Source organism: Lissotriton helveticus, chromosome 5_1 (assembly GCF_964261635.1).
Source record: "Lissotriton helveticus chromosome 5_1, aLisHel1.1, whole genome shotgun sequence".
Taxonomy (NCBI): Eukaryota; Metazoa; Chordata; class Amphibia; order Caudata; family Salamandridae; genus Lissotriton; species Lissotriton helveticus.
The window spans coordinates 2,020,998,082-2,021,070,170 of NC_136065.1; positions in this window are offsets into that span (position 1 = coordinate 2,020,998,082).

A 72,089-nucleotide genomic window follows, 5' to 3' on the forward strand; every position below is an offset into this window, starting at 1 on the left:
CTCAGGCAGGGACAAAACGCGTTGGCTGTTTCACCTTTTATACAAAGAAGAATAAAAGAACGTTAATTAAAGTATACTTCTGGTGCTATTTTGACTTCATACCTGGTGCTGACTCTACGCTTTTTTGAAGTTTTCTATCTGGAATCCCAGGGGGACATAACCGCAGCAAGTCCCGGAGGCTGTATGCACAGAAACTAAATCATATGGGATTTTGGGATTGAGGTGCTCAGACTATAGTCGGCTGTGTGTGCTACAGTTTGTCTTTTCACATCTATATCCGGACTTTACCCTGCAGGTGTAAGCTGCCCAGAGGGAATTCATCCCAACGAAAAAGATATTCCAGCAGACTGGTACAAAATATGCATTGATATATCTGGCCAAGCTGCGGGTTCAGGGCCCTGGCAGACCTACCTTCTTTGTGGACGCTAAGGCGGCGTTGAACTACGCTAAACAATTGGTGAAAGATCAGCGACAACAGAAAGCTTCTGAGGAGGACCGCTCGGCGGACTGACTAAGTGACATTGAATGATATGCAACCTATGGTGCAGCTTGGTAAGATACCGGACTGATGGAGGAAAGGTAAGACGTACTACATGTCATTCTATCGGGGTGCCCGTAATCACCTGGTTCTTGGGGGTCATACTGATGTTCCATGGATCAGACTATTAATAGGCGGGCCCTGGAGTGGCATGCATAGCAGTATTCACTCGCCACCCTGTCATAAGCACAGGCCAGTACGGCGGCCACCCTGCGCGCCCCAAGAGATGATTCCCCCAAAGTTGGTATTGTTCTTGCTGTATGTTTTGGAAAGAGCAGTGGGGGGTATACACAACCAGTTTGTGGGGTTGGTGTGGGTGGGATGGGAGTTGTTATTATTTCGAGACTTGGAAAAGAGATGGGGGTTGGGAGGGAAAGGCACAACCTGATTGGGGTGTTGGAGCTGGCGGGGGGAGAATTCAACAGTTTTTGTATAGCTTATGCCTACTATGTTCTAAGTCAGAATTGCTGAAGATTCACAGCTTAACTGTGTGAATGAGACCCGGTGTTCTGGTTCGGTTAACTAAGTGCTCTAGCAAAGTCCAACCTATCGTATTTATGAGAGCTCGACAGTTTTTAACTGAAGACGTGAGACTATTTGTGGTTGATTCTGTACTATTATGGGGGTCCATGTGAAGACCATTACATGTCTCTCTTGGAACATCAGGGGGTTGAATGACCGCAGAAAGGCAAGGTTGGTACATTCATATTTGCTGCGTAAGGGGGTGGATATTTGTTTGTTACAGGAAACGTATTTAGCAGCTGCAAATACAAATATGCTTAAACACAATAGATGGGGAGAGATAGGTGGTAGAAGCTCCATTCTCCAACTATGCCAGGGGTGTGGCTATACTAATCCGTAGGGGTTTGCAGTGAAAAACTCATTCCTCAGTTATAGACACGGAAGGTCGATTTATATTGCTATCGGGTACACTGTGTAACGCCCAAATGTTGATTGTGACTGTTTATGGTCCAAACACAGATAACCCTTCCTTTTTTCAGAATATGTGGCATAAAGTTCAAATGAGCGGACAGGCGGCGGTGCTGTGGGGTGGAGACTTTAATGTGGTACTATCCCCATCAGTTGACATGCAGGGTGTGACTCGGGATCATCATCCTAGAGCGACGGAGGTACTAGGAGATATTATTTCGGAAGCTGGTCTGATAGACTCGTGGAGGGCCCTGCATCCAGAGACACGGGTGGGCACGTGTGTGACAGCACATAGAAATGCGTGGTCGAGAATTGATTACTGGTTATTGTACAAAGATTTGCACTCCCAGGTGTTAGATGCTGATCATCTCCCGAGGTCGTTTTCTGATCCCGCACCTGTGCGGTTACAGCTCTCAATACCACCGCATTATGTACAGCCCTTCAGTTGGATATTCCCTTCATGGGCGCTCCTTGATCAGGTATTCTGAGAAGAACTTCACGTGAAACTAGCTGAGTACTTTGATTTAAACGAGGGGTCAGTGGACTCGCCGGGCACATTATGGGAAGCCTTTAAAGTAGTGAGAAGGGGCTGCTGTATGGCTCTCAGGATGGGTGTGCTTAGGTCAATAAGGGACACTCTAGAAAGACTTGAGAGGGATCTTACAAAGTTGTAGAACGCAAATGCTGAGCTTCCCTCTTCTTCCACACAGGCTGAGTTTAGGGCAAAGCTCACGTTGTTACAGGAGGAGGCCGAGAGAGAGACAGCCTTTCTTAATAAATATGCACAGGCTAGGCGATATGGGGAGAGTGATCGTGCTGGGAAAACGCTGGCATCACTACTGCGTGCGCCCAGAGGGGCGGAGTACATTACTGAATTGCAAGGGAAGGACGGTGAGACAGCTAGAACACCACAGGACATGTTGCACACGATGACTAACTTTTATAGGTCACTCTACACTTCTCAGGCGACCCCGGGGGAGGTGGATATAACAGAATACTTGGATACTATCGCCTTGGCATGGTTTAATGATGGTGCAAGGCAGTATATGGACCTTCCAATTACAGTAGAGGACATCAGGGGTGTCATAGCGGGCATGCCGGCTGATAAGGCCCCCGGCTCGGACGGATTAACAGCAGCATTTTATAAAGAATACGTTGATATTGTCACACCACGTCTACACCGGGTATATTTGGAGGCTATGGAGACAGGTATATTGCCGCCCACGCTCAGAGAGGCCCTGATTATCACCCTCTTGAAGCCCAATAAAGATCCGACTTGCCACCAAATCTCACCGACCCCTTTCGTTAATTAATTTAGATGCAAAAATGTATGCGAAGCTCTTTGCAAACAGACTGAAGCCCATGCGACCACAAATAGCGTTGTCGGATCAATCTGGTTTTGTACCTGGGAGATCCACGTCTCACAATCTTAAGAGTGTTATTCGACCTGTTGCACTATCTAGACCCACAGGTGCAGGCGGCTGCTGCGTTACTGGACGCCACCAAGGCTTTTGATTCTCTCGAGTGGAAGTTTTTATTTGCTTTATTCACCCGTATAGGGTTTAGCCCCTATTTATACAACAAATTAGACTGTTGTATATTGCCCCTTTGGCTAGGGAGAAGGTGAATTGACAGATTTCGGGACCAATTACCATTATGAGAGGTACCAGACAGGGTTGCCCTCTGTCGCCGCTAATATTTGCCATTGCTACTGAACCTCTAGCGGCCCGTTTGAGACACCACCATACACAGCGCAGCATTGGCTTCTTGTCGAGAGGTCTGCTTGTCTCTATGTACGCAGACGATATGACCATTTATATGGTAAACCATGCTGAAAACTTCGACCCGCTTATGAGAGAATTTGTACGGTATGGTGGACTCACGGGCATACAGATCAACCGGGCAAAATCAGTGATGTTGCCGCTAACTGACAACACCAACCAATGCGATACCGAATTTCCTAAAGAGTGGTCGGAGGACGAGGTCAAATATTTAGGTATTTGGTTTAGTAGGTTCATACAAGAAATATGGCTAGCTAACTATGGTAAGGTAATGGACTGGCTGGAAGTCAAAATACAGAGGTGGAAAACACTGCCGCTCTCCCTGATGGGCCGCATAACGATCACAAAAATGGTCGTTCTGCCTAAGTTGCTATATCTATTTGTGAACATTCCTTTGCCACTAACCGTTCAATTTTTTAAACGGTTGCGGTCTGTAATCTTGGAATTGCTCTGGGCGGGAAGACAGCCCAGGGTGTCGTGGAACCTCTTGAAGCTTCCATTTAGTCTGGGGGGGCTTGCGGCTCCTGACTTTTGAGCTATACGCCTATAGTGCACAGGCACAATATTTGCATTATTGGCAACATCCGATCCCTGGAGTTCGTCCAGGTCGGAGTGGAAAAGGGAAGTCAATATAGTAATCACTGATAAACAATGGATATTTTGCTGCTCACCGCTCGAGAATCTTTCACCTAACTACTGGTTGAGGCTTATATATTTTACCTATATGCATAGAAGTTATCGTACGCCTAAACAGCTTTGTCGAATGGGGCTCCAAGATGACACAAAATGTTGGAGATATGGGGAATTGGTAGCAAACTTCTTTCACTTGACTTGGGAGTGTGGGCAGATGGAGAAATATTGGGTGGAGGTGATACGACATATAGGGCACATTGTCGATTTAGAATTACAGGTAGATCCGCTTATGGCGCTATTGGGATTTGTTATGGCAATACCTAGTGCTTCACATAAATTGGTAGCTCTATTGTTGTTGTTGGCTAAGCGTCAGATTGCGTTGTATTGGAAAAGAGTGGCCCCACCAACAGTGGCGGGTTGGATACGTTCAGCTATTTATTGTAAGGACCAATTGACATCTTATTGGGAACTTATGCCAAGTGGATCTAGACCTGTTGATATCTGGGAACCCTTGGTAGGTTGGCTGGGACGAGTTGGCTCGGAGCTGTGTGGACACTGAATGGCTGGATATGTGTGGGGCAGTGGTAGTCATTGTGCTAGGATTGGGCACTATGTTTTACTCGTATGGGATGGGTGGAGCAGGATATGGGGCATGCTGGCTGTCACTCGATCATGCTGGACAGATCATTATGTGTTTTGGTACCAAGGACAAGGAACAAGGTAGGCTAGTTAGGGGCGGGGGGTTGTAGGAAACGTTACAGAACTGTGTAGGTTCAATATTATTTTATAAAGGTATCTTTATTGCACAAATCAATGCTACAAATGTTTTACCTCACTAAATCGCCGTCGGGCAGTTTGTGTTGTTGGCATTACGGCGGTGTAATAATGAAATCAATGTATATGGGTCTAAAATGCTGCCGGCCTCCAGGTTGTACGCTCCAAGCAGTGTTCATTGTGCGATTATCAATAAAGGTTTTTGAAATATATATTAAAAAAAAAAGGTTATCCGAGCAGACCCTATGTTCTCTCCCTGTCAGGAAAGAGGTGAGGAGGGCCAGCGCAGAGTCTTGGATCGCTATTGCCCTTAAACGCTGCGTGAGAACTGGGTGGCTCACCATGTCAAACGCAGCGGACAGGTCCAACAGGATGAGGACTGCCTTGTCCCCTCTATCAATATGCCATCTCAGTTCCCCCGGACCATGATTAGTGATGACTCAGTAGAGTGATTAGCTCGAAAGCCATTTTCAATACGGTCAAGTAGGTTATTGGAGGCCAAGTAGTTGTTTAACTCTTTATTTAAAGCTTTCTCAAAAACCTTGGCGGCCAGAGGCAGACAGGAAATTGGACTTCCTGGGTTTTATGAGGAGCTCAAAAGAATCCAACAGATGACATATATGACTAGCATCCTCTGTTGCCTGAGAGAAAGAAGGAGAACCAATCAGCCAATAATCAAGGTAATCAAGGTAAGGAAAAACCTGAATGCTTTAAGAATGGAGAATACCCACCAGGGGGGCAATGAGCTTTGTAAAAACCCTTGGCATAAATGAAAGACCAAAAGGAAACACTTGGAATTGGGAGTGACGGGAGTCCACCATAAAGTGCAGAAACTGCGGATCCGCCAGATGAATGGGAACATGCAGGTAAGCGTAAATTAGGTCGAGGAAGGAAAGGAAGCACCTCGGCGTAGTATAGTATTGGCCAGGGGGATAATATATCTTTAAGGATGCTATTACTAGTGGTCTCCCAGATGGTGGCCAGAAGAACTGGGTTTAGCTCCCACACCTAAGACAGTTGTTAAAAACCTAGGGGTTCTAGTAAACAGAGATCATATCATATAGCAACTATTAAAAGATCCTGTTTCTATGCGCTGAGCCTGATTCGAAAGATTTTCCATTTTTTCCAATCAGAACACGAAAAACACTAATCCATGCTTTTCTCAGTTGCTTGGATTATAGCAATGCTTTGTTAATCTCTGCCAAGGATTCTGACCTACAAAAATTGCAGGTAGTGCAGAACACTGCAGCACATCTGGTGACCAGTGCTCCCTAACGTGCCCCATCTCTTCCCTTACTACACAACTTACACTGGCTTTCTATTCGGAAGAAAATTCAATTAAAAGTGTGCTGCCTTGTGTTCAAAGGCCTCAATCATATGGGCCCTACATATTTGGCTGAAAAACTAGTCAAATATACCCCATCTTGCACACTCCGCTCTGAGGGAACAGGCCTACTCGTCGTTCCTCGAATCAAGCAAACCAGATTAGGAGGCTTCCATGTTATGGAACCAATTGCCTCTGGAACTTCGTCTTAGCACCAACTATCTGGCAACCAGGAAAAAGCTTAAGACTCTGCTTTTTTAGTATTGTATGCTCCCACTGTGTTGTACCTCTTGTCATCCTGAGCATGGAGATACCCCATTTGGGGTGAGTCAGGCGCTTTATAAATGCTATAAATAAATAAATAAATAAATAAAATATCATCATATAAAGATTAAATTGTATATGTTTAAAAGAAAGAGAAAAGTTACATCTTCTAAAATATGCTGGGGTACAATACCTTCTTTTTTTTACCCCGACCACATAGGGCCATGTAATACATGTAGGATCAGATATTTGAGGGAGTATAATATGGTGACAAATCCACTGTTTGTGAATATTTCCGCTGGACAAGTATGTTTAAGTGACATGTGACATGATTTACGTAAGTGATGTGTTGTAAAATTTGTATGTCAATATTGTAATGATTGCACTGTGAAATGGCATGTCCTTTAGATGGTGGAGGATATCTAAAGTGTCCCTCAGATATGCTGGTAACCTCTGGACAAGGGGTTTCAGGTAGAAGTCACAAAACTGTGACACCGGTTCCAACAAAGATATTCTCTATAACACTTCCCATCCTTCACTATTTTAATCCTGGCGGTGGAACCCACGAATAAAGGATTCTGGAAGGATATCCATGAGCCAGTTTTAAGCACTTTCTGTTGCTGTACTTTTTTCAATCACTGTACCCAGTCACAGGGTAACACACACTTTGTTATCACTGTTTGTGACTTTTGTATTGTTCTGTGTCCCCCCGTTATGCTCCATCCTGTGTGTGGCTACGCCAGGATGTTTTGTTAGCAGACCCGATGATGAAGCATGTCACACACATTTGTGTGTGAGTTAGGGCAGTTTTCTAAACACACAATTTGTGCCACTGCATGTTCATCACTCTGCTTGTGTTGTTGTTTTTCTTCTCTCTACCCCTCTTTGTGTTAACATGTTATATTAGGGGGTTCAGGGTAGTGGAGAGTGATTGACCCTCTCCCCTTTTCTGTGAGTATGAACATTGTTTGGTCACATTCCTATATTTCACTAAGCGACCATGCATTACGGCCGTAACGCTTACTCCCATAGTGAAATGGGTGGTGTAGTTCATTCCTGCACCCCATGGCAGGCACCTCAAGGAGCTAGCCACAAGGTGCAGGGATTAACAGGGGGGCACCTTAGGTGCCTCTTCGTCCTCCAACCAGAGGCTGTGCGCCAAAGGAGGCTCTGCTGGGATCCCCTAAACACACTTTCCGGCATGGTCCATGTCAGACAGGCCGGCATGGAAACCATGTCAGATTGTAATCTCAAGGGTGGAAAGGCCCGTCCTTGAGATTACTAGCCGGCTTCCTACTGGTGGACTGGCTCTCCGCACACAACGGAAGCCAGTTGGAATGACTGTCAGTTTCCTTTTCGACCGCCTTCATCATGATGAGGCGGTCAGAAAGGAAACCGAGTGGTACATTACGATGTGGCCCTGCGGTCAGAGCCTTTTGGCCGCATCGTAATCGGCCCCTATATGTTTTCTGTTTGTAACACAAATCTATACAAGGAATAACTAGATAAAAAACAATTGATGACAAAGCAATTATTGTTTTATGTCATAGTACAGCCATTGGTCGTATAAGCAGACACTGATCGAGAAATAAAAAAGTTTGGATTCAGACCCACGGAGTCAGCGCCTTCTTCAATCGCATGAGTTTGGTTTAAAGGAATATATATATATATATATATATATATATATATATAGCTGCTCAGGGCACACCAGGGCGGTGCCCTGGACTGAATGCTTGCTGGCCGCCCAAAGCAGCCGCGAGGCCTGGGGTTCCTTACTGCAGCTATACTGCGATAATATCCCGAGCTGCGAAGCCTGTGTGGGGAGGCCCGAAGGATAGCAGCTAAGCCTGCCTGCTGGGGAGTGAGCTGTTTTGTGGTGCAGGGATGGGGAAGCCGTAGACGAGACAGCCAAAGATCACGTTCGACAAGAAAACAAACAAAGTGCATGAATCGGACGCAGCGGAAGGTGGAACACTGGACGATGGGCCTCGAGTCAGCTGCCGGTGGCAGATATCAAAGCTACGTTTCAGGAGCTGAAAACAAGCCTGCAGGGCATCGACTCCAAGATGGATACATTAGCTGACCGCATGGACAGGATCACACACGGATGGATAAGCAGGAAGGCATAGTAAGTGTGCTGGAAAACGAGGGTGACGGAGACGGAGGAAGGCCAAACTGATATTGAGAAGAAAGTGAAGGGAATGGACAACGTGTTGGCCCTGATTCAATAAAAGAACGAGGATTTGGAGGCGAGACCGAGGCGCAATAACATTCATATCACAGGAATTGCGGAATCGACAGACATTCAAAATATGGAACAATATATTGAGACTATGTTGAAAGAGTTGTTCGAGTCCGGTCTCTCTCCTATGTTCCTTATTGAACTGGCCCACAGAACACTGGGGCCAAGGCCCAAGCCTGGCCCCCCCGGCGCGACCAATTTTAGCTCTAGTGGTTAACTTTAGCGACCGGGATGTGATACTGCGCCTCGCAAGAGAGAAGGCAAGCATACAATACCGAGGCAATAACATTGCTCTATATCCGGACTTTAAAAAAGTATACTTTAATTAACGTTCTTTTATTCTTCTTTGTATAAAAGGTGAAACAGCCAACGCGTTTCGTTCCTGTCTGAGGAACTTTGTCAGTAGTAAGCTTTTTCTTGCGGGTAGCCCGATATACGGTATGACCAGATAGTGAAGGTGGCTGTAATACGCCATCACTTCCCCCCCACCTTCACTATCCGGTCACACCGTATATCAGGCTACCCGCAAGAAAAAGCTTACTATTGTTCTTTGTATCTCGCATACTTTGATGAACTTTATGCGGATGGGACCACTGTCAAACTAACTTTGGAATATTGTCTACCATAGGAACCCATACCTTGAAATTTGACTATCACTAATTTTGGGGATTGGAGCCAATTGGACGCCATCCCACCTTTAAATATTGTCTATCTACGCATTTGGAACTCAGTGTGTGCAACACACTGTATCTTCTGCCCTGACGAAGTTCCTCAGGCAGGGACAAAACGCGTTGGCTGTTTCACCTTTTATACAAAGAAGAATAAAAGAACGTTAATTAAAGTATACTTCTGGTGCTATTTTGACTTCATACCTGGTGCTGACTCTACGCTTTTTTGAAGTTTTCTATCTGGAATCCCAGGGGGACATAACCGCAGCAAGTCCTGGAGGCTGTATGCACAGAAACTAAATCATATGGGATTTTGGGATTGAGGTGCTCAGACTATAGTCGGCTGTGTGTGCTACAGTTTGTCTTGTCACATTTATATCCGGACTTTACCCTGCAGGTGCAAGCTGCCCAGAGGGAATTCATCCCAACGAAAAAGATATTCCAGCAGACTGGTACGAAATATGCATTGATATATCTGGCCAAGCTGCGGGTTCAGGGCCCTGGCAGACCTACCTTCTTTGTGGACACTAAGGCGGCGTTGAACTACGCTAAACAATTGGTGAAAGATCAGCGACAACAGAAAGCTTCTGAGGAGGACCGCTCGGCGGACTGACTAAGTGACATTGAATGATATGCAACCTATGGTGCAGCTTGGTAAGATACCCGACTGATGGAGGAAAGGTAAGACGTACTACATGTCATTCTATCGGGGTGCCCGTAATCACCTGGTTCTTGGGGGTCATACTGATGTTCCATGGATCAGACTAATAATAGGCGGGCCCTGGAGTGGCATGCATAGCAGTATTCACTTGCCACCCTGTCATAAGCACAGGCCAGTACGGCGGCCACCCTGCGCGCCCCAAGAGATGATTCCCGCAAAGTTGGTATTGTTCTTGCTGTATGTTTTGGGAAGAGCAGTGGGGGGTACACACAACCAGTTTGTGGGGTTGGTGTGGGTGGGATGGGAGTTGTTATTACTTCGAGACTTGGAAAAGAGATGGGGGTTGGGAGGGAAAGGCACAACCTGATTGGGGGGTTGGAGCGGACGGGGGGAGAATTCAACAGTTTTTGTATAGCTTATGCCTACTATGTTCTAAGTCAGAATTGCTGAAGATTCACAGCTTAACTGTGTGAATGAGACCCGGTGTTCTGGGTCGGTTAACTAAGTGCTCTAGCAAAGTCCAACTTATCGTATATATGAGAGGTCAACAGTTTTTAACTGAAGACGTGAGACTATTTGTGGTTGATTCTGTACTATTATGGGGGTCCATGTGAAGACCATTACATGTCTCTCTTGGAACATCAGGGGGTTGAATGACCGCAGAAAGGCAAGGTTGGTACATTCATATTTGCTGCGTAAGGGGGTGGATATTTGTTTGTTACAGGAAACGTATTTAGCAGCTGCAAATAGAAATATGCTTAAACACAATAGATGGGGAGAGATAGGTGGTAGAAGCTCCATTCTCCAACTATGCCAGGGGTGTGGCTATACTAATCCGTAGAGGTTTGCAGTGAAAAACTAATTCCTCAGTTATAGACACGGAAGGTCGATTTATATTGCTATCGGGTACACTGTGTAACGCCCAAATGTTGATTGTGACTGTTTATGGTCCAAATACAGATAACCCTTCCTTTTTTCAGAATATGTGGCATAAAGTTCAAATGAGCGGACAGGCGGCGGTGCTGTGGGGTGGAGACTTTAATGTGGTACTATCCCCATCAGTTGACATGCATGGTGTGACTCGGGATCATCATCCTAGAGCGACGGAGGTACTAGGAGATATTATTTCGGAAGCTGGTCTGATAGACTCGTGGAGGGCCCTACATCCAGAGACACGGGTGGGCACGTGTGTGACAGCACATAGAAATGCGTGGTCGAGAATTGATTACTGGTTATTGTCCAAAGATTTGCACTCCCAGGTGTTAGATGCTGATCATCTCCCGAGGTCGTTTTCTGATCCCGCACCTGTGCGGTTACAGCTCTCAATACCACCGCATTATGTACAGCCCTTCAGTTGGATATTCCCTTCACGGGCGCTCCATGATCAGGTATTCAGAGAAGAACTTCACATGAAACTAGCTGAGTACTTTGATTTAAACGAGGGGTCAGTGGACTCGCCGGGCACATTATGGGAAGCCTTCAAAGTAGTGAGAAGGGGCTGCTGTATGGCTCTCAGGATGGGTGTGCTTAGGTCAATAAGGGACACTCTAGAAAGACTTGAGAGGGATCTTACAAAGTTGGAGAACGCAAATGCTGAGCTTCCCTCTTCTTCCACACAGGCTGAGTTTAGGGCAAAGTTTACGTTGTTACAGGAGGAGGCCGGGAGAGAGACAGCCTTTCTTAATAAATATGCACAGGCTAGGCGATATGGGGAGAGTGATCGTGCTGGGAAAACGCTGGCATCACTACTGCGTGCGCCCAGAAGAGGGGCGGAGTACATTACTGAATTGCAAGGGAAGGACGGTGAGACAGCTAGAACACCACAGGACATGTTGCACACGATGACTAACTTTTATAGGTCACTCTACACTTCTCAGGCGACCCCGGGGTAGGTGGATATAACAGACTACTTGGATACTATCGCCTTGGCATGGTTTAATGATGGTGCAAGGCAGTATATGGACCTTCCAATTACAGTGGAGGACATCAGGGGTGTCATAGCGGGCATGCCGGCTGATTAGGCCCCCGGCTCGGACGGATTAACAGCAGCATTTTATAAAGAATACGTTGATATTGTCGCACCACGTCTACACCGGGTATATTTGGAGGCTATGGAGACAGGTATATTGCCGCCCACGCTCAGAGAGGCCCTGATTATCACCCTCTTGAAGCCCAATAAAGATCCGACTTGCCCCAAATCTCACCGACCCCTTTCGTTAATTAATTTAGATGCAAAAATGTATGCAAAGCTCTTTGCAAACAGACTGAAGCCCATGCGACCACAAATAGCGTTGTCGGATCAATATGGTTTTGTACCGGGGAGATCCACCTCTCACAATCTTAAGAGTGTTATTCGGCCTGTTGCACTATCTAGACCCACAGGTGCAGGCGGCTGCTGCGTTACTGGACGCCACCAAGGCTTTTGATTCTCTCGAGTGGAAGTTTTTATTTGCTTTATTCACCCGTATAGGGTTTAGCCCCTATTTATACAACAAATTCGATTGTTGTATATTGCCCCTTTGGCTAGGGAGAAGGTGAATTGACAGATTTCGGGACCAATTACCATTATGAGAAGTACCAGACAGGGTTGCCCTCTGTCGCCGCTAATATTTGCCATTGCTACTGAACCTCTAGCGGCCCGTTTGAGACAACACCATACACAGCGCAGCATTGGCTTCACCTCGAGAGGTCTGCTTGTCTCTATGTACGCAGACGATATGACCATTTATATGGTAAACCCTGCTGAAAACTTCGACCCGCTTATGAGAGAATTTGTACGGTATGGTGGACTCACGGGCATACAGATCAACCGGGCAAAATCAGTGATGTTGCCGCTAACTGACGATACCAAACAATGCAATACCGAATTTCCTAAAGAGTGGTCGGAGGACGAGGTCAAATATTTAGGTATTTGGTTTAGTAGGTCCATACAAGAAATATGGCTAGCTAACTATGGTAAGGTAATGGACTGGCTGGAAGTCAAAATACAGAGGTGGAAAACACTGCCGCTCTCCCTGATGGGCCGCATAACGATCACAAAAATGGTCGTTCTGCCTAAGTTGCTATATCTATTTGTGAACATTCCTTTGCCACTAACCGGTCAATTTTTTAAACGGTTGCGGTCTGTAATCTTGGAATTGGTCTGGACGGGAAGACAGCCCACGGTGTCGTGGAACCTCTTGAAGCTTCCATTTAGTCTGGGGGGGCTTGCGGCTCCTGACTTTTGAGCTATACGCCTATAGTGCACAGGCACAATATTTGCATTATTGGCAACATCCAATCCCTGGAGTTCGTCCAGGTCGGAGTGGAAAAGGGAAGTCAATATAGTAATCACTGATAAACAATGGATATTTTGCTGCTCACCGCTCGAGAATCTTTGAACTAACTACTGGTTGAGGCCTATATATTTTACCTATATGCATAGAAGTTATCGTACGCCCAAACAGCTTTGTCGAATGGGGCTCCAAGATGACACAAAATGTTGGAGATATGGGGAATTGGTAGCAACCTTCTTTCACTTGACTTGGGAGTGTGGGCAGATGGAGAAATATTGGGTGGAGGTGATACGACATATAGGGCACATTGTCGATTTAGAATTACAGGTATATCCGCTTATGGCGCTATTGGGATTTGTTATGGCAATACCTAGTGCTTCACATAAATTGGTAGCTCTATTGTTGTTGGCTAAGCGTCAGATTGCGTTGTATTGGAAAAGAGTGGCCCCACCAACAGTGGCAGATTGGATACGTTCAGCTATTTATTGTAAGGACCAATTGACATCTTATTGGGAACTTATGCCAAGTGGATCTAGACCTGTTGATATCTGGGAACCCTTGGTAGGTTGGCTGGGACGAGTTGGCTCGGAGCTGTGTGGACACTGAATGGCTGGATATGTGTGGGGCAGTGGTAGTCATTTTGATAGGATTGGGCACTATGTTTAACTCGTATGGGATGGGTGGAGCAGGATATGGGGCATGCTGGCTGTCACTCGATCATGCTGGACAGATCATTATGTGTTTTGGTACCAAGGACAAGGAACAAGGTAGGCTAGTTAGGGGCGGGGGGGTTGTAGGAAACGTTACAGAACTGTGTAGGTTCAATATTATTTTATATTATTTATATTTTTATTGCACAAATCAATGCTACAAATGTTTTACCTCACTAAATCGCCACCGGGCAGTTTGTGTTGTCGGCATTACGCCGGTGTAATAATGAAATCAATGTATATGGGTCTAAAATGCTGCCGGCCTCCAGGTTGTAGGCTCCAAGCAGTGTTCATTGTGCGATTATCAATAAAGGTTTTTGAAATATATATAAAAAAAAAAAGGTTATCCGAGCAGACCCTATGTTCTCTCCCTGTCAGGAAAGAGGTGAGGAGGGCCAGCGCAGAGTCTTGGATCGCTATTGCCCTTAAACGCTGCCTGAGAACTGGGTGGCTCACCGTGTCAAACGCAGCGGACAGGTCCAACAGGATGAGGACTGCCTTGTCCCCTCTATCAATATGCCATCTCAGTTCCTCCGTGACCATGATTAGTGAAGACTCAGTAGAGTGATTAGCTCGAAAGCCATTTTCAATACGGTCAAGTAGGTTATTGGAGGCCAAGTAGTTGTTTAACTCTTTATTTAAAGCTTTCTCAAAAACCTTGGCGGCCAGAGGCAGACAGGAAATTGGACTTCCTGGGTTTTATGAGGAGCTCAAAAGAATCCAGCAGATGACTAGCATCCTCTGTTGCCTGAGAGAAAGAAGGAGAACCAATCAGCCAATAATCAAGGTAATCAAGGTAAGGAAAAACCTGAATGCTTTAAGAATGGAGAATACCCACCAGGGGGGCAATGAGCTTTGTAAAAACCCTTTGCAGAAATGAAAGACCAAAAGGAAACACTTGGAATTGGGAGTGACGGGAGTCCACCATAAAGTGCAGAAACTGCGGATCCGCCAGATGAATGGGAACATGCAGGTAAGCGTAAATTAGGTCGAGGAAGGAAAGGAAGCACCTCGGCGTAGTATAGTATTGGCCAGGGGGATAATATATCTTTAAGGATGCTATTACTAGTGGTCTCCCAGATGGTGGCCAGAAGAACTGGGTTTAGCTCCCACACCTAAGACAGTTGTTAAAAACCTAGGGGTTCTAGTAAACAGAGATCATATCATATAGCAACTATTAAAAGATCCTGTTTCTATGCGCTGAGCCTGATTCGAAAGATTTTCCATTTTTTCCAATCAGAACACGTAAAACACTAATTCATGCTTTTCTCAGTCGCTTGGATTATAGCAATGCTTTGTTAATCTCTGCCAAGGATTGTGACCTACAAAAATTGCAGGTAGTGCAGAACACTGCAGCACATCTGGTGACCAGTGCTCCCTAACATGCCCCATCTCTTCCCTTACTACACAACTTACACTGGCTTTCTATTTGGAAGAAAATTCAATTAAAAGTGTGCTGCCTTGTGTTCAAAGGCCTCAATCATATGGGCCCTACATATTTGGCTGAAAAACTAGTCAAATATACCCCATCTCGCACACTCCGCTCTGAGGGAACAGGCCTACTCGTCGTTCCTCGAATCAAGCAAACCAGATTAGGAGGCTTCCATGTTATGGAACCAATTGCCTCTGGAACTTCGTCTTAGTACCAACTATCTGGCAACCAGGAAAAAGCTTAAGACTCTGCTTTTTTAGTATTGTATGCTCCCACTGTGTTGTACCTCTTGTCATCCTGAGCATGGAGATACCCCATTTGGGGTGAGTCAGGCGCTTTATAAATGCTATAAATAAATAAATAAATAAATAAATAAAATATCATCATATAAAGATTAAATTGTATATGTTTAAAAGAAAGAGAAAAGTTACATCTTCTAAAATATGCTGGGGTACAATACCTTCTTTTTTTTACCCCGACCACATAGGGCCATGTAATACATGTAGGATCAGATATTTGAGGGAGTATAATATGGTGACAAATCCACTGTTTGTGAATATTTCCGCTGGACAAGTATGTTTAAGTGACATGTGACATGATTTACGTAAGTGATGTGTTGTAAAATTTGTATGTCAATATTGTAATGCTTGCACTGTGAAATGGCATGTCCTGGAGGATATCTAAACTGTCCCTCAGATATGCTGGTAACCTCTGGACAAGGGGTTTCAGGTAGAAGTCACAAAACTGTGACACCGGTTCCAACAAAGATATTCTCTATAAAACTTCCCATCCTTCACTATTTTAATCCTGGCGGTGGAACCCACGAATAAAGGATTCTGGAAGGATATCCATGAGCCAGTTTTAAGCACTTTCTGTTGCTGTACTTTTTTCTATCACTGTACCCAGTCACAGGGTAATACACACTTTGTTATCACTGTTTGTCACTTTTGTATTGTTCTGTGTTCCCCCCCCCTTATGCTCCATCCTGTGTGCGGCTACGCTAGGATGTTTTGTTAGCAAACCCGATGATGAAGCATGTCACACACATTTGTGTGTGAGTTAGGGCAGTTTTCTAAACATACAATTTGTGCCACTGCATGTACATCACTCTGCTTGTGTTGTTGTTTTTCTTCTCTCTACCCCTCTTTGTGTTAACATGTTATATTAGGGGTTTCAGGGTAGTGGAGAGTGATTGACCCTCTCCCCTTTTCTGTGAGTATGAACATTGTTTGGTCACATTCCTATATTTCACTAAGCGACCATGCATTACGGCCGTAACGCTTGCTCCCATAATGAAATGGGTGGTGTAGTTCATTCCTGCACCCCATGGCAGGCACCTCAAGTAGCTAGCCACAAGGTGCATGGATTAACAGGGGGGCACCTTAGGTGCCTCTTCGTCCTCCAACCAGAGGCTGTGCGCCAAAGGAGGCTCTGCTGGGATCCCCTAAACACACTTTCCGGCATGGTCCATGTCAGACAGGCCGGCATGGAAACCATGTCAGATTGTAATCTCAAGGGTGGAAAGGCCCGTCCTTGAGATTACTAGCCGGCTTCCTACTGGTGGACTGGCTCTCCGCGCACAACGGAAGCCAGTTGGAATGACTCAGTTTCCTTGTCAGAAAGGAAACCGAGTGGTACATTACGATGTGGCCCTGCGGTCAGAGCCTTTTGGCCGCATCGTAATCGGCCCCTATATGTTTTCTGTTTGTAACACAAATCTATACAAGGAATAACTAGATAAAAACAATTGATGACAAAGCAATTATTGTTTTATGTCATAGTACAGCCATTGGTCGTGATTGTATAATGTCAAATTCGGAACAAGTGATATATATAGAAGTGATCGAGACCTTTCGGGGTCGAAACGCATCACAGAGGATTTATGATGGCTAATAAATCCTCTTTTTGCTAATGGGAATGCTTCTTGATTCTTTGACCTGAGAGCGTGGATCTACTCGACTGCATGCTGGATTTGACAGCCGGTCCTCTCCACCAACGAATGCACAACCCTCCCCATCCCCCAGGCTCTGCTTTCTGGAAGGAGTTATTTGTTTGGATGTTATATATATATATATATATATATATATATATATATATATATATATATATATATATATATATAGCTGCTCAGGGCACACCAGGGCGGTGCCCTGGACTGAATGCTTGCTGGCCGCCCAAAGCAGCCGCGAGGCCTGGGGTTCCTTACTGCAGCTATACTGCGATAATATCCCGAGCTGCGAAGCCTGTGTGGGGAGGCCCGAAGGATAGCAGCTAAGCCTGCCTGCTGGGGAGTGAGCTGTTTTGTGGTGCAGGGATGGGGAAGCCGTAGACGAGACAGCCAAAGATCACGTTCGACAAGAAAACAAACAAAGTGCATGAATCGGACGCAGCGGAAGGTGGAACACTGGACGATGGGCCTCGAGTCAGCTGCCGGTGGCAGATATCAAAGCTACGTTTCAGGAGCTGAAAACAAGCCTGCAGGGCATCGACTCCAAGATGGATACATTAGCTGACCGCATGGACAGGATCACACACGGATGGATAAGCAGGAAGGCATAGTAAGTGTGCTGGAAACGAGGGTGACGGAGACGGAGGAAGGCCAAACTGATATTGAGAAGAAAGTGAAGGGAATGGACAACGTGTTGGCCCTGATTCAATAAAAGAACGAGGATTTGGAGGCGAGACCGAGGCGCAATAACATTCATATCACAGGAATTGCGGAATCGACAGACATTCAAAATATGGAACAATATATTGAGACTATGTTGAAAGAGTTGTTCGAGTCCGGTCTCTCTCCTATGTTCCTTATTGAACTGGCCCACAGAACACTGGGGCCAAGGCCCAAGCCTGGGGCCCCCGGCGCGACTAATTTTAGCTCGAGTGGTTAACTTTAGCGACCGGGATGTGATACTGCGCCTCGCAAGAGAGAAGGCAAGCATACAATACCGAGGCAATAACATTGCTCTATATCCGGACTTTAAAAAAGTATACTTTAATTAACGTTCTTTTATTCTTCTTTGTATAAAAGGTGAAACAGCCAACGCGTTTCGTTCCTGTCTGAGGAACTTTGTCAGTAGTAAGCTTTTTCTTGCGGGTAGCCCGATATACGGTATGACCAGATAGTGAAGGTGGCCGTAATACGCCATCACTTCCCCCCCACCTTCACTATCCGGTCACACCGTATATCAGGCTACCCGCAAGAAAAAGCTTACTATTGTTCTTTGTATCTCGCATACTTTGATGAACTTTATGCGGATGGGACCACTGTCAAACTAACTTTGGAATATTGTCTACCATAGGAACCCATACCTTGAAATTTGACTATCACTAATTTTGGGGATTGGAGCCAATTGGACGCCATCCCACCTTTAAATATTGTCTATCTACGCATTTGGAACTCAGTGTGTGCAACACACTGTATCTTCTGCCCTGACGAAGTTCCTCAGGCAGGGACAAAACGCGTTGGCTGTTTCACCTTTTATACAAAGAAGAATAAAAGAACGTTAATTAAAGTATACTTCTGGTGCTATTTTGACTTCATACCTGGTGCTGACTCTACGCTTTTTTGAAGTTTTCTATCTGGAATCCCAGGGGGACATAACCGCAGCAAGTCCTGGAGGCTGTATGCACAGAAACTAAATCATATGGGATTTTGGGATTGAGGTGCTCAGACTATAGTCGGCTGTGTGTGCTACAGTTTGTCTTTTCACATCTATATCCGGACTTTACCCTGCAGGTGCAAGCTGCCCAGAGGGAATTCATCCCAACGAAAAAGATATTCCAGCAGACTGGTACAAAATATGCATTGATATATCTGGCCAAGCTGCGGGTTCAGGGCCCTGGCAGACCTACCTTCTTTGTGGACACTAAGGCGGCGTTGAACTACGCTAAACAATTGGTGAAAGATCAGCGACAACAGAAAGCTTCTGAGGAGGACCGCTCGGCGGACTGACTAAGTGACATTGAATGATATGCAACCTATGGTGCAGCTTGGTAAGATACCCGACTGATGGAGGAAAGGTAAGACGTACTACATGTCATTCTATCGGGGTGCCCGTAATCACCTGGTTCTTGGGGGTCATACTGATGTTCCATGGATCAGACTAATAATAGGCGGGCCCTGGAGTGGCATGCATAGCAGTATTCACTTGCCACCCTGTCATAAGCACAGGCCAGTACGGCGGCCACCCTGCGCGCCCCAAGAGATGATTCCCGCAAAGTTGGTATTGTTCTTGCTGTATGTTTTGGAAAGAGCAGTGGGGGGTATACACAACCAGTTTGTGGGGTTGGTGTGGGTGGGATGGGAGTTGTTATTACTTCGAGACTTGGAAAAGAGATGGGGGTTGGGAGGGAAAGGCACAACCTGATTGGGGGGTTGGAGCGGACGGGGGGAGAATTCAACAGTTTTTGTATAGCTTATGCCTACTATGTTCTAAGTCAGAATTGCTGAAGATTCACAGCTTAACTGTGTGAATGAGACCCGGTGTTCTGGGTCGGTTAACTAAGTGCTCTAGCAAAGTCCAACTTATCGTATATATGAGAGGTCAACAGTTTTTAACTGAAGACGTGAGACTATTTGTGGTTGATTCTGTACTATTATGGGGGTCCATGTGAAGACCATTACATGTCTCTCTTGGAACATCAGGGGGTTGAATGACCGCAGAAAGGCAAGGTTGGTACATTCATATTTGCTGCGTAAGGGGGTGGATATTTGTTTGTTACAGGAAACGTATTTAGCAGCTGCAAATACAAATATGCTTAAACAAAATAGATGGGGAGAGGTGGTAGAAGCTCCATTCTCCAACTATGCCAGGGGTGTGGCTATACTAATCCGTAGAGGTTTGCAGTGAAAAACTAATTCCTCAGTTATAGACACGGAAGGTCGATTTATATTGCTATCGGGTACACTGTGTAACGCCCAAATGTTGATTGTGACTGTTTATGGTCCAAATACAGATAACCCTTCCTTTTTTCAGAATATGTGGCATAAAGTTCAAATGAGCGGACAGGCGGCGGTGCTGTGGGGTGGAGACTTTAATGTGGTACTATCCCCATCAGTTGACATGCATGGTGTGACTCGGGATCATCATCCTAGAGCGACGGAGGTACTAGGAGATATTATTTCTGAAGCTGGTCTGATAGACTCGTGGAGGGCCCTACATCCAGAGACACGGGTGGGCACGTGTGTGACAGCACATAGAAATGCGTGGTCGAGAATTGATTACTGGTTATTGTCCAAAGATTTGCACTCCCAGGTGTTAGATGCTGATCATCTCCCGAGGTCGTTTTCTGATCCCGCACCTGTGCGGTTACAGCTCTCAATACCACCGCATTATGTACAGCCCTTCAGTTGGATATTCCCTTCACGGGCGCTCCATGATCAGGTATTCAGAAAAGAACTTCACATGAAACTAGCTGAGTACTTTGATTTAAACGAGGGGTCAGTGGACTCGCCGGGCACATTATGGGAAGCCTTCAAAGTAGTGAGAAGGGGCTGCTGTATGGCTCTCAGGATGGGTGTGCTTAGGTCAATAAGGGACACTCTAGAAAGACTTGAGAGGGATCTTACAAAGTTGGAGAACGCAAATGCTGAGCTTCCCTCTTCTTCCACACAGGCTGAGTTTAGGGCAAAGTTTACGTTGTTACAGGAGGAGGCCGGGAGAGAGACAGCCTTTCTTAATAAATATGCACAGGCTAGGCGATATGGGGAGAGTGATCGTGCTGGGAAAACGCTGGCATCACTACTGCGTGCGCCCAGAAGAGGGGCGGAGTACATTACTGAATTGCAAGGGAAGGACGGTGAGACAGCTAGAACACCACAGGACATGTTGCACACGATGACTAACTTTTATAGGTCACTCTACACTTCTCAGGCGACCCCGGGGTAGGTGGATATAACAGACTACTTGGATACTATCGCCTTGGCATGGTTTAATGATGGTGCAAGGCAGTATATGGACCTTCCAATTACAGTGGAGGACATCAGGGGTGTCATAGCGGGCATGCCGGCTGATTAGGCCCCCGGCTCGGACGGATTAACAGCAGCATTTTATAAAGAATACGTTGATATTGTCGCACCACGTCTACACCGGGTATATTTGGAGGCTATGGAGACAGGTATATTGCCGCCCACGCTCAGAGAGGCCCTGATTATCACCCTCTTGAAGCCCAATAAAGATCCGACTTGCCCCAAATCTCACCGACCCCTTTCGTTAATTAATTTAAATGCAAAAATGTATGCAAAGCTCTTTGCAAACAGACTGAAGCCCATGCGACCACAAATAGCGTTGTCGGATCAATATGGTTTTGTACCGGGGAGATCCACCTCTCACAATCTTAAGAGTGTTATTCGGCCTGTTGCACTATCTAGACCCACAGGTGCAGGCGGCTGCTGCGTTACTGGACGCCACCAAGGCTTTTGATTCTCTCGGGTGGAAGTTTTTATTTGCTTTATTCACCCGTATAGGGTTTAGCCCCTATTTATACAACAAATTTGATTGTTGTATATTGCCCCTTTGGCTAGGGAGAAGGTGAATTGACAGATTTCGGGACCAATTACCATTATGAGAAGTACCAGACAGGGTTGCCCTCTGTCGCCGCTAATATTTGCCATTGCTACTGAACCTCTAGCGGCCCGTTTGAGACAACACCATACACAGCGCAGCATTGGCTTCACCTCGAGAGGTCTGCTTGTCTCTATGTACGCAGACGATATGACCATTTATATGGTAAACCCTGCTGAAAACTTCGACCCGCTTATGAGAGAATTTGTACGGTATGGTGGACTCACGGGCATACAGATCAACCGGGCAAAATCAGTGATGTTGCCGCTAACTGACGATACCAAAAAATGCAATACCGAATTTCCTAAAGAGTGGTCGGAGGACAAGGTCAAATATTTAGGTATTTAGTTTAGTAGGTCCATACAAGAAATATGGCTAGCTAACTATGGTAAGGTAATGGACTGGCTGGAAGTCAAAATACAGAGGTGGAAAACACTGCCGCTCTCCCTGATGGGCCGCATAACGATCACAAAAATGGTCGTTCTGCCTAAGTTGCTATATCTATTTGTGAACATTCCTTTGCCACTAACCGGTCAATTTTTTAAACGGTTGCGGTCTGTAATCTTGGAATTGGTCTGGACGGGAAGACAGCCCACGGTGTCGTGGAACCTCTTGAAGCTTCCATTTAGTCTGGGGGGGCTTGCGGCTCCTGACTTTTGAGCTATATGCCTATAGTGCACAGGCACAATATTTGCATTATTGGCAACATCCAATCCCTGGAGTTCGTCCAGGTCGGAGTGGAAAAGGGAAGTCAATATAGTAATCACTGATAAACAATGGATATTTTGCTGCTCACCGCTCGAGAATCTTTCACCTAACTACTGGTTGAGGCCTATATATTTTACCTATATGCATAGAAGTTATCGTATGCCCAAACAGCTTTGTCGAATGGGGCTCCAAGATGACACAAAATGTTGGAGATATGGGGAATTGGTAGCAACCTTCTTTCACTTGACTTGGGAGTGTGGGCAGATGGAGAAATATTGGGTGGAGGTGATACGACATATAGGGCACATTGTCGATTTAGAATTACAGGTATATCCGCTTATGGCGCTATTGGGATTTGTTATGGCAATACCTAGTGCTTCACATAAATTGGTAGCTCTATTGTTGTTGGCTAAGCGTCAGATTGCGTTGTATTGGAAAAGAGTGGCCCCACCAACAGTGGCAGGTTGGATACGTTCAGCTATTTATTGTAAGGACCAATTGACATCTTATTGGGAACTTATGCCAAGTGGATCTAGACCTGTTGATATCTGGGAACCCTTGGTAGGTTGGCTGGGACGAGTTGGCTCGGAGCTGTGTGGACACTGAATGGCTGGATATGTGTGGGGCAGTGGTAGTCATTTTGATAGGATTGGGCACTATGTTTAACTCGTATGGGATGGGTGGAGCAGGATATGGGGCATGCTGGCTGTCACTCGATCATGCTGGACAGATCATTATGTGTTTTGGTACCAAGGACAAGGAACAAGGTAGGCTAGTTAGGGGCGGGGGGGTTGTAGGAAACGTTACAGAACTGTGTAGGTTCAATATTATTTTATATTATTTATATTTTTATTGCACAAATCAATGCTACAAATGTTTTACCTCACTAAATCGCCACCGGGCAGTTTGTGTTGTCGGCATTACGGCGGTGTAATAATGAAATCAATGTATATGGGTCTAAAATGCTGCCGGCCTCCAGGTTGTAGGCTCCAAGCAGTGTTCATTGTGCGATTATCAATAAAGGTTTTTGAAATATATATAAAAAAAAAAGGTTATCCGAGCAGACCCTATGTTCTCTCCCTGTCAGGAAAGAGGTGAGGAGGCCCAGCGCAGAGTCTTGGATCGCTATTGCCCTTAAACGCTGCCTGAGAACTGGGTGGCTCACCGTGTCAAACGCAGCGGACAGGTCCAACAGGATGAGGACTGCCTTGTCCCCTCTATCAATATGCCATCTCAGTTCCTCCGTGACCATGATTAGTGAAGACTCAGTAGAGTGATTAGCTCGAAAGCCATTTTCAATACGGTCAAGTAGGTTATTGGAGGCCAAGTAGTTGTTTAACTCTTTATTTAAAGCTTTCTCAAAAACCTTGGCGGCCAGAGGCAGACAGGAAATTGGACTTCCTGGGTTTTATGAGGAGCTCAAAAGAATCCAGCAGATGACTAGCATCCTCTGTTGCCTGAGAGAAAGAAGGAGAACCAATCAGCCAATAATCAAGGTAATCAAGGTAAGGAAAAACCTGAATGCTTTAAGAATGGAGAATTCCTACCAGGGGGGCAATGAGCTTTGTAAAAACCCTTTGCAGAAATGAAAGACCAAAAGGAAACACTTGGAATTGGGAGTGACGGGAGTCCACCATAAAGTGCAGAAACTGCGGATCCGCCAGATGAATGGGAACATGCAGGTAAGCGTAAATTAGGTCGAGGAAGGAAAGGAAGCACCTCGGCGTAGTATAGTATTGGCCAGGGGGATAATATATCTTTAAGGATGCTATTACTAGTGGTCTCCCAGATGGTGGCCAGAAGAACTGGGTTTAGCTCCCACACCTAAGACAGTTGTTAAAAACCTAGGGGTTCTAGTAAACAGAGATCATATCATATAGCAACTATTAAAAGATCCTGTTTCTATGCGCTGAGCCTGATTCGAAAGATTTTCCATTTTTTCCAATCAGAACACGAAAAACACTAATTCATGCTTTTCTCAGTCGCTTGGATTATAGCAATGCTTTGTTAATCTCTGCCAAGGATTGTGACCTACAAAAATTGCAGGTAGTGCAGAACACTGCAGCACATCTGGTGACCAGTGCTCCCTAACATGCCCCATCTCTTCCCTTACTACACAACTTACACTGGCTTTCTATTTGGAAGAAAATTCAATTAAAAGTGTGCTGCCTTGTGTTCAAAGGCCTCAATCATATGGGCCCTACATATTTGGCTGAAAAACTAGTCAAATATACCCCATCTCGCACACTCCGCTCTGAGGGAACAGGCCTACTCGTCGTTCCTCGAATCAAGCAAACCAGATTAGGAGGCTTCCATGTTATGGAACCAATTGCCTCTGGAACTTCGTCTTAGTACCAACTATCTGGCAACCAGGAAAAAGCTTAAGACTCTGCTTTTTTAGTATTGTATGCTCCCACTGTGTTGTACCTCTTGTCATCCTGAGCATGGAGATACCCCATTTGGGGTGAGTCAGGCGCTTTATAAATGCTATAAATAAATAAATAAATAAATAAAATATCATCATATAAAGATTAAATTGTATATGTTTAAAAGAAAGAGAAAAGTTACATCTTCTAAAATATGCTGGGGTACAATACCTTCATTTTTTTACCCCGACCACATAGGGCCATGTAATACATGTAGGATCAGATATTTGAGGGAGTATAATATGGTGACAAATCCACTGTTTGTGAATATTTCCGCTGGACAAGTATGTTTAAGTGACATGTGACATGATTTACGTAAGTGATGTGTTGTAAAATTTGTATGTCAATATTGTAATGCTTGCACTGTGAAATGGCATGTCCTGGAGGATATCTAAAGTGTCCCTCAGATATGCTGGTAACCTCTGGACAAGGGGTTTCAGGTAGAAGTCACAAAACTGTGACACCGGTTCCAACAAAGATATTCTCTATAAAACTTCCCATCCTTCACTATTTTAATCCTGGCGGTGGAACCCACGAATAAAGGATTCTGGAAGGATATCCATGAGCCAGTTTTAAGCACTTTCTGTTGCTGTACTTTTTTCTATCACTGTACCCAGTCACAGGGTAATACACACTTTGTTATCACTGTTTGTCACTTTTGTATTGTTCTGTGTTCCCCCCCCCTTATGCTCCATCCTGTGTGCGGCTACGCTAGGATGTTTTGTTAGCAAACCCGATGATGAAGCATGTCACACACATTTGTGTGTGAGTTAGGGCAGTTTTCTAAACATACAATTTGTGCCACTACATGTACATCACTCTGCTTGTGTTGTTGTTTTTCTTCTCTCTACCCCTCTTTGTGTTAACATGTTATATTAGGGGTTTCAGGGTAGTGGAGAGTGATTGACCCTCTCCCCTTTTCTGTGAGTATGAACATTGTTTGGTCACATTCCTATATTTCACTAAGCGACCATGCATTACGGCCGTAACGCTTGCTCCCATAATGAAATGGGTGGTGTAGTTCATTCCTGCACCCCATGGCAGGCACCTCAAGTAGCTAGCCACAAGGTGCATGGATTAACAGGGGGGCACCTTAGGTGCCTCTTCGTCCTCCAACCAGAGGCTGTGCGCCAAAGGAGGCTCTGCTGGGATCCCCTAAACACACTTTCCGGCATGGTCCATGTCAGACAGGCCGGCATGGAAACCATGTCAGATTGTAATCTCAAGGGTGGAAAGGCCCGTCCTTGAGATTACTAGCCGGCTTCCTACTGGTGGACTGGCTCTCCGCGCACAACGGAAGCCAGTTGGAATGACTCAGTTTCCTTGTCAGAAAGGAAACCGAGTGGTACATTACGATGTGGCCCTGCGGTCAGAGCCTTTTGGCCGCATCGTAATCGGCCCCTATATGTTTTCTGTTTGTAACACAAATCTATACAAGGAATACCTAGATAAAAACAATTGATGACAAAGCAATTATTGTTTTATGTCATAGTACAGCTATTGGTCGTGATTGTATAATGTCAAATTCGGAACAAGTGATATATATAGAAGTGATCGAGACCTTTCGGGGTCGAAACGCATCACAGAGGATTTATGATGGCTAATAAATCCTCTTTTTGCTAATGGGAATGCTTCTTGATTCTTTGACCTGAGAGCGTGGATCTACTCGACTGCATGCTGGATTTGACAGCCGGTCCTCTCCACCAACGAATGCACAACCCTCCCCATCCCCCAGGCTCTGCTTTCTGGAAGGAGTTATTTGTTTGGATGTTATATATATATATATATATATATAAATATATATATATATATATATATATATATATATATATATATATATATATATATATATATATATATATATATATATATATATATATATATATATATATTATATATTCACTGAAAAAACCATAGGTTTCAGACATGTTATAATTAGGAATTAGCATTCAAAAAAACCTTAGAAATTCACTGAAAAAAACCATAGGTTTTAGAGTTGTTATAGTTAGTTGGACATTTCACTCGTATAAAACCATTGAAATTCCCACGTTATAGTTAGTTGAATTAACTATAACTCGCGCGCCTGCAATCCACTGCTGATGATGTCACATATTACATTATTCATTACATGGTCAGTGGCATCACTGATGACATCACTGATGAGATCTCAAATGACATCACTGATGACATCATCCACGTGACAATCTGATACATCTTATCATACACTAGTATAACCTTTCAACACTCATAAAATATGGAGTACCATATTTGAAACCATTGACACACCAAAACAAGTTTCTAAAAACCCACTCAGTGATTCCTACATCTACACACACTATAGATTCACTCATACATGCTAACAAAGATCAATAGAACACTATTAAATATACTTATACACCTATATCGACATTACACACCAGCACACATCCTATTCACTTATGCAGTCATCCTACTCACTTATGCAAACAATTGATCATGCTTACATTTACTAAGCTACACACTTACACAAACACAACTTTATTTATTCATATAGATAGTAACTCATACTTAGTGTGTTATAAAATCACTATTACAAGTATACAGTTATCCATACGTCACTCATACAATCACTGAATCTTATGTATATTTATTTATATACAACAACTGTCACATACACTGCCTTTTATATGTATAGTTTGTTGGACATGTATCATTGAGAAATATATTTACTCATCACCACACCCATAAAGAGATTCACTCACCCAAAAAACTGTTTCCACATACAGTCTTAGCCTCATATACCTACTATCAACTATTTACACATCTTTGGATAGTCACACACCTCCCACACACACATTCATTCACTATCCCTTACAAATACTCACTTAACTAATTAATAACTAATATAGACTTTCACATAGCTAGTAACCAACTTATATAGTAGTTTACACAACAAGAGATAGAGTGATACAGGTATTCACACAGTTTAATCACTATCCCATATATTTAGTGAGACACTTTAAATTTGCCACTTAGACAGTCAATCACATTGCTAATAAATACGCCATTCAGGCACTTATACATCCACTCAGTCTTCAAGGCAGATTGTTATATATATAATACTTATTTAAACATCGAAGCAAACCACATTCACTGGATGATGTCATTTGAGATGTCATCAGTGATGCCCTCCTTCTTTTTTCTATTTTTTTGGCCCTGGGGACCCCATCTCCCAGTGCCTGCCCCCAATTTTTTTTCTTTTTAAATAAAATATTTGGAAGGGGCCCTGTGGCCCCCTCCTGAGGCCATAGTCTGCCCCGGGGACCTCATCCCCTGGGGCATGGTCCTTTTTAAAAAATATATATATATTAGGAGGGGGGCTGCCTTGCCCCCCTCCTGGGCCACTAATAGGCCCGAGGACCCCAACCCCCGGGGCTGGCCAACTCCGTTGGGGACCGTGGGGGGGTTCCCAATCCCCCCACAATCCCAGCCGGCTCCCCACATCCTGCGGAAGCCGGCATTGCTTTGCCATATGGGGAGCAGCTAACATGCTGCTCCCCATATGGAAAAGAAATCGGCTTTCCTATTTGGAAGAGAGAGCAGGTTCCCAAATAGGAAGGGGGTTTGCAATGGCAGGGTGGGAGCCACGAGGCTCCCGCCCTGCTATTGCAAACAGCAGTGTCCCGGGGGGGTACCCCGGGACACTGCAGGAGCCAGCCCTGGGTGGTTGTGGTCCCCAGGGCCATCGAGTGCTCCAGGAGGGGGGCCGTGCGGCCCCCTCCCACATTTTTAGAAGCCCCGGGGATGGCGGTCCCCGGGGCTGGGGGCCTGAGAGCCCCCCCACCCATTTGTTTGAAGCCCTAGGGGTAGCGGTCCCCAGGGCTGCAGGGGGCCCCATGAGCCCCCCACCATACGTTAAATTCTTGCCCCAGGGTGGTGGTCCCCGGGGCTGGGGGGGCCTGAGAGCCTCCGAGCCCATAGATATATGTGTACTTTTAACTGTCATTTTCTCAGGAACTACTGAAAAGATTCACACCAAATGAGCACAAGGCAGGAGTCTGAACCAAGGATTACCTCTTTGCTAAATTTGGTTTAATTCCGTTCAGCAGTTCGGACTGTAGCTGTGCCTAAAGGTCCCATGGGAAATTGCATAGGAAAACGCGTTTTGGGACCCCCCCCTTTTTCATCAACCGGCGCCAAAGTTATTCCAAATAGAATGTTGGGGATTTCCTATGGATAATAGGTCCTAGCTATAACTACCTACTGGCGATTGTATATATACAATTAAAAGAGTAGGAACATGATATAGTGAGGAGTGGCACAGAGTGAGAAGTGGGGGAGAACACTCAAAGTTAGAAAGAAGAGGCCTTAACTGCTCCACGGTAACACAGTAAGTGTTAGGAATACACGTCTTACTTTTAGAAAGTGGGCATATTCTTGCTTATCCATTCTGTGCCCCGCCTGTCTGTAGAATCCATGCCTGGGTTAGGATGACGGTTGGGCTCTTGTGCATTCAATCAAGACAGTCACACTAAGGGAAGTGAGGTGTGCTTTGCATATCCTGATGGGCCATCACCAGGGCTGAGTGCTGGGAGGCGTTGTCACTGACACCTGAATAGGGCTGTGCCTGTCCTCACACAAAGCTGTCTCCGCATCCCTGTTGTGTGTCTGGAGCCAGGTCAGGGAAAGGCAGGGTCTTATGCACTACAAAGTTTTTCCTCTGCAGATTACCTACTTCAAATCCAGAAGGCGGTATAGGTATTGGACCTCTGACACTCTCAAATCAGAACACTTCTGGACTAAAGACATTCTGCCACAAAGAAGAGCTGGATGCTGCAGAAGGGACTTCCACTCTGTAGTTGCTGTAGAAGCCTGCTGCTTCTGTCCTGGGACTGAACTTCGCTTTCCCAATCTTGCTTCCAAGGTTCTCCAAGGGCTTGTACGTGCTTGCTTCCTGTTAAGCAGTCTTGGAGGCATCAAAGACTTCACCTCCATCCTGCTAACAGCACCTGGCCTTCTCTGCGGGCAGTCTTCATTGCCAAGTGGTGCCAACTCTAATTCCTGGGTGCTTGAAATCATGTGGCTGGTGCTGCAACTCAATAAAAGCAACATCAACGCTGTCAGTGACACCTCTGCCTGCACCAGAGCCGAGGGCACCACACACCGCCCTGACTTACACAGCAGCCCTGGTGTTGCCTATGACAGCAACTTATCAATGCTGACTTCGTCATCGAGTGCGCTGCCTGCTCTAGAGCCAAGGGCAGCGGTCATAAAGTACACAACGCCACACGGAGATTTGCACCGTAGTGTCATGTAGTTCCTATAAATCTATATAGGGTCTGCGTGTATAGACAACATAAATTATGGGATTGGTGTCCAGACAGATCCAGACACTCCTACACGATATGTTCGCCTGTAGGACTTCGGATGTTTTCTGAAAATGCTTTCTGAATCTGTTTGGCTCAATTTGATCGACAGAGAATTCCACATTTTAGGAGCTAGGTACCCAAAAGAATGGCTTCCCCATCTTGTTTTGGCAGATTTCTGGTATCATTGTAAGAAGTGTAGCTACCAATCTCAATGAACTTTCAGAGTTGTAAGGTTCAATAAGGGCACATAGTAATTGGGGTCATGTGTTATGGCATGCCCTCTGAGTGATGCAAAGAGCTTTAAACTGCACCCGAAGCCTAATGGGGAGCAAATGAGGCTCAGCCAGTGCCTTTCTTGCTGACTTGTGCCTCTGGATATTTAAAAAGAGGTAGGAAGCCACATTGTAAATGAATGTGTAGCCTTCTTTTTACACATTGAGGGGAGCCAAGATATAGAGTGTTACCGTTATCCAGCCGTGAGATAATCAGGGCCTGTACAGTGAGTCTTCGGGAAAGGAAGGGCAAAATGTCTAACACTTTTCGCTGTAAAGCTAGTATTCCATAACATATTACTGCCAGCTTGTTGTCATGAAACTCCATAGTTAGTGAGTCATCCAGTCAGACACCCAGGCTTTTTTACATGATTTTTGGGCTAGATATATTCTAGACATCTGCGTGGAGTGATTGTATTTAGAAATAAAATGACTGTAGCTCGGGAAATTGTTGTTGTGTTATGTTCTGGAGAGATAGAAATGCATATAAAAGTTGTAGAGGATAGAGCTCACAGTAAATCCCTGTTGTACTCCACATTTCAAAGGGAAAATGTAATAGTAGATCGCAATTCTGTGGCTCGATGCAGTCATGTAGCAACATACTTTAATGGACGGACAAGACCATGATGACTCAAATAATAAAATAAACAAAGGTTAAACAGCCTGTTCCTTTACAGGGGTCCTAATTTGATCTTCCACATTCTGTTATGTGCTACTACCTCTTTCTCATCCTCTGTTGGACTGTTCCACTACAGGATAGAGATTCATGTTGCCTATGACTGAAAGTTGGTATGGGTGGTTGCTTAAACTACATCTCAGATGTGGTGTAGAATTTAGAAGTAAATGCACTTGGGATTTACTGACGTGAGGGTCCAATCTCACAAGCCCACTTTGTCCCCGAATGTATCCGGGTACATGCGAAATGAACAAATGCAGACAACTATAGGCATATTCCCCAATGAGTCCTGACTAATAACTGGCTGCCCAGCACATTTATCCAATACAGCTTGCTCTAAGCTCCTTATTTGCACATTCTCCTAATGGGCATTTTAAATGTTCAAGAGCTTCTACTTTTTTGCAGTGAGGATGTTGCTGATATTCATTGAATGTGCCCCCATTTCACTGAAGGGCTAAAGGTTTAAATGAATGTCTTGATGGTCCATTTGGATTTCTGGGAGCCTATCCTGAACAATGGTCGAAATTAGTTGCTTGAAATCTGTTATCCAATTCTCAAATTCTTGTCAAGTGTCTCGTGATTGACAAGGCAGTGTAGACTCGGTTCAAGTCTGCAATATTAAGGTCACACAGGCAGACTTAGATTTTGGTTATGGAACACTTCCTCAATGGTCTAGTATTTGGTCTTTCGTAGGCTGATTAACTGTTTTGAGCAGAAGCATGATCCTGCTGTCGTCTCATCACAAGCAAATCCTGACTCTGCTAATTCTGCAGTTATTGCCGCATTAAAATGATACTTTTGTTTGCTGGTATACAATGGAGAATGGCGTTCTAGATTCAAGATAAGGTCATCCAGGTACACCCCCTTGGTTTTGCTCAACTGTGCTTTGTTCATCATATTCAATCTTAAAAATAGGGCTGCATACTGCATGTTAGAAGAGTAGGCCTGCAAAGAACAACCATAGTTGAACTACATGATCTTTTTGCCAAAACAACATTAAGCATACACATCAGGACTGTCCCTTACGCTAATGGTAACAATTACTGCAAAGCGCTCGCCCGAGTAATATGTCTCACGTGGTGGTGTCCTTGTCAGAACATGTGGGTTAACATGTTTCCCGCTGTAAGTTCAGTCCACTTGCGATTCTTCAGGACCAAGGTAATTGAACTATCTACATCTAGGGTTGGTGGCATACAATATTACTCACAAGATTAGTGTCTATTACTAAATGTACCTTTTTACAACCTGGATCTACCTGTTGTGGGAGACAAAAGTGTAGACCTGCAGAATTAGCAGAGTCAGGATTTGCTTGTGATGAAGCGACAGCAGGATCATGCTGCTGCTCAAAACAGTTAATCCGACTACAAAAGACCAAACACTAGACCCCATTGAGGAAGTGTTTCACAACCAAAATCAACGTGCAATGGAAAATGGACATCGCCTGCAATAGATAAAGGTCCATTCCAGGGACAGTTTTAACCATAATAAAATGTTGCATAGAGCTTGTGAAGTGCTGCAGTTTCGTGCTCTGCTGCCGCCCTAAAAGAAAGGTCTGCTTTATCCAGGAAATATCCCCCCACACAATGCACTCTGGTTCAACAAAAAGCTCAGGGCGACCCAGAGAGGTAAAAATGTGTTGGATGTATGAGAACCATTGGAATGCACCATAACATATAATCCAAGGCCAGGCAATCATGAATAAAAAGCCTGTTAAGATTCAGGTCCTCCTTTAGCCAAAAAGACAGCCATAAAAGCAAGGGGCATAGACTTCCTCATGAACCATCTCAGAAGGTGTACTATGGGAAACTCTGAGAAGACCTTTCAAAAAAGAGTTTTCAGTGACCTGTAATTGGGAAGATTACACAAAGCCCCAAATGTCCCATCCATAGCAAGCCATCATCATACACTTAGCCCTGAATACTTTAAGCATGTTCTCCACATATGTGTGACCTATGTGCCTAGACAGAATACTGACCCTGTTAATTGCTGGTTTAAACCTAATGGTGTTTTTCTTATGCAAGGGTTGCCAAGTAAGATTGGAATCCAGTAGGATCCCTAGGTACGAGAAATTATTAACCCTAGAGATGGACTGACCCTTAATTGAAAAACATTTTAAGCTAGTCTTTCAAGGACCCACAACCTTTACATGGGACTTAGCGTAATTGGTGGCAAGGCCAAGTCTATCCATATAGATTACAAGAAGGTCTAGAAGATACTGTAGACCCTTGGCCTTGTGTGACATTAACACAGTTTTGTCCGCATACAAAAGAACAGGCAGGCGGGGCGCCAATGCTCAGTACATCCACCCCTTGATCCAAAAGAGCAAATTTCAGACTATTAATATAAAGAGTGAAGGGAAAAGGGGCCAGGATACACCCCTGGTGCACCCCTCTCTTCAAATTGAAGGGCTGGGTGCATTTCCCATTCACCAGTATCTTACAGAAGCAGTTAGATCCTCATGAAGACTGTGCATGAGGGAGATCAGGTCTGGTTGAACTCCTATGGACCCAAGCGCGGTCCAGAGCTTGGCTCTATAAACCTTGTCAAAGCCCTAGCTTAGATCCATAAATGGCAGATGAATCGTCTCCTCCTTCACCCTGATGTACTCCTCAATTAGTATGTACAGGTTCAGGGTTTGATCAACAGTGCTTCGCCCTGAGCCCATATTGTACTTCCAACGCTGCATTCTTATCTTTATTCCAGGTGGTAAGGAGATCCAGCAGGACCCTCTCCTACACCTTAACCTCACTGGCCACCCAAAGGGAGACGTCCAGACAGTAAGTCACGGTTGGGATGGATCAAACCAGTAACAGTTGTCCCAACCTCCCAGATATCTTCCATAAGCGAGCAGGTGACCCAGTGAGTTACTCTATCTGGTGAAGGGGCACAGGCACCTAGAGGCATGAGCAGCATGTAACAAACTAACGGCCAGGCACCTTCCCAGCAAAACAAACCTCCACCAGGAAGAGCAAAGAATGTCCAAGGACATCCCTCTGCGAGGCCAAAAGGGGTGGCCCTGCCCTGCCTCTTCCTAGCACTGACGGAGCCAGGATGGATCTGTAGTTGGCCCAGGCTTTGTCTGAGCGTGTCTCGCGCCGAGGGGAAATCCACGGCACTTTATGCACTGCAAGGCATGCTGATGAGGCAGGCATGGTAGCACGTGCTGCAATTTGAATGGGACAGCAATTGGTGGGGTCAGCCCTATTACCCTGCTTGAAAATTGGGACAATAATAGATTGTTTCTAGCTAGCAGGGAGTGACCCACTGATGGCCATGTTAAAGTATTGAGTCAATATAGGGGCCCAAAGATAAACCTCTGTTTTAAATAGGTACCCCGGAATACCATCTGGGCCAGGGTCCTTGCCATCGGGGAGAGACATGGTAGCTTTCCAAAAACAGTTACCTCCTGATCTTCAAACAATGGGACCACACTGGACTCAAGGTTGTAAGTGGCCCCAAAGTGGTCTAGCCAAGCCTGGGGTTAATGGTCAGGACCTGCTCATTCACTTGGTCTGGTCACCACCTTCCAAAACTCCACATTATCCTGTCGAGCTGAAGCCCCTAACATCTTGTCCCATAGCTCCCTCTTTAGCGTCTTCTTCCTCCCTAAGTGCACCAGGCGATAGGTGGCCCTGGCCCCCTCGCCTACTCATTGCAAGGCTATCTGTGCAAATACGCTAAGAGTGATCTGTGGGCCTAGGAGCAGGCCTTGTCAAACCACCTATAAAGGAATACCAAGGGGGGGAGCATTGGGGAGAGTGAGAGCAGTATTATTACTCCCCGCAATTTTGGAGAAGGCCTTAAGAATGTCAAAGGCAGAGGCCCCTCCATCCAGACAAGTACAGAAATCCGAATGGCAAAATAAGAGAGAGCGATTAAAATCAGCTGGACGCACCTTTGACCATTTGAGTCTTCTTCCCTGTGCTATGGGAGTAACCGGTTCTTTAAATAAGGCATTGGGCACCTCCAGAGTCTGTGATCACGTAAAAGTAGCCAGGAGAGTGTTATGGTTGCTCTAAGCATGCCAGACTACCTTGAATTCAATTTGGGAGGCAAGAAGGCATTTAGAGACAAAGATGTAATCCATGATTGAGCTAGAACCTGCCCTACTAAAGGTTGTGGTTTGTGCTACATTAATAATATCCTGCTTGTTAAGAAGATTGACATGGATATGCTCTATAAACAAATTATTGAACATGCCACCTTGTGGTGTATGTTTCATATGTTTCTGATCCTTGGCCCCTAGGTTAACATCGTGATCTGAATCCCCATACAAAAAAGCAATCAGCACAGGGGTGACCAAAATATATTTTGAAGACAGAACAAACCTCTCCATGTTGTACCTTAAGCCAATTTTGATGATAGTAACTAAGTCTCCCTTAGCTCTGCCATAAGACAAGAGGATGGCAGTGACACAAAAGATGTGTAACCATCTAAACTAAGGGAATCCCCGGTATGCCACATCTCTTGTAAACATATAATGTGCAAGCGACACAGTAGGTCAGTACACACCTCATCCACTGGTCTCCCTCTTATCACTGCAATATTCCACATCAGGACCTTGAAGGCATCGGCCGGACATTGAGGAGCATGGGTTGAAAAACTGTCCGTCCCATGCCCAGTCAAACCTGAGTATTCAGCTCTGTTAGAGTCTCGAAGCGGTGACTCAGGGGTAAATTTGAGACCTGTGAAGACAAAGATGAACAATGTACTGCAGTCCACTAAGCAGCAAATACCCTCTCCCTCATACCTCCACTCAGTTACAAGACTAGGTGTTTGTAGAAATAACCCACTAGAACAAGGAGATATTACCATTTGAAACAGACCCTTTCATAAATCGACCAGAATGTCTCCCACCCGCCAAGTGTTGGATAAGTTGATCAGTATGCAGTCACCTAAGGAGGTTTTCAGTGAGTGTCCTATCCAGCCGACTTTCCAGACCATAATTATTTCCTTAGCACAAAAATGATCTACCTTGATCTTAATAGAGAGCCAACGCAGGAACATTAACCATGACCATGACTAAAACAATAGGGAGTGGCACCTGGGGGTGGGGGGGTGTTGAATGATAACTTCACTAGGGCAAACCCCCATAGGGTGGATAGTGGGTTCTGAACCACCCCTCCCTGTCTGTGGGTAAGTCAATGAGGGACACTGTGCATGACTCATTAACTCGAGCAAGGGCAGGGCGGGTGAGGGAAGGCAGAGGAACATTGGAAAGGGCATTGTGGAAGCAATAGAAATGTGTCCCTGCACCCCACTTCCCAAAAAATTGTGGCTGGGTTTGTTAGGTTATACTAAACAGGGGAAGAAGCAACAGCCACCTGCTCGACTAAAGACCCTCTGGAACTACTAAGAGTGGCCAAAGATGAACGAATTGCAGTCACAGAGTCGGCCAAATGGCTAATGAGATCTTCCACCTTGCGCATGCGAGTGATCAGGTCATCAAATGCCCTTGACAACAGCCCTTCTAATTTCACAAAATAATCAGGGTTGGGGCCTAAGTGAATTGCAGGCAGAATTTCTGGAGGCTCTGCTTGCATACCCACAGTGACAAAGTCATTTTTCTTCTTGGGGACTGGCACGCATCTCCTGCGCTTGCACCTCGGAATGACAATAAGACTAGACTGAGCAATGTTACTCTTGAGGTAGTCTAGTGTGACACCCCCAATCAGCAGTGAAGAAAAAAACTACCTGTGCCTCGACTCACCCCCGGTGGGCAAGACACAGGTAAATCACTGGATACCAGGGCCGTGTTGGCACCAAGCAAGCAAAGGGCTGGACCGTCCCTAGATATGGATAGCCTTCTTCCCGCCAACTCAATCTCTTTGGAAACCACTCCCTCTGCCCGTGTCAGGATTTCCTTGATGGCGGTAATTCGAGGGGAACTTGGTGGGTCCTTGAGTTAGACCCAGTTGTTTTCCTTTTCCCCATCCCTTATATTGCCAATGCTAGATGAATAGAGGAACTGTTGCCACCCACTGGGGAGCTCCTCCAGAATATATACTAGAGGTAAGCAGATGAGTAGAAAAAGAAAAAAGAAAATAGTGGAAAAAAGAAAAACACACCCCTTACAGCACCTGGCTCCTAATGAGCCTATATCTGCACATTGATAAAGTGAGTCCAGCATGTGTTTTGCTGCTCATTGTAAATTAGGCACAGACACTCCAGTGTGCTGCAGGCCCAAAGGGAGACGTCCAGACAGTAAGTCACGGTTGGGATGGATCAAACCAGTAACAGTTGTCCCAACCTCCCAGGTATCTTCCATAAGCGAGCAGGTGACCCAGTGAGTTACTCTATCTGGTGAAGGAGCACAGGCACCTAGAGGCATGAGCAGCATGTAACAAACTAACGGCCAGGCACCTTCCCAGCAAAACAAACCTCCACCAGGAAGAGCAAAGAATGTCCAAGGACATCCCTCTGCGAGATCAAAAGGGGTGGCCCTGCCCTGCCTCTTCCTAGCACTGACGGAGCCAGGATGGATCTGTAGTTGGCCCAGGCTTTGTCTGAGCGTGTCTCGCGCCGAGGGGAAATCCACGGCACTTTATGCGAAGTAAGGCACGCTGATGAGGCAGGCATGGTAGCACGTGCTGCAATTTGAACTGGAGCCTGTAGTCCCCTGGGCCAGGCAAAGTCTCCCTCAAGGTCTCCTAAGACATGGGGAAATCCGGTGCAATTAATGCATCGTGAGGCGCGCTGATGATGTGGGCGCGGCAGTGCCTGCTGCAATCTGAACTGGAGCCCCTACTTCCCTTGCCATGCAAAGTCACCCACAAGGTCCAGATATGCAATAACGCTGTATGCATTTTATGTAAAATGCTTTTGAGGCCTGTCTCTAGTCTGAGTGTCTGCATTGGGTACCTTGGTGCAGATGTAATAACCTTCTCCAGAATATACATCCCTGGATTGCGTGTAGGAATGAGGTTCTCTGAGTTGAATTCAATCACTGACCCCAGAGCCAGCCAGTAATTATAGTAATTGACCCTTACCATGTAGGGACATTATGGGCTGAGGAACAATAATATTCAAACCCTTGGGCAGGATGACAAGATTGGAGAAAATGTTAAAACCTTAATCCCCGGTACGAAGCTGGACTTATTTTACAAGCCAAGGAGCTGAGGGAGTAGAGACTGTAGAGGAAAGTGTGATTAGTTGTTAGCAAGTCATGTCCCTAATGATAAGAAGCATCTTAGTTAACTTTCCTCTCTCGTTGTTTTCATTTCAGATGCAAACACCTGTGTTCCACAGCGGTTAATTTGCTCTTCAAGCCGCATCTCTTTCTGGATGTCCATCAGCATGTACTGGAGCTCAACGTCCAATGGGATCCGAGGAAAACCCCAGAGAGACTACACCTGCTGGTTCCAGGTGTGCTTCCTGGAGGGCGGGAAAGTGCAAATTACTGACTATAAAGGGGAAATTCTTGCTGTTGACCGCAAAGATAAGCGTTCCTCAATCAAGACATACAAAGAACCCCAAGGAAATTCCTCTCAATTTGAAATTCAATATGAGAATGATAAAGTGATGTTTATGTCATCCATTGGGATGTATCTGAAGGCAACTTGGCATTATAGAGATGTACACATCATAGAAGCTATCCAGCCAACAATTGATAGCCAGACCGTCCTTGAACGAGTCGGTGGTGATGTCTAGTGCCATCTTCAATGGTGGGAATATAAAATGAGATTTGCTTTAGTGTTGTGATAATTTAATGCTCGAATGAAAATCTGATAAATACATGAGTTACAACAGAAACAGATAATAGAGAGAATGCAGATGAACCTTTTTTAAATATAAAACTGTACTAACTGCTTAATCGCAATGCAACAAAAATGAAAATAAAGCTTTTACCCATTTAAGAACAGACTGTTTTATTTTTTTAATAGATATATGTGCATTTCTTTGTACCCCTTTTTTTCTTTCAGTCATTTACAGCTGGTGACTTTTGAAAGTGGTGTGCAGCAATATTTGGCTCGAATGCCAACGAGTTTTTTAAAGAAAGGGGGTCAGATACATTTTAAAGCACATTGTTTACACAAATGTGATCAAAAGTCATATGCCTGGAAAGAGTAGTCATTAAAGGCTTTTTAAGGTGTTCCAAACTAATGAATTATGATATTCCCACGGAGTTGGCTCCATTTTCTTTCACGGGTTCAGATGCAAAAGGAGCTAAAGAGGGACTGAAAGAATATCAAGGGCATCCGCCACTTAAAAACCGATATCAACAACACATCACTTGATATTTGTTGTACCCAGTATATGTCACGATTCTTTGGGTGATTGGTAGCTCTAATCTACAGCTGCCAGTGCCTGAAACTGTCACCTAGCTGTTTGTACTCCTTAACAGGTGGACTGACAGTGGATCCCCTCTGACTTTCCCAGTGGACCGCTGTGCTGTGGAGGAACGGTACAAGCAGGTTGTATTGATTCCAACCTCTTTTCATGTTAGTGTTGTCACTATAATTAAACATATTCGTTGCACACCTTTTGTCGCAGTAGCAACGTTTTAGAACAGAGGCCCTGAAGAAAGAAGAGGGCATGGTTCCCTATTGGCTGAAACATGTTGGCCTTATATATAATCTCTGCAGTTATTTGTTGAAACTGCTATTTGCACTAGGGGGTGAGGGTGTATCCAGAATACATAGTTTGTTGTTTTCTCCTCACTACTCTATTTTAGATCACCACTTTTTTGTTTTGCACTGCACGTAATTCACATGTGGTCTGGAATAAAGGAATTTACTACCTGTCCTTTCTTTCCTTGGGAGTGTGGTTTGATCCATATGAGCGAATTTCCTTTGGATGGAAGTAAGTTTCTATGATCAAGAGACCCATCATCCTGATGGATGGATGACCTGTCTTGTTGTTGCTAAGATTAATCATACCAACTGCCTAGATCTCCCATTGACTGACCTGCACAATATATTTGGGGAGTACCGGCTGGGTAGGCGGAACCGCTGAAATATTTAGAAATAAACCTTACCTCACCAATAAACAAATTATATGAAGCTAATATCCTCCCTCCTATAAATATTCTATAATGACCAATATAGGTGTGGAGAGGCTAGCATTAAAATGAGATTCCTTCCTTGATGAATATATGTAGCCAAAACATTACCTTCAAAGCTTCAGAACTCAGCATCACATCTTATACAAGAAAAGTGTTTACATTTATGTGCTGAGGGAGACATGAGAGCACGCGATTCAAGATGGCCGCCTCCCGGGAGCTCTAGCGCATTTCTCGCCCGTTTAGGTCGATGCTTACATATAGACCCTACCTGCATTGTGGAGCAATTTCCTTAGATTTTGGGCATCAGAAGTGGGTTTTTTCATCGCCTGGTTCCTGTTCCCAGCCCAGCATTCAGGTTTTCTGTCAAAGGGGCGGAGTAAACTTTCAAGAAAGGGCCTATCAAAACCCACTTTAGCTGCTGCACCAGTGTTTCCTTGGATATTTCCACAGCTTTCACCTTATCCTACAATAAATTGCTTCTGTACATATAAATTGTACTTCCAAAGCCAGATAAAGATCCAACTCTTGTGTCATTTACAATCCTGATTAATTAACGATATAGGGAGATAATTAGACACAAGAGTGGGATCTTTATCTGGCTTTGGAAGTACAATCATTAAAGCTTCTGTGAAAGAACCAGAGGTAGTTCCTGTAGAACCAAAACACGTAAAAAGTTGGAATAAATAAAGGTGAAAGGTGTGATTGAAATTCTTTGTAGAATTCCGCCGAAATCCCATCAGGACCAGGAGATTTATTTTTCATAAGAGATTTTATGGCTGATAAAATTTCATCTTTAGTGATAGGTGCATCAAGTCCAATTTTATCTGTTTGTGATATCTTGGGTAATCCACAGGAAGCTAAAAAAGAATCAATTAAGGAAACATCTTGAAAATCAGGTTTATTATATAACGTAGAATAGCATTTCAAACATTCATTAACAATTTCATGGTGAGCTAAAGCAATTTTACCATCAGAACCATGAATTGAAGTGATTTGAGTTTTATCCTTTTTATGCACAAATAATTAGCTAACAGTCTTCCAGATCTGTTGGCATTAAAGCTAAATCTGGCCTTAGCAGTAGAGATTTGAATGCCACCTCTTTTACTAAGGATTGAGTTAAATTCATAAAGCAGTTTTTGTAGCTTAAATCTATATTGAGGGTAATTGGATGTAATAAAAACTTTCTTTCTTTGTCTACTGACACATGGAAAGATATTTGGCTTAGTAGTATATCTGGTTGGTTACCTGTTTCACTCTTATCCCCTTCACAGCTGGGCAAATTCCCCTGCTGTGCTGGGGAGGTGGGAGGGGGGCACGCACAACGCCCCTGTGCTCATGACGAGCTCAGCTCGTCATGAGCCACGGTGGTCGTGTGCTCATGACGAGCTGAGCTCATCATGACCACACCTGTTTCTTTAGAACGCTCACACAGCAGGGGAATTTGCTCAGCATGCGAGCGTTCTAACGGTCATGACGAGCTCAGCTCATCATAAGCACACGAGCACCGTGGCTCATGACAAGCTGAGCTCGTCATGAGACTCGAAGGTGTTAAATTTTACTGACTCGTTTATGGACTCCATTACTTTTATTCCAAGCTAAACTTCATCCCTCTGCAGACTGCTGGCACTGTAAAAACATGCAAGCAGGTATGTTCCAACACATGCTTTTTGATTGTCCTTTAGTTCTTACTTTTTGGTCTAAAGTTTGGAATATTATAAAAAAGATTTTTTTTTAACAATTCTTTTATTAGAACAAAGCATCAGCAAAAGACACAGTTACAGAGGAATGTTATCATTAGTCAGTATAACATCTACTGGGGGTACAGGTCACAAGAAGAAACACATGTCAGGAACTTTATGGGGATGGGGGTACATCTACAACAGCATCCCTGGGTGGCACACAAATTTCTCCTCTGTATTTATTCCAAGGTCCCCATATTATAGCCCACTTACGAGGGCGGCCTCTAGCAATAAAAACAGTATTTTCACAAAACAGACTCCAGTCTAAGTTATTTTTTCAAATCTCAAGGGTAGGAGGCTGTGCAGATCCCCAATTGCTGGGCAATATTCCTTTTCGCTATCATGAAACTCAATGTAGCCCACTGTGTTTGTGCAGAGTTGAGGTCAGTAGGTTCCCATATGTTAAGAAGGCCTCTCCTCACCTCTGGTAGCAAGGAGATCCCAAAGCCCTCTAGTATAGTGTTATGAATCCTACGCCAGTGCTCAGAAATATATCGACACTCCCAGATGATATGGAGGAACATCCCCATGAGACCACACTTCGTCTACACAATCCGGTATCAGACAGTCCCATATGAACAAGACGGGGCCCCGTAACATAAACCCTATGTAGTATTTTTAACTGAACAAGCCGTAGCCGTGCAGGAATGGCAACCACCTTAGGAGAGGACACAGCCGATTGCCGGTCCTCATCGTCCAGTTCTATTCTGTCTCACACCCACTTCTCCCTCAATTCCATAAGTAGATCCGCCCTTTGGTTAATTAGCTTCTTATAGATCAGGGAAATCGTTTTCTCAGGGAGGTAACCGTCCAAGATTCTATCCTCAAGAGGTGAGGCTTCCGGTAGGTCCGCATCCACAGGCAGAGCCGCCTGTAGTGAATGTCGATTTTGTGCATAGCGGAAATATTCAAATCTTGACAGCTCGAATTCAGCCTGCATTTCCCCAAATGATTTAATCCTCCCCTAACCCCAGATGTCTTTAATGGTGAAATCCCTATCAGGTCCCATTTATCAAATCCTTTCGTCTTCCAGAGTTTACCCAACTGCTCCGAATCAAAGAGTGGGGTAGCTAGCGTGAATCTGTCCCTCCATCCCAAAGGGTTTGTGGCATCATGCCAAATCCGGACAGCATGCCTAGTTGGCCCAGTCAAGTTCAACTTTGTTGACTTTGAGTACAGTGCTCTACTATAGCTGCCTCCTGGAAGGAGCCATTTATCCATGGCACAGCCAGGATCGGCAGCAGGGCCATACGTTCAATGATTAATCGTGGCCATCTGGGAGGCCCAATAGTACCGTTTAATATCAGGGAGGGCAATGCCTCCATCATACCAGGGGAGCGTCAATTTAGCTAAAGCAATGCGAGGTCTGCCCTCCCATAGAAGACTACGTAGCAACCCTTCCACCTCAAGGAAATAGCTGGCCGGCACACAATCTAGGGTATTCTGAAGAGCATAGAGGAAACGAGGCAATGCCATCATTTTAAAAAGGACCGCTCGCCCCAACAAGGAGAGTGGAAGTTTTCTCCAGTTGGTGATGTCACTTCTAAGCCTCTGCAAAGGAGGAAGGAGACTCTGGGCATACCAAACTGCAGGGTCAAGAGAGATGAAAATCCCCAAATGCTTGAACCCATTAGTATTGATTTGAATGGGACAGTTCCGCGGAGGGACCGGGGGCTCCGCCCTAAGGACAAACAACAGGAATTTTCCCCAATTGATAGAAAGCCCAGAGTTCTTACCGAAAGAGGCCAGGACATCGCACAAGACAATGAGGGACTTCCGGGGAGAGGTCAAATAAAGCAGAATATCGGTCTTCCCAGTCAAGGGACCACCGAATGCCCCGGATAGATGGTTCCCAGCGCAACCAGGCAGCCAGGGGAGAAAAGAAGAGGTGAGAGAGGGCAGCCCTGCCGAGTGCCCCAACCAAGACAGAAAGACGCCGAGACCCGATTATTAACAACTATTTGGGCAAGCGGCTCAGTATATTACAAGCGCACCCAACTGATAAATTCAGGGCCAAATATAAATTTAGTCAAGACCGCCCACAAATAGGACCATTCTACAGTGTCAAAAGCCATGGTGGCATCAAGCGAAACAATTACTGCTGGCTCCTGCAGAGTGTGGGCCTTAGATATCACGCCATGCAACCTCCGTAGATTTAGGGCTGTGTTCCTATGGTGAATGAAGCCCGACTGTCCGGATGAATCAGCTTCCTAACCACTTTCACCAGTCTATTAGAGAGAAGTTTGGCCAGAATTTTGGGTTCAGCATTCAATAAAGAAATGGGCCTATAAGAGGCACAATTAGTCTTGGGTTTACCCACCTTATGAATTACAACCACTGACGCAACCCTCTGATGCCTGGCCAGGATCCCTTTCCCCGGGCCTCGACAAACATGGATTTAAGGTATGGAGCCAGTCTATCGGGTCTGAGCTTGTAGATTTCGATAGGGAGTCCGTTTGGTCCTAACGCCTTACCCGAGTTCAAGGAGTGGATAGCTTGGGCTATTTCGTCAGCCGTTAAGGCACTATCCATAAAATCACCTACTTCAAGAGATAGACACAGGAGCTGTAAATCACGAAGCAGTAGGTGACAGTCCTCCTCAGGTCAATCAGATACTGAGGAGTAAATAGTTTGGAAGTGCACCGCAAAAGTATCAACAATAATCTGTGGATTCGTAAGCAAAACTCCCTTCTCTGACTCGGTCTGCCCAGTCCTTTTTGTCCAACCAAGCAACAAGTTTACCTTCTTTATTCCAGAGGTCGTAAAGCCTGCCCTGTTAATCCCTACCAAGAGCCCTTGCTCCATCAGTGACCAGCGATTTATACTCATACTGCTTAAGGCTTAAAAGATGTAATTGAGCTTTCGTTACCTCATGTTCTAGTTCCCCCCTACATTCGACTAATCTCAGTCTCTGCATCAACAACCTCCCTATTCCTTTCTTTTTTGGTTCCAGCTATCAGTGACAGAGCGTGACCCCTAATGACAGTCTTAAAGGCTTCCCAAAGAGGCACTGAGGAGGACACCGAACCCTCATTATCAATAAAATATTCATCTAGAGACTTAATGAGGTCCTTACGGAGTTTGGGGTTATGTAGATACCAGGGGTTAATGGGGGCTACCCTACCCGCCATTCCCGATGCGATACAAAGCCGGAACCAAAGCGGGGAATGATCAGGAATACCCCTGGCGAGATGAACAGCCTCAATGACATAAGACACCTGAGCCGCCGGGATCAAACAGTAATCAAAGCAGGAAAGGCTGTTATGGGCACCGGAATGAAATGTGTATTGTTTCTGGTCCGGGTGGAGCAATCTCGATCCGTCCACTAAACCCATAGCATTGAGAAAGTCGGGTAACCATCGCATGGCGCTTACCGTATCCCGCAGGGGATGTCTATCCATAACTCCAGAGACAACCGCATTAAAATCACCTCCCAAGATCAAAAGCCCGACCGGCAATTCGGGAAAAAGCTTTCCCAAATCAGCAAAAGAAGTGCACTGCATGCCCGGGGGAACATAGACAGACAAGAGAGTAAGAACATGTCCTTCCCACCGACCCGTTATGCCAACATACCTGCCCCTGTTATCCTCCCACGTGGAATCTATCACCAAAGGGAATGCCTTCCGAATGAGGATGCCCACCCCTCTAGAACAGAGGTGAATCCCACATGGGCCACCAACTTGTACCCCATTCCGTGCATAGCCTTACATGAATTCCCAACTAAGTGGTCGATTAGGATGGCGGATGGACTTGCGTCCGTCCGCCACCACCGAGGTGGAGGAACCGACCGCAGGGGCAGTGGCAGTCCCTCCGTAGCAATTAGAATGTAAAATATACGGGATGTGACCGCCAGGGTGGCGGTCACATCCCGTATATTTTACATTGCGACGGGTGCTGCTTCACTTTGGCATGCACAACTTGGCAGGCACCGCATGGTGCCTGCCACCTCGTGCATGCCAAAGCAGGGGGGTACCATATGCACCCCCATGTGCACCCCCCACCCCCAACACCCTGGGGGCCCGCAACGGGCCCCCAAACACAAAAGACCACATGCTTTTCCATGGCGGAAAAGCCGCAGTGGAAAAGCATGTTTCCGCCTGCAACCTAATATGGCTGGTGGTGTCTTGCAGACACCGCCACCATATTTGCGTGCATACACTGCAGATCAGCGGCGGACGGACTTGCCATCCGCCGCTGATCCCACCGGCATCCTAATGTTGCGGTGGGTGTTTGCAATGTCCGCGGCGGTGAATCCGCATCCTCCTGCACCAGATGTGGTATTGCTTCAAGAAACACACTAAGGGGTCGATTATGCTGGCGGTGAATCCGCATCCTCCGAGCAGGTGGAAGCCACCGCCGGCGGTGGCTTCCACCAGCACGGAGGATGCGGATTCACCGCCAACATAATCGACCCGTTATTGTGTTTCTTGAAGCAATACCACATCTGGTGCCTGGTGTTTAAGATACTGAAGAACCACACTGTGTTTAATTTTGTCCCCCAACCCGTTCAAATTCCAACTCAAAATCTTCAATTCCCTACCCCCATCGTCATTTGTAAAACAGAAAATGTGACAATCCTCAGTCTGCTGCATGCAAATCAAGCTCAGTCTGCTGATGCCATCAACAATCTACCCAACTGGTGAAACAAACTTCCCTCCCCAACACCCCCCCACCCCGCTGCCCTGCCCATTAGGCTTAGAACTGCCCATTGAAAAACGCAGAGTGCCTGTCGCCCTAAACATTCAAAAGATAGAACAAAAAAAGGTACTAAGGGTGATAGATCAGAGAGCTCCGGTCAGTGCCCAAATAAAACATAATGATAAGTCTGTGAAAAATACAGTTATGCAAACAGTATATCACTCCCCTCCCCCAATGAACTCAAGGATACATCTCATCCAACCCTCCCACCCACACACCCTCCCCCACCGCCCCCCCACACATCTGACACAATCAACTGAACGCCCCTCTACGAGGGCTGAGTCTTTGAGTCACCATCTCCCCCCGGTCAGCCTGATCCAGAGGGCCCCGGACATCAAGCCATTACGACACTGTCTCCGGCTGATCAAAAAACCATGCTCTACCATCTGCCTCGACTCTAAGACGGGCTGGAAACAACATGTAGTACTTCATACTTCTCTCCCGCAGGGCACGCTTCACAGACAAAAAGGATTTACGTTGCTTCGGCACTCTTTGCGTGAAGTCAGGAAAGAAAGCGATAGTTGCATTTTCATACTTAAGGGGAGCGCTGGCCCTTGAACACTGAAGAATAGCATCTCTGTCTCAATAATTGAGGACTCGGGCCAACATGGGCCGCGGGGGAGCGCCCGGTCTGGAACGGCTGCCCTGGACCCTGTGCACCCGCTCAATGATGAAGAACTTACTGAGACCCTTCGGCTGCAAATGCTTAATAATAAGATCCTCCACGAACAGGTCTGGGGTCTGCCCATCAGATTTTTCAGGCACACCAAGGATGCGCAGATTGTTATGGCAGAGGCAGCCTTCATAGACATCCAGCTTAAGGTCATAGCCACACGTGAATCAAGCAGTTCTCCAACTTCCTGCTGCAACTGGGAGACATCCTCCACGAGACTGGAGGTGGTAAGTTCAACCTGTTTCACCTTTTCGTTAAGTTTCCCCATATCCGCACAAATTAGTTTGTTGTCTATGGCCATTGAATCCATCTTGTGCTCCAGTGAGGTTTTAACCCCAGAGATAGCGACCATAACATCCTTAGGTGAGAGCTCAGTTTCATCGCCGGACGGTGCAACCTTCACTGAGTCCTCCGACAGCCTTCCTTTTGGTATATCCTTCAAGATTGTGTACCTGTCGAGTTTGTTAGATTGAATCGGTTTCGATCCCCTGGTCCCAGAACCCTTCAGACGCTCCATGTTTTGATGAGCAGAGCGCTATCCGGGGCAGTCTCCAGGTATGGTCAGAGAACACTCTCCAACACCGTAGTTCAGACACAGGCCCCCAGAATCCACAGTAGCAAGAATGAGCAAACGCAGCCCAACAATAGAATGAACTGAAATGGGCCCTAAGATGACACGCAGCGTCCAAAGGATAAGAACAGGGTCAGTTCATCACCTCAGGGGACACATTCTGCACCTCAGCAGCTCCCTAAATGCCAGTCAGCTGCACTGCAATGCCAAATCCCTGCACACTATAGAGTGAGTGTATCCGGGAAAGTTCAGCGCAACATCCTTTGAGTGCCCAAGTTATCCACAGCGCCTCCAGAAGATCACACAACAGAGGTGAACAACAGATCAAAAAAAAGGGGAGGGGGACTCATACGTCCACTCGCTGTCTGCCCGCAACAGTGTCATGTGGCAGCAGTGGTGCCCCCCACTGCGGCCAAACAATCCAAGGATCAAGTCCAGAGGGGTCAGGGAAAAAGTCCCATGAACACTTGAGCCCTCAAACAGAAACGACCACAGGGTCTGCTGTCCGCCCCACACCCACCGCACCAAGCAGCAGCGCCCCTCACCTCACCACGAAGCCCGCACCCCAATGAGGCAGGAAGGTCCAGATGCACCTCAAAAAAGGGGGGGAGGAGGGGCCATCCACAAGGCTACAGATATAGATCAAGGCAGTCCAAGAAGCAGTGCAGAGTCAAGCGGTCCAACCGCTCCCCGACCGCCAGGCTTCCACACTACCGAGGCACTTCCATATTCCAGGTGGAGAGAAGGAGGAAGGGGGGAAGGCCCGTCCCCACAGAAGCCGACCCCCCACTGCAAGCAAAGTACATCAGGAGCCGGGGGAGAGGAAAGGGGCCAAAACACCTGAGGATCAATCGCCAGAGGTGGGGGGAGCACCACACTCTATTCCGGGACCGGCCCTTTAACGTGAATGCGGCGTCCGCTCGAGCCGCGGCCGTCGCAGCACCCCCACTACCGCCGTTCACCGCACAGCTCCTCGAAGCAGCAATGGAGCACAGATCCACAGGGTCCAGTGGTGGGGTCCGCAGATAGCCGGAGCCGACTTTTAATCGTTGTAGCCCCACCTTCCGGCGGGGCCGGAAGTCGTTGTTTGCCGGGCCGGAGCTACCATTGTGGGTCCCGGCTTGAGGCCCACAGATGGTCGGACAGAGTGAGCGGCAAGAACACCTCCGCAGGGACCACAGATAGCTCCGGGACAGGTGGCACAGGCTCCACCACGCCTACGGCCCCAGGGAAGACACTCCGAACATCAGGATGAACGGTAAGGATGGATTGAGGGCTCACCTTTCACGGAGCCCTGAAACTACGCGGCCATCATGGATCGCGCTTGGCCCCTATATATAAAAAAGATTTTAAAAATTCATATAGATGTTTCCTACCAAATGATAATATCCAAATCTGCTATTTTATCACACAACTTAAATGATTTAGAAGGTAAACTCTTCAATCTCCTAATTTCAGCAGCATTGAAATCCATTACTTTGTGTTGGAAAGATTTTTCTATGTTATCTGTTAATGCTTGGTGGTCTTGGGTTATTTTTACAAGAAGAGGTGCACAGTTATCCATGAATGTAATTATTCATAATTCTATCTCCTATCAATCTTATTGGTTACCTGTTGATGTATATTCATCATCTTAATGGCGTATTTATGATTTAACTTTCGATTTTATTACAATTAGATTATTCTAGTTATATGATTCAGTAGCTCTATTTATATTTAATGCATTAGTTTGTATACTTGTCCCCTCCATCCTTCCCCCTTTTATGTTTTAATTGAATATGTATCATCTTTTTACCTACTGTAATTTTTAATGGCTTTGGTAATTTATGAATTGTTGATTAGGTATCTTTAATATATAATATTATTTTTTGAATTGTTCAAATATTTGGAACTCAAATTTATATGGTGAGGTGGCATTCATAGGGCTTCCAAAAAAGTGAAGGGGCATTAACTTACTCAGGCTTTTCTTTAAGATGAACCAGATTTTAAAGTTCTAACATTCTTTAAATGTTTTTTTAATTTTGTGGCACTCGCATTAGGGTTCAGTTGTGGGACACTTGGTTGTTCATCTTTTACTACATTTAGGAAGGTATCATAGCATCATAGATTATAACATCATATATTTTAGCTGCAAAGATCCGGCTATAGACGGGGCATATTACCCTACAGTAAACTATGGCTGATTGTGAAACAAGATATGATAAACATATTTTGTGTGTGAACTGCAACGCATACCGCGCACACACTCATCTACCCATGAAAATATTCTGCTAAGAATTAGAACAATATTAGAATACTGGCATAACCTCATTGAAAGAAGGAATGCCACCACATATCCTTCACGTAAGACCATGTTTATAGCAAATCCCAACTTCTTATCAGGTATTAAGAATCGAGTGTTTAGGCATTGGCATGCAGCGAAGGCACCAAGACCGTACTAACTATACAAAGGGGTGAACTATTAAAAAGGCAAACATATAAAGAGATATTAGGAACAAGACACATTTTGGCTTACATAATTACTGCATGAGAAGCAGGTAGGGATAAGACGCTATTGGAAAACATCTTTGTTCAGCCAAGCAAAACTATTGGGATTTTCTGATTATATTAGCCAATAGCAGAAATATCTCACACCAATAAACATGCATACTGTAAAGCATGGGGAAAAACTTGAGGCTTCATAAATCCTAGGTACAATAGGCTACAATATATTCCCAGAGAAACTAAATCCTCTATCAGAAGAAGAAAATCTTTATTTGTTTTTTTACAACCATACCATGTAACACTTTAAAATTGACTACAAAGTATGTTAAAAAACAATTTTGAAATTTAATTTAATTTTAATTTAATTGCGGGTTTATATAGCGCTAGGAATCGACTCCCGGAGGAGTATCTCCACGCTTCGACCGCTGGGGAACCCGTCCTGGCTCACCCTGAGAGATGGTCCCTGATGGGTATCTCTAAGGTGAGACCAAGCATCCCCGGCGGTCTGGGGGGGCCGTTGTGAAGATGAGGCAAGCTGATGCCCAGACTTGCCGAGTGTGGTTTCTGACTAGAGTAGGCACCGAGGCGGGAATTAGCGAGTCCGCTGACCCTGGTCCACGACCCTGCCGCGTCGGGAATTGAACCCTGGTCCCGGGCCGTTCTCTGCTTACGGGTCTGCCGCCTCTAACCAGTGAGCCACACTTCTCCCATATATATCATTAAATCTTAATAAATAGAAAAGGAAAATTATTCCACTCATCTAGTAACCGTATTCACGATAAAGTGCATCATGGCGTCTGGATAAATACGAGATTTTACAATTCATTAGTAACCGTATTTTCTGATTCAATATCCACTTTTTTAAAAGTGAGTCAACCATGTTTAAAAGCTTTACCCCTCTACAGATTAAGATGTTTGATGACCCCCCTGCCCAACAGGTAACGGTCTGCCTGCAGGTACGTATATTAAGTTCTGTTAGGATGGTTTTTAAGATCGTTTTTCTTGCTTCACCAACTGCTGGACAGACACACATCATGTGACAAAGGGACTCCTTGTGATATCCACATAATCTGCAAGTTGCATCGTATTTCCCTTTCCAACTTGGTTGCAAATCCTTTGTTTCGTATCCCCCAAACCGATACAGCATAAACTTCTTTTTCAGGAATAAATTAAAATGAGCTGCTAGATAGGCTTGAGGTTTTAAATTTACATATGAATTTATCACTGTCCAGGAATGTCGCCTTTTTACCATCGTGTTTTTGTCTTCTAAAAAAGATAATTGTTTTGCGGAGCCGTTGCACACTTTGTTGAACGCCACCCTCTCCATCTTGCTATCCCATGCCTCTTGAATGCCCAGTTCTTCGATAGCTATTCTTAGGTTTTTCACCCCATGAACACGGGATTTTTTCATCAAACTGGGCCTTTATTACTGACCAGCATAGATTATTCAGGGTGCCGTGTTCTGAAGAGCGAAATTTCCAACATAATTTCACAAAGACAGATTGCCTCTGGAATTTCTGATTTTGGAGTCCAAATTCCAGGCGAATCTGTGCTGGTGACGCTGCTCTTGGAAGATGAAAGACGGCTTTGTACACTTTTGTTTGTAAATCGTTTAAAATTCCAGATTCCTGACCATGCCATATTTCAAGTCCGTAAGCCAATGCAGGGAGTAATTGCGCTGCCATTGTTTTTAAAAGATGACTATAAGATGGGCAACTCAATTTTAATTGGAGCTGTTTACAGGCAAAAATTAAAGTTTGGGCTTTTGCTCTTATTGCACTTTTTTGATCTTTAAAGGACATGCTGCGCCCTAAATTGATACCCAGATGCTTATAGCTGCCAACTTCCTCTATTTCTTTACAATTGGCGAACCACTTGAATTTTCTTTTAGGTCTTGGGCCGACTAAATGCACCACCTTAGTTTTTTTCCTGTTTAGCTCCAGCCCCTGTTGGTCTAAGTAGATAATCAGATGGTCGATGACTCTTTGCAAACCAATAGGGGTTTTGCTTAAGACCACTATATCATCTGCATATTGCAGATACTATATGTGATTCTCTGCCAATTTCGGAGGATGGCCATTAACATTTGACAAGTGGTTATCTAGGTCTGCAAGGAACAAATTAAAAAGGCTCGGGGCTAGGACACACCCCTGTTTCAGCCCATTTGTTATATTTATCTTGGCTGATGCTATACTACCATCTCCCAGCTTCACCCGGGCCCAGGTTTCACTATGGAGGGATATTATAGAGTATATCATTTGTTGTGGTATCCCCCCTCCTTTTAATTTTTACCATAGTCGTTCTCGTGAAACCCTGTCAAAAGCCGATTTTAAATCAATATAACATACAAATAAACCAGATTTCCTTAAAATTGCTTTCTCTGTAAGGAGTGCAATCACTGACAGGTTTGTGCTTGTGCCCATTCCTTGCCTAAAACCAGTTTGATATTTGGGAATTAAACCTTTCCCCTCCATCCAGTCCTGTAGATGTAATAATAAGCAGGAGGCATAGAGTTTTGCGTCAACATCCATTAAAGCAATGAGCCTATAATTACTAGGCTCATTGTGATTACCTTTTTTATATATAGGATGAAAAATGCTCCCTTTCCACGAAATAATGATCTTATTTTGTATGTACAAGTAATTAAAAAGTGGAGTGAAAAGATTTGCCCAAAATTCTACATCGTGTTTAAAGATTGCATTCGGAAGTCCATTAGGCCCTGCTGCTCCTTGTGTTTTCAATTTTTGAATTATTTCTTTTAGCCGGTTATTGTCAATTAAAATGTTTGAGTTGTTATAAATTGAATCATGTAAACTATTTTCATATAGAACCTTATTGAGCTGAACTAAAGTTTCTTCATGTTGTGATATTTTCCCTGAAAAGGGGTCAAAGCCAATTTTTGTATTTTTACCCTCCTGCGGAGTGTCTGGCCCAGGTTCCGATTTCTTCAACACCTCTTGAATAATATTATTATATACATTGTGTATATGTAATTCCCAACTTTTCTCACTTATTCCCGCTTTTTGTGACATTCCTATTCCTTTGGTTAGCTTATTTATTATGCTCCAGAAGTCACAACTGTTAGGTAATTTACAGGCCCAGAGTAATTTTTTCCAGATCTTTTCCTTACGTTTCTTTTTTGCCACTCTACATTTCTCTTTAAAGTTTTTCTTCATTTCTTTAATATTGTTGTTTATAACGGATTTTCCAGATCTTACTGCCATAAATACTTTTATCGATTCTCGTGTAATTTCCCTCTTCAGATTTCGCAGCTTGATATCAAACCAAGGTTCATATATTTCATTTTGTTGGCCTCGACGTCCCGGTATGACGGGAAATTTATTTAGAAGAAACTTTCCTAATTGTTCCCAAAAATCTTCTGGTGACTTTGTACACTGCGCCCCACCATTGGTTATAAATTGTTGAGCAGCATCCATTATTTGTGCAACATTTGTACCACGCCATTTTAATTTCTTCAGATTGTATGTTACCGGGATTGCTGTTAGAGCAGATATATTGTCTTTTGCAAGCAGCTTTGCATTGATAGTCAATATTTGCGGCAAATCCTCTATCTGTCTATAACCTAAAGAAAATATATACAAAGTCATCAAATGCTCGTTCCTTACCCCAACTAGATTGGCTAACATGTTTAGTGGTTCCGAAGACTGTTGGAGAGATAGAGATGAGGAAGTATCCTATAAACAGATGTGGTAGACACTAAAATGTATCTTCCATTAGATCCAGCAATAATCCTCCTCAGAGGCTGGGAGGACGAAACATATATCTACTAACTGTAATGGCAGGAAAATTAATAAGGCATTTATTATTAGCAGCCAGGCTGTTCACAGCCCATCTGTGGATGTCCAGAAGACCACCACCGATCACAGTCCGTTGAACAAAAGAATGGCAGATCTGTGGCATGGAAATGTTGTCAGCCATATTTAATGCTGCGTGGCTCAATTCACAAAGGACCAAACTAATGAATGATGATGCCATAGAATAATGCACCCCAATTCACAAGGTCAAATGTCTACTCGGCATTCGACCATCATTATTATTGCGGAAGTTTGGTGGGTATAAAAGTAATCAATTGCTTGAATTAATTAACCGGTGTTTGATGACATTGACCGGCCTGCTATAAAGCCAGATTGATCTGTGTGTATTGCATATTGTGCATTATCGTATTTCCCTTTCCAACTTGGTTGCAAATCCTTTGTTTTGTATCCTCCAAACCGATACAGCATAAACTTCTTTTTCAGGAATAAATTAAAATGAGCTGCTAGATAGGCTTGAGGTTTTAAATTTACATACAAATTTATCACTGTCCAGGAATGTCGCCTTTTTACCACCGTGTTTTTGTCTTCTAAAAAAGATAATTGTTTTGTGGAGCCGTTGCACACTTTGTTGAACGCCACCCTCTCCATCTTGCTATCCCATGCCTCTTGAATGCCCAGTTCTTCGATAGCTATTCTTAGGTATTCACCCCATGAACACTGGATTTTTTCATCAAACTTTATCATTAATGCATTTGAGCACCCCAAAACCATCTACCACTGGTGAATAATAATTCACAAAATTCAGCGTAGTGCCATCCACCTTCGCAACAATCCAAATCCATCTGCCATAAGGATCTCTTTGAATTTCAGTGATGTCCCAATTTATCCCTCGTCCGAAATAAATAGCAACCCCCCCTTATTGCTGCCTGAGCTAAAGCACAATAGGCCTTAGAGAAAGTTTTGGGGATGAACAAATTAGGCTGATTAGTTTTAAGATGAGTTTCCTGTAGAAAGAAAATTTTGGGTGAAAATGCCGCCAACAATCTTATTAATCTACCATATTTTCGTTTGTTCAAAATGCCATTTACATTGATCAATATAATGCGGAGATTATTATACATTATTAACACTTTTGCTTTGGTCCTGAACGTCAGTAAACATACCATTCCTTCTGGTATAATATTTTAAATAATTCTGATCATTTTCTTTTTCTTTATTATTTTTTTATTTTATTTATTGATTTTGCAAAATCATTACAGCATGTACCACATACAACAACAAACCAACTTGGTGTATAGTTGCCAAATGTACGACATTACATAAAAAATCATAATGACCTTCCATATCTTTATACATAGAGCACCACGATGTTCCTGCAAACACAAAATCCAGATGTAGATAAGAGTGAACCTTAAAATCTGAAATTACTAATTCGACAGAAGTAGACTATGACCCCACAGGATATCCACCAGAAATTCACATACTTTCTCCTGTAATATCTAATTGAGATGCACATCAAAACACCACAATTAACAAGGCACACATCCTAAGTGCTAATTGCATTTACCCCCTCATCATCGGATCCATTTTATTTCCTGAGCCCAGGAAATAAATGGTGCTCATATCTCCTGTGGTATGGAGGTGGGTGGCATCAGTTCCCAGAACGTGGCCAGCTGAATTTGACCATATGTAACAGCCTTAACCCATTCCGGTATTCTGGGCATCATCTTTTTCCCCCCAGTGTATTGCTATTTGTCGTTTTGCAAATGCAGCAGTAGAGCATGCAATTTACGTTTGTTCACGTGCGTGTCCCTGACATACCCCAACAGTCACAATAAAGAGGATGGGGACAGCACCGGACTCAGAATCTGATTGATGGACATGAAAATGTTGGACCAGTAGTCAGCGATGTCCGGACAGTCCCATGCCATATGGAGAAAGGAAGTGGAGGCTGCTCTGCAGCACCAGCAACAGTCATCGTCTCTAAGTCCCATGTGACATAAGCTAATGGGTGTTCTGTAATATATGTGTAAAAATTTAGAGTGGATCAGGCGCAGCCTATAATTAGGAGACATCTCAGTCATCTGAGCGCCACAGTACGTTCACTGATCGTCGGATAGGTGGGTCGATACCTTCATGTCCCACTGATGTCCAGCACCGGAGACCGCCACTGAGGCTTCAGCTTGCATATGTGTGTGTAAAGTCTGGTAATAAGTCTACGCGGCAATGGTGTACGTAATAGGTTTTCCAAAGCATTCAAAGGAGATGGTTGGGATGGAAATTCAGCATGTAATTTGCGGCAGGCCGCCCGAATCTTGTGATATAGGAATGTCTCTCCAAAGGGCACCGCCAGTCCCACCTCTGCGGTCGGAGGTCCTCTAAATGTCCCCCCCTGCAAAGATATGAAGTGACATCCTCTGTGCCAGCATTATATTTATCTCATATCTAATGTATGGTAACATAGGGTTCTGTGCTAGGAGGATGGAAGGTGCATATAGTATCTTTGCTCCCGCCCGTCTACGCAACCCATCCCAGGCCCATCTTAAAGTTTCGGAGGTGTCAATTCTATCCGTAGGGCATTTGTAGGTCTGGTACACAGCCACTCAAGTAGGGATAGGTGCCACCGCATCTGCTTCCACAGCCACGTGCATTTGGAAGGTGTTTTATTGTCTGTATTATCTTGAATCCTTACGGATTACACATAGTGCATACATCTTCATATCGGACGCACCCAATCCTCCCTGCTTAAGTGGTAGGGATAGCAGTTCCCATGATCCCCGGGCCTGGCCCCTCGCCCATGCCAAGGATATGAACAGTGATCGCAATTTACTAATAAATGATTGCGTGAGTATGAGTGGCAGATTTACAAACAGATATAAAAATTCAGGCAAGACAATCATCTTCACTAAAGCGATTCTTCCAGCTAGAGACAGCGGGAGTTTAGCCCACAGAGCTACCTTATCCTCCAGCCAATCAGTGGCTTTGCTGTAATACAGGTTCCACACTTTTTGCATATTCCGGCTAATCCAAATTCAAAAGTACTTCACTTTCTCAGCAGCGAAACCACCGCTGTAGTGTTATCGGTGAGGGGGAGCACCATCGATATGGCCCAATTGATAGATATGCCTGAAAGGCCACCAAATTTAATAAATTCCCGTAACACAATGTCCAGATTTTGGGCCGGGTTTACAATATACAAAGTGACATCATCCACATGGAGTGATATCAAAAGACTTTGAGAGCTAAAACCTATACCCTTGTCCGTGTGATGTGGTCTAATGTGTGCAGCCAACAGCTTCATTGAAATAGCAAACAACAGAGGGGACAACGGGCATCCCTTTCTGGTTCCCTGGGTAATTGCGAACGGGTGAGATACAAGGCCATTCACGCGCACCCTAGCCAAAGGCTCAGTATATAACAATCTGATCAATCTAGTAAAAAGGGGGCCAAACCCCATCCGTTCCAAAACTCTGAACAGATAGGGCCATTCAAGTGAATCAAAGGCCTTTGTCGCGTCTAAAAACACCACTGTCGCCTGTACGTATGAATGTAAATAATTTAGGACTGAAAAAACTGTTCTGACGTTATGAGATGTAGATCTACTAGGTATGAAGCCTGATTGATCTGGTAGGGCTATAAGTGGGAGCATGGGATGCAACCTGCTGTTAATTTTGCCAATATTTTCACATCGACATTTATGAGAGATAACGGTCGATATGAGTCCAAGTTAGTTTCCAATTTTCCAGGTTTTAACAAGGTGATAATAATCGCTTCCCGCATGGTCTGTTGCAGTAAGCCGGTTTTATGGGCCTCTGCATAAACCTCCAATAATATGGGCACTAGTTCCTCCACAAATGTCTTTAAAAGGCTGTCGCCGAACCATCCGTCCCAGGAGCCTTATCTAACAGCAAGCTTTTAATAACCTGAGCAGCGTCTTCCACAGTGAATGGTAGGTGCATGTACTCCCACTGCCTTGTTAAACCAGACCAATGCCACGGTATCTAGAAACTCCTGCATGCCCTCCGGACTGAGTATCCATATATAAATGGGCATAAAAAGCAGGGAACTCATCAAGTATATCCAGCGGACCTCTGATGGCATCGCCCTCCTTGTTAATTAGTTTGGGGACATAGGCAGTTGACCGTGGGGCTCTTAACATGCCTGAAAGCATCCGTCCCAGTCTGTCACCGTCCCCGTACCTGCACGCTTCCGTATATTTTCCTAAAAATTTGACCTCCCGCTGCGCCTCCTCATCATACTCTAGTAATTTAGTTTTCAGTCCAGCCAATAAAGCGGGATCGCCCTCTAAATATATATTTGCGTCTCTAGGTCTTTAATTTGAGCCTCAATATTACAGATAGTGTGTTTAATGGCCTTAAGGACCCTGCTTGCCTGGATATACACTGTCCCCTAATAACTACCTTAAACGCCTCCCATACCGAAGCTACAGTGTTGACCGATTCCGTTTTTTGTGCAAAATAGTCAGTTATATCAGTGCATATTTCCTCCTTAAACGCCTCATCTAAGAGCGCATGTGGGGGGAGCCTCCAGAAAAACGTCCGCTGTGTGGTGTTAGGAAACAAAATTGTCAAGAGGCATGGGGAGTGATCAGATAGTGTTCGCGTAAGGTGCAACGCCTCCACCACCTAACTGGCCACGTCTCTCATCGTCAGCCAATAGTCTAGCCGAGACCAGGCTCTACGATGTTCGGAAAAAAAGTACCTTCCCTAGTCAATGGGTTGCGTAGGCGCCAAATGTCCACCATGTCCCCATCCACCAAAAAAGCCTTCAGTACCTTACTGGCTACAGGGTGGTGCGACCTCGCTGCGCCCTGTCTATCCAGGTCATCATTTAAAGTGGCATTAAAATCCCCTCCCCATAGAATTGTGGTGCACCCAGTTGCCTTAACTTTGGCCCATACATCCTAGAAAAACCTAGAGGAGTCTGTATTAGGTCCATACAGCAAAACTAGGGTCAGCAGGTTACCTCCCAGTGTACCCAGCAAAATATTAAACCGTCCTTCAGCATCTATGTGTATCTCCCTCTCTCTCCAGTCAAGTCCTCCCTTAACCAATACCGCCACCCGACAGGAGTAATTGGAATATACCGAAGTATATATGGAGTCCCACCTCTGATTTTTCAATTTCAAAGATGTTTGGGCATGCAAGTGAGTTTCTTGTAGGAGGCATAAATCAATATTACGTCTCATTAGGTATGTGTGTAATAGGAGGGAGTAGCCATTAGTCATTCAGCCCTCTTATGTTCCATGTCAAACAGTTTACTCTAGACTTGTTGCGTATATGAAAGTCTGATGCATGTCACCGCCATAGCTCTTATAACAATGAGTACCGGCCTACTTCCCTTCTGCAGCAGGGTGGCCAAGAAACTGCAAGGAGACAATCCTTCAGCAAAACAGAACAATAATTGTGCGGCTTCTAAACGAAATTCAATGTCTCCATATCTCAGCCTTTGATTGCAATCATACACCCCTCCCCACAACTACAGCAACCCAAATAACCATTTAGGGGAAATGAAGCAGTAGGCCTCCAATGCAAAAAAAGCATCCCGGTCTACGTATTTATACGTAAGGAGTACCAGAGGTTCCAATCCCACCCCAATTATCATCAAAAGTTGTCCATCCTGAGGGAGAACATAATGAATATTCACAGCACCACAAACAATATCTCCCACCCACCCCCATACTGGTATACAACAAAGTACAACTGCCTGACGCAGAAGGAGACCTAAAAGATACAATGTCTTGCTGTTCAGTCATTATCACTTAGCTGGTGTTTGGTGGCATCGTCTGTTCTAGGACTGGTCTTTGTCCGCCGACCGCCCACCTATTTTGCAAACTTTAGAGCGGATTTGGTATCTTTAAAGAAGTGGGCAGAGCCGTCATGCGACACTTTAAGTTTAGCAGGATAAAGCAATGAATATGGAATCTGTGCCTGTAGTAGGATCCGCTTTGCCGGCAGGAATTCACGCCTGGCCGCCTGCATCACCGGGGTAAAATCTGGATAAAAAGCGATTTGATTCCTTTGGTGTGTTATTTTCCCCATTCTACGTGCCTGGCGCATTACCATATCAAGGTCTTGATTGTTCAACAGTCTCGCCAATATGTGCCGTGGAGGAGCGCCAACAGGGGGTCTAGGGCCTAAAGCCCGATGGTCCCGTTCCACCGCAAAGACCGGTGAAAGGTGCGCAGCAAACAGGTCCTGCAGCAAATCCGCCACATATACCTCAATTTTAGTAAACGCTGTCGTCTCTGGAACTCCTGTGATGAGTAGATTGTTGTGGCGTGATCTCGCCTCCAAATCCTCATTATTGGCGCGGATCACACAAAGAGCTTATCCATTTGCGATATTTGATCCTTTGTCTCCACCTGAAACTCGTGAAAGTCGTTCTGTTTATTTTCAAGCACGTCTAGCCTTTGTTCATGTCCTCCGACCTGGCTCTTCACAGATTCCATTTGGGCCCTTAATGTGTCCGATTTAGCATCGATGGTACGAAGACTGGACCGCATTTCAAGCATGAGCGTATGAAGGTCTTCACCTTGGCCACCCAATGGCCCCTGAGAAGGCCCTCCAGTGGCTGACTCCGAGTCTGATTCCGTCTGCCTTCTAGAGCGGCGCTGCTCAAAGCTGATCTTGGGTTGTTTGGCATCTTGCTTGCCCATGTTTAAACCACACAAAACAGTGACAGAGCACAACATAAGCAAATATACAACTATTCACAGTCAGAAAAAGTTATTTAATACAAAGAACATAAGAAAGGATGTAACACTTTGTTCAGCACATAGATCTTCACCACTGTTGCTAGACTGTTACGAGATTATAGATATCATTCTGCAATTTGATGTCGTGACAGGGACCTGGACGATCGTCATCTATATCCCTCATGATTTTAGAACATAGGAAGTTTGTGGTTTTATGAAAGACCTTTTGCTACAGATACTAAAGCCTTGAAAAAGTCGCAACTGGCAACAAAACGCGTGTCGGCTGTACCATTGCTACAACAATCTAGCAACAGTGGTGAAGATCTATGTGCTGCACAAAGTGTTACATCCTTTGTATTAAATAACTTTCTCTGACTGTGAATAGTCAGTTGTATACTTGCTTATGTTGTGCTCTGTCACTGTTTTGTATTGTTTTATATATATGGAGGATTCTGTATATATTGTTTAGCCCTGTGGATGGCACAGTGCAAAGACATAGAGCACGCTTAAAATATATTGCATTCACTAAACTTATGTGCAAACACAATTGAGGTGCTGGCTACCTTTGAAAATTCACTGCCATCCTTTTTCCTGCATGTTTAAACCACAATGGGTGCGTCTCAACGGCGACCCGGGGGACCGATGGTGTCTTCCCACCTAATTGCGCTTCTCCCCCACACACTGCTCCCAGCCTCTGACCACGCGACCTCAGGCGACTTGTAAATGGCAGCCTCCTATATATCTCTAGCACCCTCCTAATCTAATTTGACTCGTGTTTAGGCAGGGGACGAGGGATCTGCCCCTCCAGCCCAGTACAGGATATGGTCAGTAAGGCAGCACCTCAGGCCCAGTAGGAATCGCTTCCACAGCCCGCTCGAGTTCATGGCCTGGCAACCACCTGTCCACAGCTAGTGCTGGTGTGTCCGGAGATCCTGCACTCCACGTGCACAAGCAGAAAGCTGGGAGTGAATCAGCCAGTCACCACAAAGCAGAGTGTCACGCACAGCATAGCCCCGGGGTCTGCCATGGGCTGCGATATGCTGGCCGGCCTCCCGATATAATTGCGCAGTCAGAGTAAATAAGGCAGCACCCACCGATGATGCCTCACTCACCGTCCAAATACCACAAGTGATCCCCGAGTTGCTGTACACTTCACAATATGCACATTAGTTCGCGCCCGCCACAGTGGCAGCGCTGCTCAGGTTAGACCCGCATCTGTCTCCTCTGCAACAGGCCGGAGGAGCTCCTAGCCGTCCCGGACAAAATGGCGCCTCCCGTCAGGATGAGTCACGTCCCGTACTCCAGATTGCGGCTGGTGGCTTCAGTACACCTTCACTAGTTCACCGCTTCGCCTAGGGGTCTGCTCTCGCTCCTCAGCCAGTCCGTGTTTGCAGCGCTACATGGATGGCACACAATACGTCACAGGCCCACCGCAAGCCTCGGGCTAAGTAGATGAGGCTGCCCCGTCTCGCTTCCACCCCCACCTTCCTTCATCCGCTTACACTGCTCCGGGGCTCATTAGGCTGCATCAGCTGCAGGGAATCGCACCATTCGTTGCCGCAGAGTTTCCACTTCCAAGGAAGCTATGAATACAAAAGTTTGTCTTCTGTATATGCCCGGATCAATTCAGGATTATGTCTCGTCCGGCGGAGCACACTTAAGGAGCGGTCATTTCGCGGCACAGCAAGCCTTGCCCCCCCCCCTGCTCCATTTCTTTTTCTGTACCACCAGCCTCCCTAAGTGCCCTGACCCACCCCCAAACCCTACCCAAAGCCCAGTGACCCTTCCCACTACTGGTAGCTGGGGCATTGCCTGCCTTACCCCCTGCCTGCCCAGAAATTGGGCCTTTAACGACGGGTGCCATGACAGTGCTCCCTGGTATGATACGCCGCCCCCGACCTGTAAAGAAACAAAAAAACAAAAAAACAATGATAGCACAAATAGTACAAATGTCCTTCATTTCAAACAGTTGAGACGCTTTACTTATCCTTCGTGATTTGCTGCAAGAGTTCCTGAGCTTCGTCTAGACTTGAAAACATGTGGAACTTGCTGTGAATCAGAAATCAAAGTTTCGACTGTTTGGCAATGGCTGCTTGAGCTCCCTGCACTTTAAATAAATAAAGGAGCTTAACAAACTCTCTCCGGCGACGTGCTGCCGCTGCACTCATATCCGAGAAAATACGGCAGTTAGGAAACTCTCAGGATGAAAATTGCTTCTTCTGTATTGCCCTAATTAGGATCTGCTCCTTTAGACGATAATCTGAAAAATTCACTAAAATAGTTCTGGGAAATTTAGAATTAGGAAAAGGATGTGCTGGAACACTGTGGGCGCGAGTGATCATGAGATACCCTGAGAATTCTGGAAGGACAATCTCCTTTATAAATGACTCAACCCATTGTACTGGTTGAGACCCTTCGCACCCTTCTGGAACGATACCAATAAGCTACTAGCAGACATGGAGTCCATGGGTTTAACACAGTTACTTAAGAAGCCTACCCACGAGGCAGGTCATGCCCTGGATGGTATCTTCTCTAATTTTAAAAATATTGAGGTAACAAACACTCTGCCTATGGTAGGGACAGATCACCACGCCATGATATTTAACATCTTACCCGGTAACAATCAGCTCGCTAATACATCAGCCTCTGGCCCAGAGGTGTTCAAAGCTTGGAAACATATAAATAATGACCAGTTTAAAAGCCTCCTTTACTCAAAGCTTCCTGAGACTCCATCTGACCCTAATACAGCTGCCACCGAGTATGCAAACTGGCTACATAATGCGAATAGTTTACTGGTGCCTAACAAAAAGATCTTGAAAAATAGGAATTCCCCGTCAGCACCCTGGTTCACTGATTCCCTCCGGTAACAAAAACAAAAGTGTAGAAACAGAGAAAGACACTGGCGTAAGCTCTACTCAGGTGAAGACAAACTGCGCTACGGGGAAGAACTCGCCAAATATAAAACCATGATCCTACAGGAAAAAAAATAATTCTACACAGCACAAATTGAATCAGCCAAAAACTCAAATAAACAGTTATACCAAGTAGTCAACAAGCTTACGGGTCCATCAGCAGTGGCAGTTTCCACTCCAACACAATCGTTCTGTAATTCCCTAGCGAACTATTTCTATGATAAGGTAAATATGATCTACCAGGAATTTTCAGCACACACAGACCATAATACCCCACCCATAACTCCAATTCCCTTTAGATCAGGTTCTTGGACAGTTTGAAACAATCTCTAGTGATCACATCGCTGAGGTAATGACCACCATCAAATCAGGATCAGCCACTGACCCCTGTCCACCTAAGATCCTTGCCCCTATTATGGACCTAATAGCTCCAGTATTGGCAAATATCTGTAACACCATGTTTACAACGGGGATCTACCCCATTACATGGAAACAGACCATTCTAAAACCTCTGTTAAAAAAACCTCACTTAGATCCCGACGAGACAAAGAAATACAGGCCTATAGCTAGCCTACCTTTCCCGTCCAAAGTGGTGAAGAAGGTGATGAACCAACAACTTTCCAAATATATAGAACATCACCAACTGCTAGATGACACCCAATTTGGGTTCCGGAAAGCACACGGTACGGAAACAGCTCCAATCAAAGCCTCAGAAGATATAAGAACCATCATGGATCAAGGAGGTACGGCGGTGCTTATATTGCTGGACCTGTGAGCGGCATTTGACACGGTCGATCTCACAATATTGATCGACCGTGTCACGGCAATGGGGATTCAAGACATGGCAAAATAACTGCTGGCATCCTTTCTCTCTAACCGCACCCAGGCGGTGACTCTGGGCACTTTCCATTCGGCCCAATTGACACTGCCGTGTGGGGTACCGCAGGGCTCATCCCTAAGTCCGACACTATTTAATATCTATGTGTCGGACCTAGCAAGGGTCATTAAGACATATGGGATGGGCCTTACTTCATATGCTGATGACACCCAGCTGGTACTGGCAGTTCATAACAATGGAAAAAGGGTGGCAGCCAACTGTCAACAGGGCATGCTGGCCATCAGTGACTGGATGGCCAGTAATTGCCTCAAATTGAACTCCAAAAAAACAGATGTCATCATATTTGGCAAACTACTCCCTGCCTGGTCCAGCTGCGGGTGGCCACCTTCACTAGGATCTCCACCCAACCCAGTTCCAAAGGTGAGAAACTTAGGGATTCTGTTCGATGACCGACTGACATCTGCACCCCATGCAAATCGGACGGCATCGGCAGCGTTTTATAAATTTCGACTAATTAAGAAGATTCTTCCATTTCTCCCTGAAAACACTGGGAAAACTCTGGTCAGCACACTAGTGATGTCATCTTTAGACTACTGCAATGGGCTGTTTGCTAACGCGCAAAGCAGGGTAATCCAAAAATTGCAGACTGTTCAAAACGCGGCTGCCAGATTGCTGTCCAGAACACCCAGGTTTAAACCGATCTCCCACATAATTAAAAGATATCACTGGCTCTCAGTCAGGAATCGTATAAAATTCAAGACATTATGTATTGCCTATAAAGCATCACGTAAAATAGGACCTCAGTTTCTTCTAAATCAGCTGACCTCCTACCGTCCAAATAGATTGCTTCGCTCCTCCGCAGCACATCAGCTCATCGTACCACGCACAAAAACTGTATCCTGGGGTGACGGACGCTTTTTCGTCACGGCAGCCAAACTCTGGAACTCTCTCCCTTTGGATATAAGAGAGTGCCAATCCTTGCTTCTTTTTAGGAAGAGGCTAAAGACTTGGCTGTTCAATCAGTAACCCTGTCCATAGATCTTGCTTGCGGTCCACAGCGCCGAGACGCCCCAGGGCATTTGTGCACTTTATAAATTTATAAAATAAATAAACCCCGTCCAGCTGCAGATTAGTCCACCGTGAATGATTTTCTAATTCTTCAAGCTTAACTTCCAGCAAGTTCTTTTGTTTATTATTAGCTAGGACCTGCCACTGAATTGAGAACATCTGGTCCTCTAGGTGAGAGATTCTGATTTGGCTTCCTGCAACTTAGAAGGTAAGGTCCCCACTACTTTTTCGATTTTAAATAGACGAGCATGCAGTGCTGCAATTTCTGTTGCTTGTGTGGCATTCATTTCCCTAATCTCATCAAGAATAAGATTAAGGCCCAAAAAAGTGGAAGAAGATATGGGGGCCCTGGAGAAGATAACGAGTATGGGGGGGTGGTCTGGGATAATGGGTTCTGAAATGGTGGTTTTGTTGATGATTGGCCGTGATTATCCTGTGTACTGTATTCTCCTTATTTGTTTAATGAAATGTGGGGTGGTTTGGGGTAATGGGTTCTGGAATGGATGTATTGTTGATGATTGGCCGTGATTATCCTGTGTACTGTATTCTCCTTATTTGTTCAATGAAATGTGACCAATGGACTGACATGTTAAATGAAATGAGCACTGTTAATAAACAGATTTTTAAAAAAAGAATAAGATTATGCATGCATTTTAGATTGCACTGAAAAGTAGGGCCGACCCCAATTGCAGACTCTGAAATGATTACCGTAGTCGCTTCAGCCCCTTCCGGTGATAAAGGAAATGAAGGCAAAGAATTTGGAAATGGTTGAAAAAGCAAGGGAGGTCCTGAGGCAATCATTTTGGGACAAGGTTGTGACTGAACCCGAACAATTAGTGGATCATTAGTACTGTAGATATCCTGTTCAGAAGCTTGCTTAGGAGCCTGCTGAGGCAAAGGGAGTAGAAATTGAAAAAGAGATTGAGATGCCTTAGGTTTTTGAAACATCAGGTATTCCTTAACTTTGCCCATAGAAAAATACTAGAAGGATTGCCTTGGATGTTCTCCTGGTTATCCACTGGGGTGTTGTTATCCTGGCTTTCTCCCATCATAGCTGATCCTCATAGTTTGTTACCTCATTCAGACCCATCTGGAGTCTAATTTGTTAATCTCTGGCATGCAATACTCGACATCGCCTGACTAATACCCCCTTGGCCCTCCTCTGCGTGGACCAAAACTTCTTCCTCAGAGCATGAGGGACTGGCTGTGGGAGTAGAGCCACGGCAGGGTTTCTGCATGCGCTTGCACTCAGCCTTTGCGGCAATAGAAGTTAACTTCATCTGAGTAGTACGAGTTTTAGATTTGGGGGTCATATTTGAGTCTGGCTGAGTCGGTGAGCTAGGATTCTTAGTGTGTCTTCCCATTAGGGTGGATATTATTTATTTTATTTATATATATATATATATAGATATTTTTTCCCCCTCTGGGATGCCAAAATCAAAGTCACCGAATCGCAAAGAGAAAAGCAACTCCCTCCTTTTAGCTTCTCACCTTATTCAGTCTTATTCAGCCCATTGCCACCAACAGAAGAGTGCTCCTTTTTTCCCCCAAAACAGCCAGAATCATGCAGCAGCCTCTTTGACCCGCTTTAACCCTCTCCTCCTCCAGGCCTTGGCTTCCCTTCTTCTCAAACCTCCTAGGGAAGATTGCTGGGTTGAGAACAGCCGTCCTGATGCAGACCTAAATGACCAATGAAGATCAGAGGAGAGCAGCAGCCACCCCCCAGCACAACTGACACTGCCTGGGTCACTCAGTACTCAGCGCTCTCAGCGGCGCTCACAGCATCAAAGCAAAGCAACAAAGCTGACAGCCGAGTGAACAAGTGTATTGCAGTAGTGGAGGGCAAAACCAAGACGGCGCCCGCTTCCTCCTTTCAGCCCGCAATTATCAAGTCCAAACGCGTCCGCCGAATTCCGCCGAGTTACAATCCACTCTGCTCGCCTACGTGCAGACGGATTCTGCCATAGCTCCCCAACAACACATCCGTTGATATTTGTTGTACCCAATAAATGTCACAATTCTTTGGGTGACTGGTAGCTCTAATCTACAGCTGCCAGTGCCTGAAAGTGTCACCTAGCTGTTTGTATTCCTTACCAGATGGACTGACAGCGGATCCCCTCTGAATTTCCTAGAGGACCGCTGTGCTGTTTTGTATCATTTTATTTTGATTTGAGCACTTTTCTTGAGCAAAAGCATTTTTTCTTTATAGGTCCTGATGAATGCCAAAACACCTTGTCTGAGAGTAATGTGGCATATAGATATTTACCTTTCCTGGTGACACATTCAAGCAGGTTTAATCCACACCTGCAGTGTTGTTTGTTTTAATACTGAGCAAGGGGCTCATGAGGTAAAAGTGCATGGATACCCTGTATCCTGTTTAAAATCAGTAGATCGCTTGTGCACACTTTGCTTTCCTCTACACCCCTCAGCTCATCTCTAAAAACATCAGTAGAGCTTCTCCTTAACCCCTTTAACGCTCATGACGAGCTCAGCTCGTCATGAGGTACACCTCTCGTACGCTCATGACGAGCTGAGCTCGTCATGAACCGCGGGTTATTTAAAACTTCAGCGCACAGCCGGAAAATGCGCAGCACCGATGGTGTTAATAGTGATGAAGTTGAAGCCCACACAGTGAACAGCTATCATGGTGCAAGGAGATCCCGATGGTGAATCATGCCACCTGAGCAAAACGAAGACAATGTCAATCAATAGTAAAAAGACCACACAGAAATATTGGTTCCTTGGCGGCATTAAAATTGACCGTGTTAGGGAGTATAAGTATCTAGGAGTCATATTTGACAGGGAAGGGTCCTTTTGATGCCAAAAAGAGGAAATAAGAAGGAAAGGTCTGTTAACTGCCTTGACGATGAAAAATCTTGCAAACAAATTGATGGGACCAACGATGACTCCGTACTGAAGGTAGTTCAGGCTAAACTTCTCCCCTCGATAACCTATGGCAGCAAGACAATGCGGGGAAGAGACGCTAAGGAGTTGGACAGGTTGTTGGTGAAAGCTTACAGAACTATGTTTTGTCTTCCGTCTAATACGTCAGCAGCACAAATAAGGCTGGAGTTTGGCCTTCAACAACAAGTCTTAGCCAGGTATGGTGCATATATCATCTGTTGGCATAAGATAGGACATGCCACTTCAAACACGCTTAACTATCTGTTATGGCATGATATACAATACAGGGAGTCTTCCCAGGCAAGAAATTATCTTCAGCTAGCCTTAGATTCTACCAAACTCTCTGGACTCTGGGATGCGCAACTCGGCTACCTCAATTTAAAAAAAAAAGTCTGGAAAAACATAAAACTATCCTCCTTATTGGAGGACAAGGCAAGCTTCTCGAAAAGATCACATGCCTGGATGAACCTCAGTTCCTATAAATTACTCACCCCACAACCATACTTCAATCAGGGCTACCAAAGGGCGATAAAAATAAATTTCTTAAGGTACAGACTGGGGTTCCTTCCATGCACTCAGAATCTACCACCATGGGTGAGGATAAAGGCCAAGATACTAGCAGGCTGTGCAATATCAAGAATGGTGATATTCTTCATTTAATTTGCCTGTGCGAAGAACTGCACCACGCGCGGATACAACTTCTAAAATAACCTTTCAAACAGAAAAGTATCCACACTAGAAGGCAAGCAGTGCTGGCCTGTTTAAACCCGGTAAATACTCAATTAAACTGCAGACTGGTAAAATTCCTGATGATGGCTGAACAAAAAATGCCACAAATATCAAAGAATGCTTCGCAAAGCCCACCATCATGAAACAGACTGCCAGATGTGTACTAGGCTTTTAGCAGAACCTCATCAAGGATGCCAGGAGTAGCAGTGGGAACACTTTTGTAAAAAGTAGAAGATAATTTGCTCGGATTAACGGGCAAGCAGGAGCGGAGCACATATATTCTGAGACAAACTAAAATTACAGCATCCAGCGATCTATTGACTTTTTCCAACTAGCACAACCTAATTGTGTTTTAACTGCAATTAATTTTCCATCTTGGCTTTTAAACGATTTTAACAATTATGTTTTATGAATTTTGTAGTGCTATTATTGCAATGGTTTCAATAAGCTATGCAAATAAAAAATAAACTAAACTAAAACCTTTGGAGGGGGAGGGAAATCGTCATTAGAAAGGAATATCCCATCAAAGTTAGGTTACTTGTGTTTCTGGCGGGAGCTTCATTCTGCAGTTACCCATTACGGAGGTCCTACCACGAGTGTAAAGCCTCTGCCACGAGTGCGGTCCCTATAATGACTGCAGGGCCTCCGCTATGGGTGCGGAGGCCTTTAGTGAATTGTGTCCTGAACGAACAAGTTTGAAACCACATGGTCCCAGTTTAAACTCTACATTGAAGAGGATGGAGCAGGGGTGAATGAACAAGAATTAAGATGAATGTTATTGTAGAACTCGAGGATGGGAGACATGCACAAAATTCAAAAGTTTGGTTATGATAATGCCTCAATGTAAGGGGACTAAAGCTCACTTTTAAAAACACAAAATCCTAATTTCAGTTTGGAATCCCAGAGGATAACATCTTTAGCATCAAAGATGATATCAATTTACCACCTGTCCCAATGGTCCCTTTGCCCACGCCTTGACAGTATAACATTAATGGCTGAGTAACCTGTTTATTCAATGCTATACAACCTGTATTTTGTAGAATAGATGTTAACTGATTTTGGTTAAAATGTATCTTGGAATCCAAAATAGGTTGTCTCCAAAACCCACTATCCTTACATTTCTCAGGAACATCAGATATAAAGGTCTTGTTGTCTCATAAACCTATAAAATTCTGTACTTAGTAACTGCTCCTTCAGAAAATCTGATCTAACTACTTCCAAAGCTCTGGCTATCCCCCACCAAAAGAGAAAGCTTGTCCCAAAATGTGTACCAACATGGTAAAAAGCAGAGACTGCATTTTGTCTTCTGCGCCATATGCCCTAGGTGTCTCCTTATGACTACAATGTGTAAGTGCCAGAATTTTGCCTTATATGCCATCCATATACCATGGATAATCCTTATAGCAAAAAGTATTTTCAATATGTAGGGGCGAGCATTTTGTCATGGCTGCCTCCCTCCCATATGAAAAAGCTAAACTCCCATATTCCATGACATAACTCTAATATAACCAAGTCGCATTTTCCGATGGAAGCCCCATATATGAAGAACTTTCTCTACGCCTAAACCCACAACTTATTGTGGCATGCTTCATCATAGGTGAAAATCTACACCACGGTAGGTGAACACCACCATGGCAGGCCCAACCATTTTTGAGAGTTCTTAGATAAATCATAAGTTGACCTGGAAAAATAAAAACTTAGGGTATACCCAAGGATTTTACCTTTTAATTATTGAGTACCCTAGATATGGTTAAAAAGAAGCATCCATGGTGTTAGATGAGTGGCATAGCGCCAACATGTTCCTTCAAAAGCCCATTTGGGTCTGAGACCTTCATCAGGGCTGTCAGCAACCCTGCTTAGTTACTCAATTCAATTCAATTACATTTTTATTATGATCTGAGAATTCACATAAAAAGATGTACATAAAATGCTCTTGTTTGACAAATCACCCGGAGCTGTAGTAACAGTAATAAATGAAAATACATATAAAACAATAATACGTCAATTTTGTTGAGCAATACGAGGTACTAGCAGCTTGCTACAACTAAATGTGCAAGTAAGCAGATGTTATGGTGAAATACTGATACGTCACTTTAGGTCAAACTATCCTTAAATACTCTAAAAACTTTAACTTCTTTATACAGCATCTTAAAATTCTATATATAATATAAGTACAAGGCATATACAGAGGCATATACATATACATATACAGAGACCTGACGGTTACAGTTTTCATTGTACATACTAAGTACATAAGCGTGCAGCAGATAATTTAAAGTGCAAATGCGAAAACATCCTGCAACAGTACAGGCAGTAACCTAAAAGATGCACAATGCCTTGATTTTACAATACAGTTTACATAGCAGCATACATTATATCAAAAGTAAAAGTGCGTAAGTGCTATGCCAATTCCAATAATCCATTGATAGTTTATGGAACCAGCTAACTGGTAAGATATAATTTAGATTATACCATGACGTCATCAAATTTATAATACGAGGACCCTGCAATTCTATGCCTAATATGTAGTAGATACTGTCCACCAAGGACCCTCTTTAACATATCACAGCCTACTTCTTCACATTAGTTCTTATCTAACCAATCACATTGGTTCTTATCTAAAATATATTTCAAAATTCTTTTGGGCCTCCTCGGCTGGGGCACTGTTATATTTTAAATACAATATTTTCAGCAAACAACGTCGTGATGGTTGTAATATGGGGCAAACAAATAAGACATGATTTAAATCC